The sequence below is a fragment of the Cupressus sempervirens genome, chromosome 8, assembly GCF_028749045.1.
Source record: "Cupressus sempervirens isolate cs-2001-9-10 chromosome 8, ASM2874904v1, whole genome shotgun sequence".
NCBI lineage: Eukaryota > Viridiplantae > Streptophyta > Pinopsida > Cupressales > Cupressaceae > Cupressus > Cupressus sempervirens.
This window is the reverse complement of record NC_143125.1, coordinates 588481965-588554053: the sequence shown is the minus strand read 5'-3', so window position 1 is coordinate 588554053 and position 72089 is coordinate 588481965. Positions and strand designations below refer to the sequence as shown.

At 33.5% G+C, this 72089-nt stretch overlaps 1 protein-coding gene across 1 annotated transcript; it reads right to left on the bottom strand.

Annotated features, from left to right (window-relative positions):
• Positions 1–20531: 20531 nt before the first annotated feature.
• Positions 20532–38637, bottom strand: LOC149543806 (threonine--tRNA ligase, chloroplastic/mitochondrial 2-like). Its single transcript, XM_089795842.1, has 4 exons — positions 38425–38637; positions 21083–21391; positions 20779–20979; positions 20532–20696 (listed from the first exon to the last, which is right to left on the bottom strand). Exons 1-4 carry the CDS (start codon positions 38635–38637, stop codon positions 20532–20534), a joined length of 888 nt encoding a protein of 295 aa, XP_089651968.1.
• Between the last annotated feature and the right edge of the window lie 33452 nt (positions 38638–72089).

Genomic DNA, 72089 nt, shown 5'->3' with positions numbered 1-72089 from the left:
GAGTTGTTTGAGGATGACATCATCTTAGATAGATACATATTCTGGTATTAACTGATAGAGTGGTATGAAGATTGCCACCTAGTAATTGGTCAGTGTAATGAATCTGTAACTAAGAATTAGACATCCTCCTTATAATGACTTTGTATTTCAATAGTGTCAAATATCATAGTAGAATAACATACTGAGCTCATTAAGTTATCAATTAGGGATGAAAACTTGAAATGATGCCACAAAGTATATGCTCTAACCTATATTAAATGTCATTACAACTATGCAAAAAAAATTCTAAAGGAAATACTAAGCTAAGGAATGAAATAGCAATCTAACCTATCACTCAGAAATAATGCCACAAACATGAAATAAAACTATTTTCTTATGCTACATGAAACAATGAACCATTCTATTACCATATAGTTGCAGGGGTAATAGAGTTCTAAAATACTTCTATTCTATTGAAACTAAAGACTAAATCCTCCCTAGCTATAAACTAAGTTCACCTTCTACATGGGCCCCCATGAAAGAAAGAATGAATATCAATTCAAAGATTAAGAACTATAAATATCATTTCATTCATGAGTAAAAAAAAAGTGCATATTGTTGCAACAAGATTTTATTTATCACTACTAATGGGTTATAAAATAAGTCCACACAAAACTAACTAACTAAGGAATCTAAGCTCTAGCTTATTTATAACATCAATAGAAAATAGTACTCCCTAAATCTAGGATCCTCCAACATTAAGGATATGACAATATTGAAGATTCAAAACAAAATCATTTAATATAAGAGTAGGTTGCATTTAGTTACACATGAATTTAGGAGTTCACAGCTTCTAGATATCTCTATTCCATAATGATTGATAACCGCTTTGACTTAGCCTGCAATAGTAACTGTTGATAACTGAAAAGTCATGGGATCATTATGAACTCAAAGTAGTCAACCAAATTCTTATCAAAACTTTGTCTTCTAATGCTAATTTATTCTTCCCTTGCTGACTCACCATTTCTCTAAAAAAGATTAGCATGCAGATGCAAAAATTGCAACACATATGCAATATAAAATCCATAATAAGTTTCTCTTATATTATATCTTCTCTTATCACATGGCTATATGAAGAACTACCCAATCAATGTAGGATCAAAAGATACAACATTTCATCCCATGTAACTATATAACATATATGTACAACATGTTCATTCAATCTTAGAAATGACAAAGTGCAGACACATACAGTAGTATAATTATAGGTAGTTTGAATAAGTCCATCAAAAACTCATAAAATTTCTAAGTCTTAGCCATAAAAACATTATAAAAGCATGAAAAAAATAGGCCTTATCATCTCCCCCCAACTTTTTCCTTTGCTGCACTTCTAGCAAACATGAAATTCTTGACCTTGGCTATCATTCTATATTTTGTAGTAGTTTTCTCTCTTGCACCTCCTTTTGCAAAGCTCTAGTAAAAAATTTTTTTTTACCTTTATTTTTCCCATCTTCTCACCTCTCCTGCCATATTGTAATCATCCATTTTTTTTGCATTTTACGGCAAGGGAGAAATAAGCATGGGAGGTTGGAAGGTGAGAGAAATCTAGGAACTTTGTCAAACTCACCTAATTTAATATACCAAGGAGTTCTTATATTTTCCATGATAAAATTAAGGGGTGAGCGTGGCTCTTTGTTTCTTAAATCCTCAGACATGCTAGCCCATCATCACTATATTTCTTTCATAGCCTCAAGTAGATCAGTCTCATCCATTTCAACATAACCATCACATGCGATATCATAGAGAGGATAAATTGGATGAGTTCATGTATTTGATGGAGCAATATTCAACCAGTCATAATAATAAGTCTTGGGGCCCCTAGCTTCAGGCCTTAGGTACATGTAAATTTCTTCCTTTAATTACCTAAAGGATTTAGCTTGTGTTTCTCTACTTAATTCATTTTGTATCCATGATATCAACACTCTTAAATGAATATCCCCAACATACAACAAAGGATTCCATTCTCTATTGTTGGGCATTGCAAAGTTATGAAGAAAAATCTCACACAACAAATTTAGTATGGTTGTAGGAGAACTATAGAAAACTTTGGAAAAATTAAGAGGTTCAACTAATGATGGAGACTTATCCCTCATTACACAAGTCATTTGATAATTTAGGAACTATTCTTTAAGAAAAAGTGCATAAACAAGAATGAAGAATGACAACTCATTAGTTTAGGTATCATTGAAGTTACCTTAGTAAGCTTTGTGCGTAGGTGCTCCACTTCCTCCTTTTCCAAAATATCTTGATAATGAATTTCAATGGAATGATTCAAACTTTTCTTTTTCTACCTCCACTACTCTCTTTCAAAAGTTAATTTATTGGACAAATAAGAAATAAAAGAGAGTAATGATATAGAATGAGAGATACTTGACATGGTATTCTCATTAGGGTTTTCTTCTATTGCATTTGGAACAATAGTTTCATCATTAACTGGAATTTTAACCTCTAGAGGGTGTGTCTCTACTACTTTAGACCTCTCAAGTTTTTCAAACTATTGAGAAACTAAAGCTAGTACATCTAAACCTTTTTAAAGTATTTTCTTTGCCACTTCATTCACAAAGATCATATCAACTCCAAAATCCTCTTCAAAACACTTTCTTCTCAATGCTTTAGGAGGTGATTCTAGTATGTCTTCTTCCTGAGGGATGTTACCTTCTAACACATTGTCATTCTCTAAGTAGATAGGGTCATTAAATAACTAGGCTCCTTGTGAGGATGAACCCTTCCTAGAAAAACCCACAGTCATGTTTATCAGAACTAGAATCATCTTCAATCACTATCTGCTCATCACCCTTTACATCTATAGAGGGTTTCTCTATTTCAATCTCAAGTGGTGAATCAGACATATCTTCTCTATTATCACTAGGTTTATTCATTCCCCACTCAATTAATGGATGAAAAACATCAATATTAATTGTTGTCCTAGTTTGTGGTTCATTTGTAGACAAAATTTGTTTCTCCCTATGACTTCTCCTTACTAAGGCTTCTTTTTCTTTTACAAGATTTTTCTTTCTTTTTGGAAGTGGTTGTGGTTACATGAAATTTTTCCTTTGTTTGTTGATAAGAAATGGAGGGCATTTTTCTTTCTTCTTGTTCTATTCTCACAGAAGCTCTGGTTTTCACAAACAAGGGTGTGGTCTTTTCTTTGGAAAATTTAACTTTCTTCTTGCCTTTAGCTTGGTTTGACCCAAATGTAGAGGATCCTAGAGGATTTTCATGGTTTTTATGCCTAGAACTTCTAGAATCCCTAGAGGAAGATGTTGATTCCATTTTTTTAATTACTTTTCTAATCCCATGTTCAATGCAAATCCACTTTCGTATTCTTTGCCCTCTAGGACTTAGGGTTTGGTTTTCAAATTATCCTAAAAGAAAAAATTCCCATGACATATTTTTTTGTTCTCTTAATGTTATTTCCACTATTATCTTAATCAAACAATAGTGAGAAATAATGTTAAGGTTACCTCCCTACATGAGTGAAGCCCTCTTCTTCATAATATGTAATAGAAAATTGGGAACATTCATCGATCGATTGTCATGGCATAATCAAATTAATAACTTGAAATGAATAGAATGAAGAAATGGTTGCTGATTTTCATATGTAAAGTATTTTATGATATATACTGCATAATCCTTGTAAGGGTCTAACAATGAAAATCTATTCATACCTTATTTCTTGTTAACTTCCAATGGTGGGTCTGTATGCAATGCAGACTGAGGTCTAGCAGTTGTGGGATCAATTTTTTTTGAAAATTCTTCCCCTTTTTGCAACAACCCCATGAAATCTACCATAATTTCTTGGGTGAATGACACCCTCAACCCCTTGACCATAGGTACACCATCACTTAATGTGGCACTCAAAAACTAAGAAGCCACTTCATCATCCGAGTTGCTAAGCTTCTAAATGTAGTCAAGCTAGCCCTTGACGTGAAAATATAATCTACATGACATTATGGTAGGTTCATACCAAACCAAACCTCTACCCATCTTCACAGAGTACCAAGACACATGAAAAACAAAGAAATTCATAGTAGAAGACAAAATTTAAGGTCACAACAAGAAATTGTAGTAGAGAAATTCAAAGTGTGGAGTCGATAAAGGAAATAGTCATAGAAATAAAAAGGTTCTTGGAGTTAAGCTCTTATGGAACATAATTGTAAATCTTCAACATGTCACAAGTTAATTTCTCATAATTATCTCTTTATACTTCTTGTACTAGCCATCTTAGCAAATAATGTGCAAAATAAAAAATTCCTTTAAAGCTGTCACATCATATGTAAAAGTGGAAATGTGGCAAGATTCTGTGAAGATTCGAGAAAAGTTTGTGAAAGTGAAAATTTGGATATGAAAGAATAGCATATACAAAAATTATAACTATATGAACAAAAAAGAATAATATCTCTTCCCCCAAATTAATTAAGCAATTGGTCCCACAATTGCACATGTGACAAGAGTGCAGCCAAATTAAAGAAATTAAAATAATAAAATATATAATGTGGATAGTATGTATAAACCTAGAAAAGTGCCAACCTCAACAAAAAGTTGTCATCCGTTAGTGGAGAGTGATGAGGTGGAAAGGTGGAAAGAGAAGGAATGATGAGGTGGAAATATGAAATTTATTATGGAGAAGATACTTTCATAAAGAAAGTATTTATTATGAAATGATTTGAATGCTAAAGAGAAGAACTACCATGAGTAGAAGGCTCAAGTCTAGATGCTATAGGAGACCCTTCTTCAGCTTTAGATTGAAACTATTGTAGGAACTCCTCTTTGCTTTGAGGCTTATTATACAACTTAAGCCTTTATCCATTTACTAGCAATTTGAAATGCACAGGATCAATAGTTGACAATTGAATGACATGATTGGGAAAAATAACAACAATCTCATAGGGTCCCAACCACCTAGTTTAAAATTTCCCAAGGGTATGTTGATATCTTGAATTTTAAAGAAGGGCCTTGTCACCAATTGCAAACTATTTATCCTTTATAAATTTATCATGCCACTATTTCCTTTATTATTGCACCATCTCTGTATTATGCAAGGAAGATTGTCTCCATTCATCTAGTCCATTTAGAGTTAAAATTTGTTCCCTTTAGGGAGTATTAAGATCCAAATCTAATTCTAATACTATCCCTAAAGTCTTGTGCTCAAATTCCATAGCCATTGCTGACTTACCATAAACAAGCTAAAAAGGTGTGAAGCGGGTGGTGGTTTTCCATGTAGTCCTATATGACCATAATGCTTCAAGAAGTTTTGTTGCCTAATCCTTTTTATGAACTAGCACTATTTTGGTAAAGATTTCTTCAAGATCTCAGTTACTTATCTCTACTTGGCCATTGGCTTGTGGATGGTATGGAGAAGATTTGCCATGCCTAATTTGGTATTCCTCTATCAAGGTAGTTAGAATATTTGAAGTGAATTGAGCACCTTGGATAGATAATAATTCTCTAGGCACACTAAATCTTGTGAAGATGGATTGATATAAAAATTTAGCAACATTGTTATCCCTAGAGTGTTTCATAGGCATAGCTTTTGCCAATTTGGTGACATAATTAGTACAAACCAGAATATAAGATTTACCTTGTGAATTAGGTTCAATACGACAAACAAAGTCAATTCCCTATTTATCAAAGGGTGTTATGACAACCTATGGCTATAGGGGCATCTCATCTGATTTAGTAGTTCTTCCCATTCTTTGGCATCTATCACATTTCTTGGTGTACTTAGCTGCATCCTTGTGGAGAGTTGGATAATAGCATCCTATGGTCAATATTTTGAATGCTATTCTTTTGGTGGGAAAATGACCTCCACATGATTCATCATGACATGCCCGAAGGACATCATAATTTTCATCTTCTCATACACATATATGCATCACTTGATTAGGGCTAATATAAAACATAAATCCAACAATCCAAGAAAAGTTCAAACTTTTCTCTGCTTACAATTTTCTTTGCTTGGGAGAAAAGTGAGTTGTTGTACTACCTATGGTGAGGCAATTTTCAATGTCACAATAACATGGATTTTGTGTTAATAATAGAAAAATATGCTCATATGAAAAACTTTCATCAATGACTACAGGATCATCTAGAACATGTAAATGAGATAGAAAGTTAGCTACTACATTAGATTTTCTAGGTTTGTCTACAATGGTGATATCAAATTATTGAATAAGAAGCAACCGTTTGGCCATTCTTCCTGATATGCTATGTTTATTCATCAAGTATTTACTAGTTGAATGGTCAATATGGACAAATATCTCATAACCAATAATATAATTGTTGGAATTCTTTAGAATAAATGAGAGTGGAGGAGGGGGTGAATTAGTTATCCAAGGTCTAGATGTACAAATAATTTTTTTCACATCTTAGTGAACCCATATCCATAATTTTTTTTTATCATGCATGTATCCATTAGATTATGCAATTACTCAAACTTGTAGTTTACTGTCAAAACAATTTGCAAAAATGTAAATGAAACATAATAGATTCAATAACACATTTGACACAATGATTTAATGTGGAAACCAAATTGGGAAAAAACTACTAGTAACATGCTACTTATTCTCAATCTTCTAAAGTGATACCCTATGAAAGGCCAACCTTGTTAAAGGTTACAATGCACACCATTAAATGTGACCTAGTTAAAGGATTTTGAAATCACCCTATTAGGAGCAAGCCTTGTTAGAGGACTTAATTAGATCATTCAGTTGGAATGTCACCCAGTTAAAGGATTTGCAAATGATTATTAGGTCATCCTTAATCTAAAGGATTTACCCTAGACTGATACAATGATTAGAAGGTGATAGTAAGGCTTGATTTGGTAAAAGCTTACAACTCCATTTGTAGATTATAGATCTCTATTTTGGTCCTCCATTCTACTTGGGTTTCACACTCTTCAACTTTGATAGCTTATTATCTTAAGCCTTCTTTCTCTGCTTGCCAATGTAGTTACTTCGCTTAGGTCACTGAATGAAGCAATACCCTAGAATTATTGTCTTCTTTTGGTTCTCCCACATGACAACCCTTGCTTCTAACCAACCATCTCTATAAATAGAGAATTAAGATATTTTTTTAATCGTCTTCCATCATCCAATTTAGGGTTAGGATAGATTAGGTTGGATTCAATGAATCTACCCCTCATTTCATTTCATTCCCTTCTAGAAACTTCTCCTTTAATCTTTTTTGAATTCACCTCAAAATGGTTCATCTTGAATTTTGTGCCACCATCTCATCAATCTTATCTTCCAATCCAAGAAATCAAAGTTGTCCTCTTAGATTCATCAAATTATTGATCCATCTCATAATGTTGACACTTGACATTAACTAGCTTCTGATGCTTGACATATACTATGTTGCTCAACATCCACTGTCAAAACACTTAGCATGAACTAAGGTTTATTGGTGCTCAACATCAACTAAACTTTACTTGGCTTACATTGTTTCACTTAGCTTACAATGAAATTAACTTTTCTTGGCTCCAACTAATTTTCTACTTGGCTTGTAGTAACCTTTCTCAACACCTATTGTCCACTTGGTCAAGCTTGGTAGACAAACTTCATTTAACTTGTTCTTCTAAACTTAATTAGTGTAACCAACCTTTGCAACCTTAAGTAGATTATCAATGCACTATAACATCATTGTCTTTACTTATTCTTGTACTCCTTTATATTGTAACTCAACCTTTCCTCTATGTGCTATTGTTACCTCATTTGATCAAATCCTCTTCACCAATCAAATAAATGATAGTACTTAACTCATATAAGCAATTTTCTTACCAGCAAGTAGAAGGTTTGATATCAGTGACAAAAAAATGGTTGAAACACGTCTATCATACTTGTATTAATCTATTTTCAACAATAATGCCCAAACTTATTCAACAATGTATAAATAACTGCAAGAAATTCCTTTTCTGTCACAATATAATTAAATTCTACTCCTTAGGAATTTTTACTAATGAAATAAATGACATGCCCTACAACTCCTTTTTTTTGGCCTAACACTTCTCCTATGGCATAGTCAGGAGCATCTTTATGAATATGAAATGACAATCCCTAATTGGGACCTCTCAATATTGGTGCTTTTGTTAGAACCTCCTTAAGTTGCAAGAAAGAGTTATCACAATTAGAGTCCCAAGAGAAGTAATAATCCTTTTTCAATAAGTTGTAGAGAGGTATTACAATTTGACTAAAATCCTTGATTAATTATCTCTAATAACCAACATGTACAAGAAAGCTTCTCACATCCTTTTTCTTTTAAGGAGTAGGCAAAGTGCTGATTACCTCAATTCTCACTAGATCTACCTAAATGCCTTGTGATGAGATTAAATGACCCAATACAACACCTTCCTCCATCATCATGAAACATTTCTCACCCTTTAGAGAAAGCCTATAGTCTTGGAATCTTTTGAGAACCTTCTCAAAATTGAGTTTAACTTCTTCAAAAGTGGTCCCATGGGAAGTGAAATTATCCATATATATTTCCATATATTCAATAGATATGTCAAAAAAAATATTGATAATAACTCTTTGGAATGTAGCTGGTGCACTACACAAGCCAAAAGGTAAGACTAAGTATGTAAAGGTTTTCCATGGACATGTAAATGTGGTTTTATCTTGGTCCTTTAGAGCTATTTGGATATGATTATAGCCAATAAAACCATCTATGAAAGAGAAATACTTTTTGCTAGCTAAATTATCAAGAACTTGTTCTATAAATTACAATGGAAAATGGTCTTTCTAGTGGCGAAATTCAATTCTTTATAATCTAAAAAAACTCTCCATTTCTCTCCTTCCATTGGAACTATGAATAAAGGTGAAACCCATTGACTATTAGAGATTGGGTAGATAAAACAAGCATTTAATAATTTTTGCACTTCAGTCTTAACTATGTCTCTCAAGATAGGATTAACTCTTCTTTGAGGTTGTCTCACAAGCTTATATTCTGGACTAATGCAAATCCTATGAGTAGAAAGCTTACGATCCAATCCCTTCATATATGTATAATCCTAGTCAAATGATTTTTGATTCTCTTGCAATAGCTTTAGTATACTTTTCTTATGTGAAGGGGACAAAACACTACTAACATTTAGTTCTTCCCTAGACTAACCTCAATCCTTATTACTGTCTCCATCATGGATATTTGAACAATTGGAGGAGAATGCATCTCATGGGGTAGCAATAAATGAAGGAGTTGAGAGGATGCTAAGTATTGAGGTGCATTAGGAGGTGGAAAATTAGTTTCCAAGGTACAGTCCTGTTGCGAACACAATTGAGAATCTACTCCATATTCATTTTTGATAATGGATGAGATAGCATCATCATCTTCTTGAGGGAATAAAAATGAATCTCTAGTTATCATCATAACGTGATAGAGTGAATGGAGCTCTAGTTCATCATCTCCTAAGTTAGGCCAAACTACTTGGTCATCCTATAATAGAGGCTAAGTGAAAGAGTATAGGGTCAAGTTCTTAGTATGCATCTTATTAGATATTGTCATCTTTCCAAACCTACAAGTGATGTAAGCATCTATAGTAGCTAACCATGGTCTCCCTAAGATGTGGGTATACCCACCCATATCGGATTTTGTGGAAAGGACAATAAAGTCTATAGGGTATTCCCAAGAGTTTATTGTGACAATAACATCCTCTATCATCCCATCTAGTTTAATAGTAGAACTATTAGCAAGTTGTATAATGTTTGGTGTTTCTCCAAGGCCAATAATATATAATTGAGACAAGATTTCCTTTATCATTATATTGATAGGTTCTCCTAAATCAACCAAGGCATTTTGTACTTGAATTCCATGAATAGTGATAGTAACTACAAGATTTTCTCGGTTAGAATATATAGGTATTGTCAACTTTTCTAACATAAGGTCAGAAAATTATCCTAAGACATGAATAATTTTAGGATCTTTCCTCTTTCTTGCTAGTTTTTTTATGTAAGCTTATTTAATGGCCTTAATGTTAAAAATAAATTCTTTAATATAATCTAGTAATGGTATTTTCAAAGTCATATTGTTTAGCTAGTTGAGAAAATCTATTATAGCTTAGTTTTCTATAGGAACAGTTGGGTCTACTAGCCTTTGAGGAAATGAGGGATCTTTTTTTGTAGGAGAAAGTAGAGTTCACATCTAAATTTTTAGCAGAAGGATATTCAATGTCTTTGATTACATGACCTTGAGGTGAAGCACGAGTGGTTCTTGACCTTAAATGGATATCATTTAGAGAGATAACATATCTTTGTTGTTGAGATGATGGCTTGATGTTATTAGGATTAGGATTAGGTTGAGCTAGCAACTAGGTTTTCTTAGGTGGATTGTTATTGGATGTAGGAGGAGGCATTATAGCTGGTTGTTGAGGTGGTGGGATTAAGACTTTCTAATTAGGTTGGTTGGACCACTATTGAGGTTACTGCTAACCTTGCTAAGGTTGCTACCAATGTTGTCGAGGTTATTTCCAACCTTTCTAAGGTTGTTTCAAATTGTTACTCCCATTAAAACCTTGAGAACCTATATTTTGATAATTTTTCCATTGATTATTGTTACCATAATTTTAAAGAGGGTCTTGTGGCATACCTAGTATTTGGGCCCATAGTCTACATTGAGAAACATAGAGAACCTCTCCATTTTCATCAATAGCTTTAAATTCAGTAGGCATTGGCTACAGTTCCAAACTTACAAAAATCTTGCATTTGTAGTTCCTCTTCCTTTCTCTGTAATGTGGACAATATTCAGCTAACATAGTTTCAGTTTCTTCCTTCTTTCTTCTTGCTTGCATATTTTCCAATTGAGTGTTAACATCATTAATGATGTCCTGCTTGAAATTAGAATAAATATTGGAGAACTCCACCTTAGGTACTCCTGAACCATCAATCTTACTAGGCAAGGCCCTAAGTCCTCTACCTTTCTTCATAGTAGCTCTTGAGTAATTCAAGCATATACTCTATATATAAGTCTAGTTCTTTTGAGTAATGTCTCCTCCCACCATAAGGTATAAAGCCTTTGTACTTGCATCATTTACACCTTTTAGAAAAAGATGTTTATGTGATTCTTCATTCAATTGATGTTGGGTATTGCATTGCATGTTAACATAAACCTTGAGACATAGTACTCTAAAGTCTTCTCCTCTTTCTGTGACATTTTGAAGATACCATCTCCCTTCATATCAAAAACCCTACAATACTCCTAAGACTTAGCAAAAACTATATTCTTCATTGCATCCAAATACCTCATAACATTGAAACCTAATCCCATGAACCATCTTAGAGCAGCCTCTTTAAGAGTAGATGGAAACAATTTTATCTTGTGGGAATCTATCATATAATCATAGCTCCTATAAAGGATATCAAATTCAAAAAGGAAGGTTTAAGGGTCTTTAGTGATCAGGACATAAAACTTGGGAAATGTAGATGTAGGTATGTTCTTTAGATTATTGTTATCATGCAAATTAGGTATAAGGAAAGGAAAGGTTGGTTGAGCCATCCTTGGTGGTCAGACTAGTTGTTGTTGTGGTTGATACATGACAAGAGCTAATGGTATTGATATTTAGGTTCAACAAAATGATCATTCAAATGTAAGGATTCTTCAGAAGATGATGGTGAGGGTGTTTTTTAATTGTGCATTAGAAAATGGGTTGTCAAATAGTTCTTCTTCTTCTTCATTCTCAACTTGGGGTTCCTTAGGTTTAGGATTAAAGATATCTTTTGGTTCAATTTAGATATTCTAAGGAAGGAATCTCCCAAGATGATCTCTTCTTCTAGGAATAAAAATGGAAAAACTAAACTAAGGCAATGACTCCAAGAGTGGATTAGATTGACACCATCCCCGATAATGGTGCCAAAAATTATTGGTCAGTATAATGACTCTATAACTAAGGACTGGATGTCCTTCTTATAACAACTCTATATTTCAATAGCGCTAAATATCATACTAGAACAACATACTTAGCTCATTAAATTATCAACTAGGGATGTAAACTTGAAATGATTTCCACAAAGTATATGTTCTAACCCATCTTAAATGTCATTACAACTATGCAACAAAAATTATGAAGGAAATACTAAGCTAAGGAATGAAATAACAGTCTAACTCATTGCTTAGAAACAATGTTACAAACAAGAAACTAAACTATTTTCTTATGCTATAGGAAAAAACAAACAATTCTATTACCATATGTTTGCAAAAGCAACAAAGTTATAAAATACTTCTATTCTATTGAAACCAAAGATTGATTCCTAGCTAGCTATGTACTAAGTTCACCTCTTGTGTGGGACCCTATGGAAGAATGAATGAATATCAACTTAGAGATTAAGAAATATAAATATCATTTCATTCATGAGTAAAACACAAGTACATATTGTAGCAACAAGATTATATTTATCACTACTATTGGGTTACAAGATAATTCCACACAAAACTAACTGAGGAATCTAAACTCCAACTTATTTATAACATCAACATAAAACAAAACTCCCTAAATCTAGGATCCTCCAATGTCACATATATGACAATATTGAAGACTCAAAACAAAAATGTCTAGTTAGTATAATGACTCTATAACTAAGGATTGAACATCCTTATTATAATGACTCTATATTTCAACATTGCCAAATATCATACTAGAATAACATATTGAGCTCATTAAATTATTGACCAGGGACATATACTTGAAATGATGCCCGCAAAGTATATTCTCTAACCCATTTTAAATGTAATTACAACTATGCAACATAATTGCTTAAGGAAATAATAATCTATGAAATGAAATAATAGTCTAACCTATCACTAAGAAATAATGCTACAAAGATGAAACTAAACTATTTTATTATGTTGTAGGAAACATCCAACAATTATTTTACCATATGGCTATAGGAGGAGCAACAAAGTTCTAAAATAATTCTATTCCATTGAAATTTAAGATTGATTCCTACCTAGGTATGAACTAAGTTCAGCTCTTGTGTCGGCCCCATAGAAGAATGAATGCATATCAACTCAGAGATTAAGAACTATTAATATCATTTCATTCATGAGTAAAACACAAGTACATATCATAACAACATGATTGTACTTGTCACTGTTGGGTTACAATAGAATTCCATACAAAACTAACTAACTCAGGAATATAAACTCTAGCTTATTTATAACATCAACATAAAATAGAACTCCCTAAACCTAGGATCATCCAATGCTAGGGTTATGAAAATATTGAAGATTCAAAACAACATCATTTAATATAGGAGAAGGTTGTATTTAGTTGTGCATGAATTCAAGAGTTCATGGCTTCTAGATCTACTCCATAATGATTGATAACCTCCTTGACTTAGCCCACAATAGTAACTATTGATAACTAAAAAGTCATGGAATCATTATAAACTCAAAGAAGTCAACCAACTTCTTATCAACACTTTGTCTTTTGATGCTGATTTCTTCTTCCCTTTCTAAATTTTCATTTCCCTACAAAGGATTAGAGTGCGCATGCAATAATCACAATACATATCCATGATAAAATTCATAACAAGTTTTTATTATATTAGCTTTGCTCTTATCATATGGCTAGAGGAAGAACTACCCAATCAATGCAAGATAGAAATATCCAATATTTCATTCCATATAACTATATAACATATATGTACAACATATTGATTCAATCTTAGAAATGTCAAAGTGCAGACACACATATAGGTCTATAAATATAGGTAGCCTAAATAAGTCCATCAAAAAATTGCAAAGTTTCCAAGTCCTAGCCATAAAAAAATGAACCAAATAGGATTTTAATTGGCCTCATTAGCCAGTTGCATGTATAGTTTTCTCCTTGATCGGGTAGGCCTTTATCACATATAGAAGCTAGAAGAGCTTCCCATGTGACTGGGGAAAATTGGTGATGGATCTAGTAGGGAGATCATAACACATGGCTTGGGGTCCTACTATCCTAGTAAACATGTATCATGAGCTTCATGATATTGTCTTTAGGAGGAAAAGAGTTGGGTGTGCAAGGCCATCCTAACATAGATATGGTCTTGGGACCATATTGCTATGTTGCATCCTAGAGTATAAAAATGAGAGAGGGGATGAGCCTATATCTATAGATAACCTTATATCTATAGATATTATGACTTCATAACTTAGCCACATAGTGGAGACACTGCATATTACTGATAGATATTGGATGACTTGACCTCATTTGAGTGGAGGCCATACATCAGGTGTGAGGAATGGGTTGAGGCATGAGAGGAGGTGGACTACATATTCTATAATAGGCCATTCTTGGGTAAACACTCTAGGATCATGGAGTAGTTTTCCATCAACCAAGTATGGGCATAATTTGGGTGGAGGCAAAGAGTGGGTGGCTATCAATGCTCAGTTATTTTGTATTTTTACAAGAGATACATGAGTTATAGTGGGTGACATGTGATATCCTCCTAATAATGATGTATATAGGAGATTCTCCTAATTATATGAGGGTGATGAAAAGATGACCATTCTCGATATTCATAGTCCCTAATGTAGTACATGTTGATAGTGTAGACACCTAAATTTGATTACACTGCTTTGGTAATCTAATTTAGCCATCTCTAAAGGCATCATTAATTAAATTCTTATTTAATTAATCCTTTGCCATCCCTAGTTGATTAATTTAATTAATCATCTATAGTCCTAATTGATAAATCAAATAATCTATTATTTATCAATTAAATCCTATTCTTCTATCTAATTCCAAAAATCCCCATTTATTAAATAAATCTATTTGATAAATGAAATCCTCAAATTCAAAAACCCCTAACCTATCTCTAATCCTCCATTTAGCCTAATCCACCCGATCCACCCATACTAACCAAGCTTAGCCACTAACTCACCCAACCTCATTAATGCCATCCACTTGCACATCTCTAACATCCCTAATCTAATCCTAAACACAAGCCTAATCCACCCCCTAATGTTGTCACATTCCTTAAACAAGTTTAAGACTTTCCTAATCCAAACCAAAGTCTCCCCTCAAAAAACCCAACCACTAAGTCATGAGTGCTCTTACAAAACATAAAGACTCTTATAAGCCCACTCATGACTCTTACACCCATCTTCCACACTCTTCCCTCTTCCACACTCATTCCTCTTACATCCCTCTTACATACTCAACCCCACTCATCATGCCTTTAACCAACCCTTTACCCTACCCTCTCACACTCATCCTCCTTGTGACAAGTGTCACCTTCCCATTAGTGCTAAACAAGCACAATCCATGTGCTCTCCTTTGAGTGCATCCTAGCCCTCCTTAAGCCTTCATCCATCCTTGCATCTAAGCCCTCCATCCCTCTACCCCTTAGCCTATAAATTGAATCCCATCCCAAGCCATTTCATCAACAATCTTTGAGCTAAAGTTACCATGCTATTTTGAGAACCAAAGCCAGCAATCTTACCCTTATAATGCCAAATTGAGAGCTCACAAAGCTACCAATTTGCCATTACCCATCCCCATTGAAGCAGCTTTTGAGCATCTTGAGCATACATCCACAGCAAAAGGACACATCTACAGAATCCAGAAAGCATGGAGTGTTTTTTTCTTGTGAGGTTTGCACTTCTTGTTTGCTTTCTTTGTCTAAGCATATATGTGAATTTAGTTTTTGGTTTATGAATGTTTACTTTATTGGTTAATGTTCTTTGCATACAAAATCTTGTTCTATAGATAGTGGAAGAGAGGGGGATGAAAAAGATGATAAAGGAGATGGAGGGAGAGGAGGGAGAGGGAGGAACAAGCCCAACAAGTCAAGAGGTACATTGAGTAGCTGTGTGAGCATTAGATCCTAGAGGAGGACAAGAGTGGAGGAGTGAGAGGAGGAGGAGAGTCTTTTTAGATATCCTAGAGTGGATAGAGAGTGGGACAAAGGTCTAAGATAGGAGTATCCTACATCAGTTGGTGAAGAGGATGAATGGGATTAATTGATTATTGAGGTAGAGATCCAGCAAGCCTATATTACTATTACTGTAAGAGATCAATAGTTGGTAGATGATACATATAAGGTTTAGGAGAGAGAGAGAGGGTACTATGGGAAGATCTAGCTAGAGCACAACATGGTGTAGAGAGGCAGAGGTCTAGAAAAATGTATTACTTTGGTGTATACATAGTAGTAATTCCCTTTAAGTGACATGTGCCACACTACTCAAAGAGGGTAGGTAGGTTAGACAAATCAACACAACCACTAGATAGGACCTAGCCACCTCCTCCTCAACAACATCCAAACCAAGAGAGAGGGAGCTAGATATAGATCTATTCATAGGGCTCCATGCCATTGTGAAATTTTGATGTATCACTTTGAGACATTGAACCATATTTTACACCCATGTTGGATGTATACTTGATATTTTATGGCATATGCAACACACACACACACGAGATTTTGGATTTTGAGTTTAGCATTTGGTATTTGTCTCATTTCATGCTTATGTGATGGATGTATCTCTATGTTTTAGAACTTGTGTTTAAGTTTCCAGGTGCTGTTGATATGTATGCTCATCTTATGCTTATAGATGTGGTGATATATCTATCATATGATCAGCTCTATGTTATGATATGGATTCATGATTAAAAAATTTAGCACTTGGATAAATTAGATATGATGAAAAAATTAACCTTGTGTGATGAAAGGAAAAGAAGACAAGTGGTGAGATAGAAAGATCAAAAGGAGTTAAAGACATGGTTGAGAAGAACCAAGGATATGGATGTAATTTATTAATACATCCATAAAATATTAAGAAGACTCTTTCAACACACCAAAAACTAAGCTAAAATGAAACTCTAAAATGTAAGCTAGTATGCAAAGGTGTAATTTCAAGGGTTATATATTTTTTTTATCATCAAGCCTTACTAGGGACATTGGAAGATCATATAATCATCACTAGTATAACTATGAGGATATGAATATGAGCTATATAGGATACATTTGTAGGAACCCAACCTATGCATCAAAGAAATAAAGGTCAAGATGATGATACATTTATATTCCCTTGGTTTAGTGTAGAAGGGTTATGCTCACATCAAGACACAAAATGTCAAGATGGCCATAAGCATGCATTTGCAAACAATAGACAAGGACATAACTTTGAATATCCTTAGTGTCAAGTGGGCCAAGAAAATTTCTCAAGATACCTAACATTTAACAAAGTACACCTACAGATAGAAATGAAAGAAAACCATGCCCCATGTCTTGAGTCCTTTAACTCATGACATCCTTGAGAGAATATTAGAAAGGGAATATTCAACAAAATCATAAACAACACACAAAGAAAGATATGTCAACCAATTTATAATTTAAGTGTGTGTGTAAAAGTCACCTAAACTTCTTTCTTAAGACTTAAAGTCTTCCAATGAGAAATATCACAACATCCTAGTTTGGAAAAAGTATTTGAAAAAGTATTTGATAAGTATTTGATAAGTCTTCCAAAGAAACCTTAATGCAACTAAGAGACCCTGATAAGCTTAAATAGTTTGGGCCCCCTAGATATAGATAAGAGTAAGTTCTAAGCTAGGAAAGGTAAAGTGATGTAAGATGAACATCTCAGAGTGCAAAGAGAGATGCTAATAGACATAAGTGAAAGGGTCTCACATAACACCTATTTATAGGTTTTCACCACCTGGTAGGATTTTGTTTCTAGGACTTGTTGTGGTGTCCACAACACATGTTCCATTCCTCACTAGGAATGGGGACCCCCTACTTTTTTTTGACTCCTAAACTCACATTTCGAGAGTTAGGAGAAGAAATTTTATTTAGAGTTAGAATTTTAGAGTAAAAAAAAAAAAAAAATCATCATCAAACGCGCATGCCACAAAGGGCCGTGCCCGCCACCGAGGGCAGCGCATGCACTCGAGTACTGCAAGGGCCTTGTGCATGCCACCCTTAGGCAGTGCATGTGCCTGACCACCACCAAAGGTTGGGTGTCGCTCGAGCGCTACGTGCACCAAAGGCCACACGCGTGCCACCAAGGTTAGTGCATGCGCTCGAGTGCCAAAGGCTGCGCGTGTGCTCCAAAGGGCCATGCGTGTCAAAAGGCCCCACGTGCATTGGAAAGGGCCATGCATGCCATAACACATTGTATGCTCAGCTACACACACCACATGTGTGAAAAGGCACTGCGTGCATTTCAAACATGTGCGTGCCAAACTGTACCACGCGCACACTTCATACGCTCTCCATGTCGTGCATGCCACAATGCATCACATAACTAGTTTTTAGTGTTTTTTTTATTCTAATGTCATTAGGGTGTGTCTTAATTAAGCATTTTAATTTCTCTAGACTAATATTTGCTTCTTTTTGTAGGTAAAAAAGGTATTCTCAACTTGTTAGGGTCATAACTTTTGACTCGAACCTCGAAATTTAGAACCATTTACACCATTAGAAAGAAGAACCGAAAATCTAATTTCAGTCCCTAAAATAATGAGCCTTTGATTTCCCAATTTAAGGGATTGATGAAAGTTTCAACTTGAAATTTTGAGCAGAAGACCTCCAAAAAAGCCTAGAAAAAATTTGCAAAAAAAAAAAAAAAAAAAAAAAATGAAAAAGTTTCAAACATTTGATCATCTGGATCACTTGGTTCCTTGCCAGGAAGGATAGGGCAATTGGAGAGAAGAAAAAGCTTGAAGATACAGAGGTTGGACACATGAAGTGGAATAGGTTCCTCATCTTATGCAGCTATTAATTGCAAGATTCAACATAGGTGCCTTAGGATTTTAAATGCGCGTGCGTACGTCGCAATTGCGACATCTGTGGTTAGCAATATGGCGGGGCCACTGTGGTGGTGACGCCAACTGCCATCGCCGCCACAAGCTCCCTGATTCCAATTGTATGGTGATTGGATGCTGTGAAATAAATTTAGATGGGGCATGAATAGGGAGGGTAGATACCAACACTCCACTAGGTAGGCCGCCTCTTGCTTGATGTCCTATGTGCTTGCTAGTTGGGGCCAAGAGGGCGAGGGTCCGTGCTTGGTCTTAGTGCGAGGATTGTTTCAGGCCAATCTATCATGCTCCCTTCTTTAAATGCGAACTCTAATAAAAAGATGGGTTTAATGAACTATACTTCAAATATTTTTCTAGAAGGGTTGCGCGGGATCTCAACCAGATTTATCTTGATAAAGTCTTTTTATGTAACCTGCAATAGTTATATATTCTACAAGAAAAGTGTGCAAGATATAGTGCAATAATTATATGTTTACTACATTGAAATGTTTGTAAATAATGGGAAAAAAATTGTCATGTGTGAAAGTTATGATGGTGTTACGATGATATTTTTTTTGGAGGATGGGTGTGTTTTCATAAAAAAATATCAAACATGTATTTATGATATGCAGTATTTCAAAATTATGCATAAGGGCAAAGAAATACATTGCATTAGCTCAGAACTAGAATGTATTTAACTTCTAAGTCAAACCCTCAAAATCAATCAAAAACTACAAAAGGTAAATGCCAAGCAACAAAGAAACACTTGTTCGATGAGCCAGTAAGGCTGACTGCTATGATGTATGATCCATGAGGGGGTTGTAGTTCTTAATGAAAAAGTCTAGCTTTGTTTTAACTCCTAATTTGGTTCAGTTGTTCCACATCAAATACATCAACCATTACAAAGACTCTCAATTAATTATTTTAGCATTAATTGGTGCCATAGAATTATGAGACTGCTAATGTCCCAAAAAATTTCAACCAATTTGTTTTTAGTACAATTTGCCCTATAAAAGCCATGGGACCAGCTGATTTATGAGTCTCCTAAAATTCTTAGGAGTTTAAGTGGCTCCCCTCTCTTCATGGGACTATACCCTAAGTAGTTGCGATTTCTGCATAGGGTATAAAAACTTGTTTTTGTTTGTTTTTTACAGTATTCACTAAGATGATTTGCCTACAAATGACACAGGAAGCTACAAAAATGATGTTACTTCTATTTTTGAAATGAAAATTGTGTGAAAGATCTGCATAGCTTTTTGACAGTTTGTGGTAATTTTGCTCATATATTTGAGTACCTCAAGGAGGCACAAAATGCTCATTAGGATTTACAAGTTTTGTTTACCATCTTTTATGATTCAGAAGAACCAGTGTTGTGCAATTTGAAAGCTAAATTCATAATAAAGTTCTCTCAGTTGATCCATTTCTACTTAGCTTATATAGGCAATGGTGATGTAATAGCAATCACAAACAGTGACATGGAAAGGAGAAATGTTGTGCTTATTGTGACGGGCCAAACAAAATGAATTTCTAGTGATGTATTTGCATTTGAAAAGAATCATTGTGTTTTTAGATGAAGAGCTTGTGGAGTTCTTGTCAGATTTGGAGGCAAGAAGTCAACAAGTTTGATTTTCCTCCTTACTAGCTAATGCTAAGGGGAAAAAAATTATTGACAAAATGTGAGCCAAAATTCTGGAAAAAATTGGGAAAATCCTGATCAACCTTTTTTTCGAAAAATATCTTGATCAAGACAGCAAATCAGAGACAATAAATCAGAGATCTAGTATCACAACAGATCATTTCCCAGGAATAATAGAATCACATGCCTGAAATAATGATGGAGAACTTCTAAACCACTGGAATAACTATATCTCTGACGCTCACCATGTGATATTTTTGCTCTAATATTTTTTTTCCTCATCATTTCCAGCACTTTCTGACAGTACGGTACCTGTTGAATTCCTATATTAATCAGTCAACCTGAAACCCTTTGTAGGAAAAACAAAATATGAACATGCAATCAATCTACAGACCTGGGTGTCTGTTACAGGTAAAAGACAGGCTTGTACTGGAGACAACCACAAGAGAAAATCACCAGTGTAATTCTCTATTAATATGCCAAAGAAGCGTTCAAGAGATCCTAGGATAGCTCTGTGAATCATTATTGGCCTATGTTTCTCTGAGTTCGAATCAACATAGAATAAATCAAACCGCTCAGGAAAATTAAAATCCACCTGCATACAGATGTCCACAATATTATTTCAATTAGAAAAATCAAAGTCAACTCCCCAAGATTATACTAATTAAAATTCATGAGTATAGGCCAAATATGTTTACCTGAATTGTTGAGCATTGCCACTTTCTTCCAAGGGCATCTTCAATCTTAAGATCAATCTTTGGACCATAAAATGCACCTCCTCCTTCATCAATAGAATAATCCCAACCCTTGTCTTGAAGAGCGTCTTTCAAAGCAGAAGTCGCTTTCTCCCAAATATCATCACTACCCACTGCTTTCTCAGGCTTTGTTGATAAGTTGACTTCATAGCTCTTAAAATCAAATTGAGACAATATTACTTCTTTAAGATCTAGAACAAATCTTATTTCTTCCTTGATCTGACTAGGCAAACAGAAGATATGTGCATAATCCTGTGAAAAACAATGAAACTCTTAAGCAATATAAAAGAGATAGATTGACTTGTAAATTTCAAACAAATCTTGAAACTGCAGCCCCTAACACCTACTAGATTGAAGATAGATTCATTTTATTGGTTTTAAATTGGTATTCACATAGATGTATAACAGAACAAGCCTTGTCTCCTTGTAGAAATGATTAAAATTGATACTAAAAGAGAAAATGAAGAAAGGCCAAAATAAAGTGGGGTCAAATTCAAAATAATGATTTAGTGTCTAATATTCTCTATTCTCGCCTGTGAAAAATGCTCCGAATGCCTCTTAAGATATTTCTAAATGATTAGCTTAAAATCTATAGTAAACATGGTTTCTCTTGCTTGTTAAAGATTAATTTAGGGAGTAGTATCAACTCTTTTTCAACATCTTTGAATGTTAAATACTTCATGCCTTGAAAATGGGGCAGAATAAGTTATCAAGCATGTGTTCCTCAATATAGTATTATAGACAATTATTTTTAAAACGGTCATAAAAACTATAGATTTCTGCATATAAAGTATAACTCCCATGAAAGATCTATGTGACATAGAATTTTTTATTCTATTACCAATACTGTTCTTTGGCTCTTTATTAAATATGGGTTATTTGATTAAAATTAAATCTATTCCATGAAAAACGAATTCATATACGAAGCTTTGTAGAAGAGACAATTCATCATGCCCATCAAACATAATAATTGTCGAACGAGTTGCCAGACATCACAAAAGCATTCAATTTACTGACAGTGAAATATTTGTTATTTTCTAAAACATGTGATTTGAATCTCAAACTCAATAGGAGATTCTTTATCAATTCTGTATAATCAGTGACAATGATATGTTGTTTATGAAATAGTCAATTCTTCAAGAGCTTTACTTAATATCCATTTGCCAATTTAAGTATTATATACTTCATGTAACCATGATACCTTTGCCCCATATTGATACATTATTTGAAACAGATTAATCATGGGGTGGGTATGACATGAAATCCTTACATACAATCTTGTATTGATTTCTCATCTATCATGAAGTTTTTTGTAAGTCAATTCCTTTTTACATATTTATGAATCTCTGGAAGTGCATCAAGAACAACAAAATTTTACCAATGGAACAATCTTCCCAACATATAACCATGACATCAAGTACCCCACAGAAGAAAGAGTTGTCATCCAAAAGACAACCTTAATGCAGTGTTCTATGGGAATGCATATTGCATTACCTAGGGAGTGGAAGATGTTCCTGATGTTCCAGACATCCTCAAGACTCAGAGACTCGGAAAGGATGCCATCTTTCTCAGAACTAGACAGCCTACATCATTTTCTGCATAATGTTCTAAAAATAGCTAATTTGTTAAAGAAAAACTTTTAAAAGTTAAAGCCTCTAGAAGGTAGAGGTGGGAAGATGGTCATTGCAAATTCAGTACATTGTATTTACTTTTCAAAATTTCAGCATCTCCTAGTTTCTTGAAGTTACTTTAGTAGCCATAACCTTTTGGAAAAAATTTTTCATCCTCAAAAATATTTCCTTGCATCCCTCAGTCCCAGAAGCTTAGAGAAACACTGCCTAAGAGTTAAAAGAAGACATCAGGGAAACTGAAACTATCACCTACCATATTTGCTAAATCACATTGTTAAAAGAACAATTATGAGCATCATAAGCCTTTCACTAAGATGCATCTCCAAGGTTGGAAACATTAAAATTTGTATTAGTCCTTAGCTGTAAGATTTACTAATGGCTCCACCCTATGTGATTACCCCTCAACTTCCTATGAATGTAATGGAAGTTTGAACCTCTTTTGTAAGAATATGCTGGTTCAGCATTGTGATAAGATTCTTTGAAGGACAAGGATAGTTTTTCATGAGTATCTTGGGGATGTTTCTCTTATCTAGCAATTTAGTACAATTTATCAGATCCTCAAACAAATGAGTAATGGAAATACATGCACTTCCATTTGTATTCTTTCAATCATATTCTAATCAAATCTTTCAAAACCACTCTTGAAAAATAACATCCTCTTTGTTTGATTCACCATAATAACATTAAATTCCCTATAATAGATTTTGTCATCTCAAAATTGACAATTGCAGAAGCTTCAACTTAAAATTTGGTTGTCTCCCCTCTTAAGCTACAACAAATTTTGTAACATAAAATTCAGTCCACTGCATCATCATGCACCAATGTTCCTAGCATAATACTAGGCGTATGCTATGAAACACCATACTTATCAAACATAGATCCCTTATGAAGCATTGGATCACATAAGTAAATTGAGCTATCTCAACCAAGTATTGGCTTATGGCTTTGGAAAATCAATGTAGGTTCTTTGGCCTACATATTGAAGGCTTGGATGAAGATTGAATGGACAATTTTATTTGGCTTTTTTAAGGAAATTGTATTTGAACTCATAAGAAATTAGAGTGGTGATCTCTTATGAAGCATTTGAGTTTATGAGTGTATCACAACCTATATGGAGAATTAACACCAATTCGTGTGTTTTGGGGTAGGGTGGTTATTTGAGTATATATCTTATGTTTCTTTTCTCGTCTTGTTTTCTCTTATGTCAACACTCTTCTTAATTTTTATAGATTTGGTTTTGTTGCATTATTATCTTCAACGGTCTAAGGAGGAGTTCATTATATTTTCTTCTAGTATCAATAAAGTAAATATCAAATGTCTTACATGAGGAAGTACAAACAACTTTGATAAGTATTACTTTCAACTAGCCAAAAACTATTGTTATTGACACAAAATTTTCTTGTGCATTAACAAGTTATAAGTTTTTTTAATGTTGTGATGTTGCTATCAGGATTCAATTGTGTAGTTTTTGGTCAAACTCATTGGTCTATGTTTATGAGTAGTGTTTCACAATAACTTCTTTCTCATTAGAATGAATAGAACACTAAATACTCATTGCATCTAGGTTTGCTCACGGAGGTGAAGCGTTGGGCTTTCTCGAGATGTTACCCACCCAAGCACCACTCCAACCCAAATGTTCTTAACCATGGAGTTTTTTAAAGGTTAATGTCATGCTCAAAAATGAAGGCTAAAGCACACAATTTTTTTAAAAAAAGGTAATAACATGTATCTTATTGAGCTTCACTTTGTTTCGAGAATAGTTTAATATAATCTACTAAATAGGGCTAACCACATGAAGGTGGAAGCTCATTTGGCCCCACCCCCCTCCCCCTAACATCACTCTACATTCCCTGTTAACATCTAACATTCATTCATTCTTTCAACCATTAATAAAATGTAACATTCAATCAATATCACATGATAACATTCAATCAATATCACATGATAACATTCATTAACACATTAGATTCGTTAACATGCAACATTCATCAATATTCTGCATTAACACATAATTCATGAACATTCTTTAGCACATAATTAAATTCATTGAGACATAAAATACAGTCATTATCAATTAAGGTATGTACTGACAATCATTTCATTTTTTTTCTTTCTATTTCTTTTTTTTATGTAAGCTCTAAGAGGAGCATCAGTGTCATCATCAATTCCCCCCTCATCAGTTGTTCTGTTCTCTGTTCTTGATGATCTCAAATTCCTATGCTGTTGCAAAGGGGGGTCCTCTGCAATAACAAACAAAAGAGTTAAATTAAAAATAATTTATTATAATTGTTACAAGTATTTAATTATTTTAAATAACATAACTGTGTCTCTTTACCTGATCTAACCACATCATTTTGCCTGGACTCAACGTCAACACGGTCATGAACATCGACCCCTCAATCCTCTACAAAATGTTATGTTAATCCAAACACCAATTGCAATTACATATAAAAAATTTAATAGAAAATGTATACGTCCACCACTGGGATGCACATCATGCGAACCTTCGACATCCACAGATTGTGTAGAAGGATTGTCAGGCTGTATTCCAACATCCTACGCATTGTTATCATTACTTGCTTAAAACAGATATACTCACTTTATATTGGAACTTAACATCAAATAGACTAATTGGTAAAGTATTCAATTTGAAATAAATTTCATTTAGCTTATTTACTTGTGGCTGAGATGCATCAGTATTAGAACCTTCCACACTAATTTTAGCTCGTAGCCGTTCAACCACAGCTCTATAGCCTTGTTGGAAGCCAATTCTCTTATCGTCTTCTGTGAGGCATCTCTTGAACTCTAAGCCCTGCATTTTTGCGTGGTATGGTGAATTTTACTTGCATTGTTTCATCAACGCCAATGGAGGGTAGTTAAAATATCAATAGCAAATCATCTATATCCATCACAATATAATAGGAGAAAAATTGAGTAGTTTTGATGGAGCAATCTACTATATAAATGTTACGTGTTTGTATGCTTTGCTTGTACCAACATATTTTCTCCAAATTCTTAAGTTGGGTAAGAGTTAGTTCAGCTCTTTGGAAATAAAAATGGCTGCAAGTGCTGCTGCATTCCCTCATTCTTTCAATCACTGCCTTTATTCTCAACTATTGGAGGAAAATTCAGTCAAGGGTGAGATTTTAAATAATGTCATATTAGTGAATCACAAGTTTTCTTCACTAATCTAGATTGCAGAGTCTTGACTTCAATTGTTGAATTTTTTATATTGAATATGAAAATCCACTACTGTTATTATATTCTATTGACCTATTTATAATTGATGAGCTAAATAAGGGAGTCTTAGCATTTCCCTTCACATTATATAAAAAATTTGATACAATTTTTCATTTACTAATACTTACAACTCTTGCTTGAAGTTTCAAAAAACCACTAGAGCTGAGCTTGTGTGTCCCGTGCTTTTCTAGTCTTGCCTTTGTTGCCTTTGATGTGTCAGGCAATCTATGAAAAGTTTGAAATATGTTAGATAGTATAAATATGGAGGTTAATTAGTACATAATTAGATTCTCAACAGTATCACATACCTTGCTATACTCTCCACTAGTGTAATATTATTTTTCTTGTCAGCTTTATACTTTCCATCCAAAATCAGAGCCTACCACTCAGTCTCAGGAACATAGGGCGAACGCTCTTACCTGGGGTTATGCCATAAATTTTTTCTATACTGGTCCCTAATATAATTCAAACATAAACCAGCTTTTTCAAGGAGCTTGTTTCTCTCGAATGCACGAGGTCCAAAGAGTTGGGTCATGCTCTCTATAAGATCATCCTTCAATGGTTTGCGTTGGTGATTCCACCTTTTAAGTAAAAAAAAAACATGTTAGACTCATAAATGAAGTGAAGCTACCTTTAATATAGTTCAAGAAATGGACGAAAAGGAAAACTATTATAGCAATGATATGAAACCAAAATAGTGGTTTGGGGTTTTAGTTAGGATATGATGTTCCACCAGGTATGCATGGTGGGCCCAAATATTCGCAAACACTCATCACCAAGTCTTCTCCAAAAAAGATCATTCCCTACAAAACAATCATGGGATCATTAGTCGATGAAGAGTGATCAAAAACTAAATTACTATTATATCACTATAGAATAATAATAACTTTAAAGTACCTGGAACTTTGGCTACTTTTAATGGAATGCCTTCATCGTCGCTGACGATCAATGTGTCATCCTTCACCGTTCCCGTACTAGGAACATAGGAACATCCAGGAAATGATGTTGCAGGTCCTATTGCAAAAAGTTTCATAAGTTTCATAAGTCTTTGTCACGATCGAAGTATAAAAGAACAAATGATAATTGATGTTATAAAGTTGTAAAAAAGAAACTGTTTGTTGCTGTCATAAGAGAGAAAAAGAGCGATTTGTGTACTAGGAGATGGTGCAACAATCCATGCATGTAAGCTGCGTGTTGCTAACTCAGCAGTCGAAAAGAGATTTGTGGTTGTCCTGGATGGAGGCGACGTCATCGTAGGATTCAATTGATGTGAAGCTGAAGAATAAAATTGTTAGAGCATGCATAAATATAGAACGCGTGGACTAGCATGGACAAGATTGTTAGAGCATTAAAAAAAAGGATTGTTCGAGCATGTATTGTCAATGATTATGATCATTCCTATATATATTCAGTGGAAAACAGAAGTGGGGAATGGAACATGCGATCTACCTGGACCACCTGCAGCACCCTCATCATGGGAACGAGGCTCGAAATCAAGCAAAAAACTCTGTAAAGACAACGCATCCATATTTTAATTAATTCCATAAAAGAGCATAACATAAAAACCATTATTGAACTCTTGTTATAATTAAAAATTTCATTAATACTTACTTTTAAGGACTCAGAGGTGTGCAACAATTCAGATGCCCTATCTTTTATTTGTTGAGTCATAGGCTTTATGGTTGCCAAACGTAGAATTTCTTTGCTAATTTTCTTTAAATTAATTTTAATCGAACCGATTGGGTCATCGGTCTCTGCTAAATCGATATAGAAAGGGTCCTCCTCAGGGGGGGCCTGTTGAGGGATTGTAGGTTCCTTTCCCTCCCTCCGACCACTAGCCCTCTGTGACAACAATAGTATTAGTATTATCAAAATTACTCCAAAACAATAAAGAAAACGACATTAAAAAAAAACATTTTGCTTCTATCTAGTTTGCACAATTACAAATGAGTTTTACCTGCTCATGTGTAGATGAGCCGGGAGCATCGTCAGCATCCCCTCTGGGTGGTTGCTCCATATTGTGCCCCTGTGTCAAAGATGAAGTATAAAAATGTTAGCCAAAAATTTATTGACTAAATGGTATGTTGGAGTCATTGATTAGAAGTTGGTTTAATAGTATGTACCACCCCCATGATAGTAGCCTAGTTTGTATCTATGCGGCTCAAATTGTAATCAATAAGAAGCTCTTCCCCTACACGTATTAATTTTATCGCACAGATGAATACATGATTTCCCTCATGCACCTCAAATATGCAATTGGGTTTCTTTATAGTTGACCCAGGTCGTGTACTATTTATAAAACTCGCAATATTCTCTATTGCTTTTGGCCTTCCATCAATGTATATAGCCACACTTTTACTTTGATTATTGTCTTGCTGTTGTATATAATTTGTGGAGAGGGCATACCTACGCATACTTTTTTTATATTTAACAATATGCATCCAACTTTTGTAATCGTAACATGGTCCAACATACTCCATCAATTCAGAAACTTTGTTGTAAGACACCTTTATGCTGTCCATAGAAAATAGGCCCAAACCATGTAGTGATGATGGTGCTATGCAATATATCCTCTTGTTAAGACAGAAATCAATGTTTATTGGAGGAAGTTCCTTGGGTACCCAATGTTTCTGTAGATGTTGGTACCTCAAGGGCACCTCGATGTCGCCTTTCGTCTCATCATCATAAGAACATGACCCCCCTTGAGCAAGGGAAAATTTCATGCATTTATTGAATTTCCTTCTAGTCCTTTGACATCTAGCTAATCTTCTTGTTCTAGATAAACTGCATGTCTCACTTTCCTCTTCTATTCTTATATTTCCCTCACTCGAGGAAGACACTTCTGACAAATACCTATTCGCCAGTACCTGCAAATGGGAGAGATCTTAGAAGAAATCAATCTTACTATTGATAAGTGTATTATATAGACTATCTATAAGGAGTATTGACTTATACCTGTCGATCCATGAGACTGTGCGGGATGCTCTTGAAAGGGGTTCAATTTCCTGCAAATGTAATTCAATTATCGTGAGCATAATCACATCATAATCATAATCAAATCCATCATTAGCATCACATAAAAATTAAAAACATTAAAAGGTACATAATAAAACACTTAAATCAGGCTCACATTATAAGTCTACTAGGGAAGTAGGCCTAGTGAAGGGCTAAAACTAGGTTTTTGTATCAGCTGATGAGTTGAGGGCTTAGTCACCTTGGGGACATGCTATTTGAAGTTGTTTGATGTGTGTGGAGGTGGAGGAAACACCTAGACTAAAGTCACTTGCATAACATTTTGAAATTCAGTTAGATATTTTATATTAATTAAGATAACTGTAATTTCTTCCAAAACCCATTATAATAATTTTAAAATGGATTACTAGTTTCTTTTTACTTACCGTGTAAATCCCATAGATCCAGATACATGTACTGAAATAAGTTTTCTAGTTTTAGTCTGTAAATCAACATACTGATACAATGTTATTCCTATTCTAAAATGAAATGTTAGAGATACTTGAATTATTAACCAACAAATTGGGTAAGCACTTATATTATGTTTTCCCTATGAATTTTATTCTAGGTACAACTCCCTTTTATAGATATTTAATGAATTCCCTTTTCTAAACTAAACACTTACAAATGCTTTTGACTTGAAAGAAAATAAGGCTCAATACATTCACACATAAATATGTGTTTTAAATAGTTTTATTTAATTAATTTAGATTAATAGTTAATTTATATTAGCAGTATTCTATTTGTAGTTGAAACTTGTAGCTTTTAAATAGATAATGAATAAACTATGTAACCATATATATAAGACAAATATATTTCTATCAAGAAATGAATATTAAATAGATTAAGGATTGATGGCATACCTCTAAATTCCATCATCATCATCCTCATCGTCGTCATCATCATCATCATCATCATCATCGTCCTTGTCATCATCATCATCGTCGTCATTATCATCCTCCTCACCATCATCGTCGTCGTCATCATCATCAACATCATCATCAACATCAACATCATCATCAACATCAACATCATCTTCATCATCATCATCAGTAACAGCATCATCGTCATCATCTTCTTCTTCTTCTTCATGAAAATTTGTGTCAGGAACATCATCCAATAACTGTCGATCGTGATCACCATCTACATCATCTTCTACTTGTTTGGTATCTTCTTCTTCCATCACATTATACTTTATTGGCCTTCCTCTCGGTTCATGTCTAACAACAAATGACCAACCCGATTTATGTGGAACCTCTGAGTAAAATACCTGCTCACATTGGCTTGGAAGAACACAAGGCTCATCCCCAACTGGCTCAAACAACCTTGTATTAACCATTGTAAATCCATTATCATGTTCAATAATAGTTCTATTAGGATCATTTGGATTAAGTCATAGCCTGTACCATTTGACAAAAAAGAGTACTAATTTGAAGGAACTAAAGTCACACTCAATTATCTCATCCAAAATGCCATAGTACCTATTTTAAAAATCTTGAGGATGTAAGTCATTTCTAGATGAAATATTAGTCACTTGAAAGACTGCAGTTATTCCTGAATCACAAGTTTTCTTCGTGTCATCCAACACTTTGACGCAAAATTTTTGACCATTATAGAACATAGCCTTGTGGTGTTTAACTTGCAATAATATGTGAAACATATCAAAATTATTGTATCGTGAGTTGATAAACATACGGGTGATTAATAAATTTGTACGTACCTAGAAATCTCTTGAACCACGTGCTGAATCTATTTCCCTTTGCGTAACATTGGAATCTCCATTACGATGAGCTTCTTTAACCAATGAAGATACACCTTCCCATGTCAATGTGCAACCAAAATGTTGACATCGTTCAATCCATACCGTCATCCAATCAAGATTGTTTGCAATATACAAATGTAGTGCATCCCACTCTTGAGCACCTGTACAAAAAAAAAATAGACAACTTACAACCGATTTATTTTGAAGATTAAGAGATAATTTATTACAATAACATCTTATAATTTATTACCTCTCACTTTCCTCAATGTACCTTTCCCCATCAAGTACTCCCCTTCTAATTTTTTAAAAGGCTCGAGATCACAAATGCGATCCACATGGATATTTGATGCAAACTTAGGAAGATATTCAGTAATGTACACCATAGTCTGGTATACCATATATCCCTCTACCATAGAACCCTTAGGATGTGCTCTTTGTCAAAACAAAGCCTTAAAAGATTTTAAATGCCTCTCAACCATCCACATTGACCTAGTGTGTACAGGTCCACACAATTCAATCTCCTCAACTATGTGTATAAGGTAGTGTTCCTGTGCATTGAAAAAAGTTGGAGGTAGACACTTTTGCATTTCACACAGTAAATGAGGAATTCTTCTCTTCTAATAGTTTATATATTCTTTATGGATTTCTTTAGATGACAACCACCTACATTAAGAGATTCAAGTCATAAAAAATATATAGATATGAGACTTTACAAAATAATATACAATAGATTACATAGCAAGAAAAAAAAATCACGAATATAATAAATATATACAACAAATTGAACAGATATTACTGCTTACCTCATATATTTTCCAAGATCATATATCACTTGTTTGATGTTATTGTAGAAGTGCTCTAGGAGAGATAGAGGAAGCATGTACTGCAGTAATTATAAACCAATCATTTCATTGTTTTCTAACATAACATAACGAACAATTCACGTAGTTTATGAATATATTGTAAATAAAGAAGAACATAACTTACCTTGATGAAAGTATGCCAATCATGCGTTTTGAGCCCTGGCCCAAATTCACTTTTTTTTGATATGAGATTGTTTATGTTCGCAGAAAATCCTGTGGGAAATCAAATTTTTCGTATGACTTCTTTTATGGCATCACTTTGCTGCTCCGTTAATAAACATGGAAGGGCACTTATATTAATCTGATCTCTGTTGCTATTTGAGTGAATGAAATTTTTCAATGCATGATTGGATTCATGTATGTCATTACAAATTTTGACAATTTTTTCCTTGTCACACCTTCCATCCAATATTTTCCACATTGTCTGTGTTATGTTCTTTCCAATATGCATAGTATCAAACAAATGCACAATTTGTAAGTGCTCGTAGTAGGGCAACCTACTAAATTGTCTAGAATAGCTTTTTAGTCCCTTTGGAAGGTTGTCAGTATTGCCTTGACGACCTTCACGATCATCAATTACACAATTAGTCAACAAAAATCACAATATAAATATATAAATTACAAACATAAACCATTAGGTGGAATGACATTACCTCGACGATTAATTCTATTATATTCCAACTTCCATAGGTGAGGTGTCATTCTTCGTGGCTTTGATGTAGTCTCTTCTTTCCTATTGAAAAGATGTTTTTCCATACTTTGATACTTATGATTCCTATGGAGGAAGTGTCTACACTCATCAAACACCTGCTTTCCTAAACTTTTTGAATGATGAGATTTCATCTTTGGACCACAAACTGGACATGCAAATTTTCCCTTTGTTTGAATACCTACAGGATAATGATGTAATTGGATTATTAAATATGTTGATTTTTATAATTAGAATTATTGTGCGCAACTTAAATTCACTATAACATACCACAAAAATGTGTTAGCCCTGGGGCATCATGTATTGTCCATGCAAGTATTGCATGGAATTGAAATTGTCTTTGTCGTATTAGTCTAGACACGTCATACATAGTGACATCGTTCCATAACTCCACCAACTTGTTGATAAGAGGCTCAATATATACATTCATATATTTTACTTGATATTTACCTACTTGAATGAACAGTAACATTACATAGTTATTGTGACCGTTTTACTGCAAGATTTGTAAGTACGTGTAAATTAATAACTATCAAATGATAAGATACCTGGAACAATCATTGCCAACATAATGTGCTCCCTCTTTATTGACATCCATGGAGGAATGTTATTGTTGATAACAAAAATAGGCCACACTGAGTAAACAAATCTCATCTCTCCAAATGGATTGACACCGTCCGCTGCCAACGAAAGCCTGAGATTACGAGGTTCTTCTTTGAAGTGTTGCCACTTTTCCTCTATGTGCATAAATGCCAAACCATCCGTAGGGATTCGAATAATGTCATCTCGACTTCTATTGCATGCATGATAATCCATAAATTGAGCCAAGCTACTACACCTGAATAATTGTCGCATCCGTGGAATAATGGGGATGTAACGAAGAACCTTTTGAGGCACCTTTTTTGTTAGTCGATCTGTTCGATATCTACTCGTATGACATATAGGGCATTGTGTTGCAAATTCATGTTCTTTATAATATATAATATGATCATTGGGACAAGCATGTATTGCTTCATACTCCATTCCAATATCTTTCATAATAGCAGTTAAGTCTCGATACGAGCGAGGTAGAATATTTGATGATGGTAACAGAAACTCGCCTATCAATCTACAACAAAAAATATAAGTTGTTAATATAAACCATATTAGTGGTACATTATTCACCCTTTGTTAACTATAAAGACATATATGACATACCTTAACATACGTGACATTGTTACGTTGGATAAACCATTCATAACCTTCAAGTTCAACAACAACAATACAACAGAGAGAAGAGTTGTTTGGGAGTCTTTGTATAGGGGCTCGTATGCCTTCTGAAGTAGAGGTACATCGAGGCTATCATCATCATCATGATCAGATACACTTGGACTAGATGTGTCATGGATCAATGTATTTATACCATCCTCTTCAATTGTGTTTTCTGGTGCATGATCGTCATCTTCCATGGGATCATTATCTTCACCTTAGATATTTGCACCTCCATGTTCCTCCACTTCGAAAACCATATTCTTCAGATTGTTTTGGTTCATATCATGTACTTCCTTGGGAAGATCAACCTATATAAAATTGATTAACATAAATAAACCATGATCATCAACTCATCATCAAGTGATTTCATATGTATATAAATTGTTAAAATGATATAATGAATGACTTACCAGTAGATGATAGTCATGCCCCCCTTCAATGTGACCATTCTCCCTACAATGTCTCTTAACTGTTTTGATTAGCAGTCTTCTACGGTTTAAGCCCTTACAAATATTGCAAGGACAATAACATTTTCCATCACCTTTTCTTTTCAAGTTAGACCACAATCTAGCGATTGTCTCCCTATTTTGTTCTTCACTTATATTATTTGACATGATCGTTCTTTGCAGGAAGCAAAAATTGGGCTATGAAAACCTCAGTCTACAACTTTCACAAACTAAGAAAAACTATCGAAAGTACACAAATCTTCTTAGACCTAGCTAAATACTTTAATATTTTAAAAATACTTTCTTTGACATTATTCCTAAGATTATTTGTAAAAATTTGACCAACCTCCTGAAGGTCTTATTTCAAGAGACCTTACAACATTAAGCCATTAAAAGCAATTTCAAAACATATAACCTAAAAGTCTAGTTAAAATATACATTAGAATAAAAAAAAACAATTTTCATACCCGAGCGCGTGGCTATAACTCGTGCAACAGCCTTCTTGCTTAGCTGTAGAAGCTCTCCAGCAATCAAATTATACAAACTACAAGGCCTAATAAAAATTTGAAAACATATAAGTTACAAGTCTAGTTAAAATATACATTAGATTAGATTCAACAATAGCAAGAAATGTTATTCAGAATTAGATTCAACAAACCTTAGCAGTGTAAATAGCCATCTCCTCTAAACTGGACTCCAGACACAAGGGTGCATTCACATACTCTTCCCCTAAAGGTATCCTGAAGAACAAAAGCCACTATTCTTGAGTTTGTGAATTGCACCTCGAGATGAATGAAGCTTAAAGGGAATGAAAATTGTTTTCATACATTTAAATCAGGATGTAATATTTATTCATAAGTATATACCTTGCAAGCACTTAAAATTGTTGTTATATGTGTTGCAGGAAAAGAAGAAGTTTATACTTATGTGTATAGATGCACTTCCTGTATGCGATCCAAAGCTTGAATGTTATCAAGTGTGTCCAATGATGGGGAGAGACCTCTATGCAAGTAGAAGATCTACAATGAAACAAAAGAAAAGAAAATTTTCTTATAGTAAGAACAAGTTTGTTGTGCTGCACAGGGTACCAACAAAATAGTGTATAATATCTTTTTCTTTACCTGGCTTTCAATTCAGCATGAGAGCCTTTAATAGAAAAGTCAAGTTGATAACATATTTAACAAGAGCTGCAGGGCAACATAGTTCTTGCATAAGTCTAAGAAAATGTGTGAGGATTCACATAGATTTGCGTAAGTCCAAGAAGATGTGTGAGCATTGACAAAAATTTTGTGAACATTTTCTATGTAATGAAGATTTTACTGCAAATGGAATGAACCTAGGGGTCGATTGGTAAACTGATTATTTGTATCAAATGGTGTAAAATTGAAACTAAAACCATTTCAACTGGCCACACCACTCATGGACTGTTCCTCCATATGTTATAATACTTTCATCATATATCACAAATATGAAATCGAATATGTAGCACACTAAAATAAAGCATTAAAAGATAGTGTCTAAATGTAATTAAATATATGGAACTGGTTATAAGAATTTGTACAAATCAATCAAAATGGGTTGAAATCAGTGCATCTTACTTCAACATTTCATGTAACACAGCCAAATCCAAAAGAAATCTCGTAGACAAACTACCTGAGATTTATAACCTTTATCTTCCAATATCCAATGGCTCCTTATAGGCATTAATACAAAGAATCCAACTATCAAAAACTGTGGCAGTGATAAACATTTTGAAAAATAAAATTGTATTAGGTATAAATAAAAAACAGTGAAGAATGGTGTAGACTTGTAGCTAGAAGATAACACAGTGAAAATTGATGAGCTCTTTGTTATCACCCACCTCAAAGAAACATGCATATCAACTCCAAGTGTCAAATGTCAGCTGTAAGTGCAACAATGCAAGTTTTTATCTATGTAACTTGTTTTTCTGCTACAGTCAATGCTGATACATCCTGCTTTAACATAAATAGATTAGTCACCAAACAAATTATCAAGAGACCCTATGGTCATCGTCATGATTATTTGCTAAGCCAATTTCAACATCAAAGCCTCTAATATGAATATAGAGGATCATAACTAGATCCCATATGATTGTCATAGAGTGAGATCTGAAACATTGTGATTCAAAAAACATATACAATCTCTTCTAGAAACAACATCAAGTAAAATCTTGGATAGCAAAAAAATTGTTATGTATAACAGAAAGTTGTTTTTAATTCACCAAATAGAAGGATGTTTACCAACAAATAGTTAATATATTTTGTTGCACTGACAAGTGTGGGCGGGAAATTCTTGGGCTGCTACTCCTAAATTCGAATATGATGATGTTGAATGCCCTGCCTCATGGAAAGTAAAATCCTATTGTGCATTTCTCCAAAGGCACCATTGGAATACATCTAATGATGTTATGAGATCTTATCTCTTTGTATTGGGTACCATCTTTGAAATACTTGATCTCTTCTCATTCCTCAGCTGATCGAGATTGTAGCCACAGTACAAATAAGTAACTAACTATTTATGAGTTTGATTCTGCTCTAAAGGAAAATGTCAGAACCACTTCTTTTTCTATTACTGAGTTTTTCTGCATGTAATCACTAGTTTTCCAAGTTGTTTGAAGTTTGAACCATGCTCCATATATGCCAAAGTAAAATAATCAAGTAGGATGCATGTGAACGAGAGATAATTATGTAGAACCTAGATGTAGAATATAATTATGTGCATTCTCTTGCATTGATGTTTTCCTGTATCGTACATATTATTATTTTGAATTGTAATACTGATAGCATGTTCACCGTGTCTTTTCTCTGAATTTGAATATTTCTTTTCATGTTTCATTTGCCACTTCTTTTCATAGTACCTCTGAGTTGTACTTGTTTACTTAACAGGTTTTTAGGGTACTTGCTATTTTTAAAGTGATAAAACGTTAAGAGAGATTATGTTTAAGTTTTAGTTTGTTGGATAGCCATTACCATCTTAATTACCCTTTCTCACTACTCTTATTAATTGTTCTCTTCTTAGAGTGATAGAGCATGAATAATCATTTTGCAAGTGTCATACCCTCAACTATGGGACAACTTTCTACAAAATTTCCTTGTACCACTACCACTTTCAAGTTATCCTATTTTTAGAAATTGTTTGCTAGAAAAAGTTGTTTAGTATACTTGAATTTAGACATACCTAGTAATGGAGACCAATGAATGACTGGAGACATACCTTAGCTTGCACACTATCTTCTTCCAATGGAGTGCCTAGTGCTTTCTTTGAAATCAACTCACTGCATTACAAATTGGAAGAGCCAGACAAGTTTGAGATTCTTCATGCAGGCTGCACAAATTCATATTCTTACTACTAAATGGGAGATCTTAGGTTCAATTCCTAACTAGTCCATAAAAATATAACATAATGAATTTTGTCATGCCACACTTCTAGGTATATAAACAACTCAATGGTCCTTCTATTGCACAATTTGAATGTTACTTGATGTTAATATAAGAACAGATTAGAGCACTATATGGTTTTCATAAATGCAACTTTTGGTATTAATTTTTTAGCTAAGCTATCTATTGTAAAATAAAAAATTTAAGAGGAAGCTATATCCACATCAAGAGAAAGCTATTAAAAAACTATACTAAATAGTAGAAGCATATCTTTATACAATAATTACACTAAATTTGAATAGGTTAATAGTTGTTTAGTACATATAAGAAATATAAAATGCTTAATACATGTGGCAAAAGAAAAAATGTAGTTAATGCCGCTTAGCCATTTAGAATTGTGAAGTTTACAATTATTGAAAGGCATGTATTGAAGGAGGAATGCCAATTTTCTTACATAGAATAAATAATAGTAAGGTTCCAAAATGGAGAGGAAACTGAGGTTTGTGCTTCAACTCAAAGGAAGGGGGCCTAGATGATTAAGGTATAAGTCCATCATGAGTTAAATCTAGCTTTTATGGACAATATCATACCTGACCTAGAATATAAAAATCATACTAAAATCCATACAAAAATCTAAAAAATGGTTCTTTGTGATATATAAGATCTTGAAATATTCTGCTTCAATATCACCAGTCTAATGGAGTTGTACCACTACTGATCTCCTTGTTACAATACCTACATTCTATAAAATAAATCTGTATGGAAGAGTATGCTATTACGATGCTGTCTTTTCACTTGATTTACATTCAATTTGATGCCTATTGAAAGGATTTTCTGTGTATAATAAATATCTCTTTCTATGAATGTGAATCAGTTTTCTGTCACTTTCTTTAGTTTTTGCCGAGAATGAGTCGTTCTCTTACTCTTTGCTTGGTCTATTCGTTGTGTTAAATTCTATTTTTGTGGGAAATACAGTGAAAGATCCCATTCCTAGAAGGGCTTCTCTTCCTATTCCAACAACCCCACTATCACCTTGCCGATCCAATTTTGGTCCCAGGTACATATTTTGATGCAGATCTCGGGATCGAGTAGATTCAGATGCAGTAGATCTAGTTGCAAATCCAAATACAGAGTCAAAGGAAGTGTTGGTGGAGGGAGCAGGTCCAGTCGTATAGCCAACATCCATGGAGGGCTCTTGTCCCAACCCCCACCCGTGAACCAATCCCCACCCCACCCCTTCTTAGAAGAGTAGGGCAACCCAGGAACTACCTTGAGAAATGGAGGTGAAGGTAAAGGCCCTCTGCAGCAACAAGATTCTCCTTCTCAACAAGATATCAATAAACATTTAGAAATATTTAAGCATATATGTAGGAGATGGTTATAGTTAGTAGTAATATTAAGGATTTCAGGAGAACTGAATAAGCCCTGATTCGAAGATAACTTGATAGAATGTCCATAGTTGTGTCGTTGAACCAGACAAAATCTTGTTATTAGTGATTCCTGTAAGGTGTTAGCTAATATAAATATCTATTTCAAATACAAAAATCTTGTTATTAGTGTACCTTCGACACTTCCAATGTTATGCAAAAGGCTATCCTGCAATGTGCGTGCCTTTCCTTTTAGAAGAACCTTGTGTCGCGTGATTTCATTCAAATGAGGGTTTTGGCTTTTTTTTTTTCTCTTATATCTCACTGGCATCACAATTGCGATGCCTAACATCGCAATTGCAGTGACATCGAGCTAAAATTGAAAAAAAAAAGCCAAAAAAACATTACCTTTTCTTGCAGTCGCAAATTAACATCGCAAATTGACCCCTAATGTATTAGTGTGAGGTGCGCAACTCCATAGCTATGCAGTTCCACATTTTTGAGCTTTGTAGCTACACAGGTCTGCAGCTCTGCATTTTTGAGCTCTGCAGCTCTGCAATTTAGAGGTACACTGACAGTTGACTGCCAGTTCCAAAATAAACACTTTCCATGTATCGAGAGCGCATTCTGATGGCAAGTTAACTCTGACACATGCCTAGTAAATGGCCAGTTTCCATTTTTGATGCCTCCATGCACTTCCACTTCGACTGATGGCCTCCTCCTACTTTCTCTCTCACTTCTTCTTTGTTTTTGACATGTAGAGGGCTCATGCATCCAATAAATGAATAAAATATGGATAGAGTCCCTCTAAGCACTAGTTAGATTGTCAGTTTGTATATATTTAGTTTGTTTAAATGTTTTAAAAGCATTTTATTGCATCAAGATATCTCTCACTCTCAACACAAATTGAGGAGACAATTTCTTATAAATACCCCATTGTAAAATGTAAGAAGGGCCGTTGTTATTATGCAATAAAATTATGCTTTTGGTGCGAGCATTCAAAGTGTAGTTATTCTTGCCTGAATGTGTCATTGTTTTGTGGATTTTATTCATGAGATTGTGATTCAGACAAAGGTTTATTGTGTTGTTTTTGAATGTGCAATCTTTTAGTTATGGTGTTTTCTACAGATATATGAATTTTGTTGACGTAATGAGCTTGAGAAGAGATCACCCGATTGTGTCTACATAACTTTTTGTCTCGCATGAGTGCACTTTCTGTGGCCTTGTGATTTGATGAAGAGTGAAACATCATTTGATTTGTTAAATATTCTCATCGACGAATGCATTAGTGGATTCTAGGAAGCACTGCTCTTATTTTCATTGGTTTCCTACCAATTTCTTCAAAGGTTTAACTCGTAGTGTGTTGTGATTTGTAGCTTATGTCCATTTAGGAATTTCAATTTCAAGTCATTTGATTTCACATTGTTTTTCTTTCAGTTTAGTTATTTTCTTTGCTAACCCCTTGTTAGAATAGGACCCCATAGTAGTTGCATTATTAGAGTTGCATTCATTGAAAAATAGAAAATACAAAAATATTGTTCTTTTGGTGTGATATTTTGAGACAACAGACAGATTCGCTTCGATTTTGAGATAAAAAGGTTTTAGAACTAGCAAAGGCCTCCTTGTGAACACTCACATTTATCTTCTACTGAACAAATTTTGGTATGTCAATAGACAAATATTGAACCTTGGAGTGGATCCTTAAAAAGATTTGCTTTTCAAGAGAGGAATTACACAATGGATTCCTGCCATTGACCTCGTGCAAAACAAATGCCCAATAGGACTTTTTATGATTTTTGTGTATTTTTGATATATATATATATATATATATATTGTGATACATTAACATGCCTATTGCTAGATTTTTACTAAGATGATCATTTTTAGGACTTTTTTGGTTTAAGGTTTTTTTCAGTATTATATATGATTTTTTTAATATTTGTTCAGGATCATAAATTATGTACAAGTGCTAAGCAACGAGAACACTAAACATAGAACTTTAGATGCATTATGTTGATAGGATTTGGAGTTATTCTCCCTTATGTGTAGAGAGATGATAAGTGCTAAAGCAAAATGAAGTAGTGCAAATATACGAACTCAACTAGTTAGGTTCAAACTTGCCCTTCTATTGTCTATTTTTTTGATTTTTTGAGTTCTCTTTAAGGATAGTGCCACCGACTTGAAACTCCTAGGATGAACCTTTTTATTGTAGCTAGTAGACATTCAATTTTGATATGATCTCATGTGGTCAAAAGAATCCTTGTGACATATATCTAGAGTTCAACCTCATATATTCTCAGGGCTATATAATTCTCATCAGTAATCAACCTTTCAAGGAGACTAATAAGGAATGAATCTCAACCTCTAATGGTAGAATATCCTCAAAACCATAGCATTGGAAATATAAGAGGAGTTAATGAGAGGGGAGGGGTGAATTAATAACAACTAAAATAAATCCCAAATCCCTTAGATGTCAATACAAATCAAAACTTTGAATAATTTTTTTATTGTAGTAACTCGACAAACACACATCCACTCGACATACACTAGCATTTATACTATAACTCAGTAAATACTAAAATAAATTGGAAATTTATTAACATGAAAATCTTTAAGATATTATCTATGATTAGTTTTATTTAACTTATTTTCATATATAAAAGAAATAGCATGAACACAATTGACACCAAGATTTAACATGGAAACCCAATTTGGGAAAGACCACTAATTGCAACTAGTTACTGATTTTCACTCTTTTAAAGTGAGCCATGTTAGGAGTTGACCCTATTAAAGGTTACAAAACACATTGCTAGGTATGACCCTATTAGAGGATTTAATCACCCTATTAGGAGTGGCCATGTTAGAGGTCCTGAGACACTTCAAATAGAAATGCCACCTTGTTAGAGGATTCACAAATAGCTTTTAAGCCAACTTAGTTAAGAGATTTAGATCACTACTACACTGGTTAGAAAGTAACAATGAGATGACTTGATTTCTAATGCAATTGAATTTCTGATTATAGATCTCAGTTCTAGCTTGTATACTTGATCCTTCATGATTATGTATCTTTGTAGCTGAACAAGGATCTTCTTCTTATCCTTCTAATTCGCTTTCTCTAAGCTTCATTAAATCTTCTATTATGCTCCACACATTCAATCCCCAACTTGAACTTATATTTATATCTTGAAAATTGCCATGTCAACTTGAATACAACTTGGAATAATTAATATTCATCTCCTTAGTCAGCTAGAACCAACAAACAAAACTACTAAACCCAATATGCCAAAACAAGAAAATCTGTCATTAACTAACCTTGCTCGGTAGACACTAATTCAGAAACAATTTTTCTATGTTAACCAAGTGAATTTAGTTAACACTACATATTCAAAAAGTTTCTTTGGTAACAAAGTGAGCTTGGTTCACACTAGTTCCATCCAATATTCCTGTCATTAACCAAGTGAGCTCGGTTAATACTCAACTTCCACAAATCTCCTTTGTCATTTGAGTCAACTCAGTTGACACTGTCTTTTGAACTTGGAAAACTCTAGAATGATTGATGGACACAAAAAACTTTATTCATCACCCAAGTGAGCTCAACATAAACTGATTGGTAATGATATGACATTTTTTGTAACATCGAAGAAAATACACAATTAATTATTTGTTTTCAACAATCTCCCTCTTTGGCATTGATGAAAACATGACATGACATAATACAATGAAATTTTAGAGAAAGAATAAAGGAACATATCCTTAGTTTCATTCTAATTCTTATTTTTGAGAACTCCCTCTATTAGTGTGAAATCCCTTTGCCTTTAGTTTCTCCCTCTGTCAACAAAATTCTCTCTTCAATATCTTCTTTTGATAGCAAACTTTCCTTCTTTGATATTAGACCAAGTTCTACTTCTTTGACATCTCCCTCTTTGTCATCTCTTGAAGTGATAAATTTTTTGTGAGATATGACAAAAAAATTCTCACTCTTTGACATCTCATGCCAAAGACAATGTTCAGTGAATATTAGTGTACCTCATATAATGATTCATTTCCAATGTACCTTTGTGAATACTACATCAATCGACTAATCTTCAACATGCTTTGGTTGATGCATCACTAAACATCTTTAAGTGAGCTTCAGATAGGGGAATGATGCCTAAGCTACCTCCTAGATACAAAAATGCATCCTTAGGTAATGACTTAGTGAATATATTTCTAATTTTCTCTTTAGTATTCACATATTCCAATCTTACCTCTTTTTCTTGTACCAATTCTCTCAAAAATGATATTTTATAGCAATGTGCTTGGTTTTGGTAAGCATCATAGGATTCTTTGATATAATAATTGCACTAGTGTTATCACAGAATATAACCATTGGATCCTTGATCTCTATCATCATACCTGCAAATAGTTTCTTGAATGAAATACTATTTGAACAATTAACTACTGCTGCCACATAGTTTGCTTCTACTATAGACTAAGAAATACAATTATGCTTCCTTCTTGTCCAAGGCACTAGTGTTTCACCAAGAAAGAATGCTCCACCACTTGTGCTCTTTCTATCATCAACACTTCTAGCCCAATCAACATCTATGAATGCTATCAAATCCAAATTACCTCCTTTTTTGTATAATAAATCATATTATTCATTATGTTTCAGTTACCTCATGATTCTCTTGATTGCAATCATATGATTTTCTTTGAGATTTGTAGATAATCTTGTCACCATACCAACTATTAATGCAATATCAGTCCTTGCATGCAGTGCATACTACAATTTTCCAATCATTGATCTATATATAGTTTGATCTACCTCTTTAGAATCATCATTTTTGTAAAGCTTATGTCCATTAGACATAAGTGTTCCAACATGTTTTGAATCTTCCATTCCAAACTTCTTTAGTATCTCCTTGATATATTTTGATTGAGTAATGTAGATACCATCTTTCTTCTATAGTACTTTGTTCAAGGTATGCACTATAGTAATGATTACTTCCTTCTAGTATTTGATTGCAACACTATTTTCTATCGTTAAGGTTCTTGCACAATCCATGATGGATTTGTTCCTTCTTTTAGCTATACTATTCTGTTAAGGTGTACCAAGGGATGATACTTGTCTCTTAATTCCTTTAATGCAAAATTCATTGAATTTATTGGAGATGAATTCACCACCTTTGTTTGCTCTCAAAAATTTTAGTTTCTTTCCATTTTCTTTCTCTACTCTTGCCCAATACCACTTAAACTTTTGAAAAGCTTTAGATTTTTCTTTTAGATACATTACAGTCATTATTCTATAATATTCATCAAGAAAAAGAATAATACTTATCTCCATTTTAACTCTCTATTCCAATAGGTCCACATAGGTTTGTATGAACCAACTCCAATGCTTCTTCAGATTTATAGTTCTTGCTTTTGAAACTAGTCTTTCCCATCTTTCCAATTTGATAATTTTTGCATAGATCCATATCAAGTTCCCTTAGACTAGGAATAACTCTTACTCTTCTATTTTTTCTTATCTTCACTAGATTATCAAAGTTCACATGAAACAACCTTTTGTGCTATAACCAAATTTATTCTATTTAAGCAATAAAACATGAACTTTCACTAAGATCTTGGTAGGATAGATTACCTTTTGTTTGTTTGCTATATCCAACTAGATTTCCTTTTCCATTTAGTAGTTTGGCCTTCCCATTCTAAAGTCTACCTTGAATCTAATGTTATTCAACTATGCCACACTTAGTAGATTATTCTTTAGTCCTTCAAACTAGTAAGCATTGTCACGCCTAAGTTCATTAGTTAGTGAGCTACAACATTTTCCCTTTATACAACTAGATTTCCTTTTCCTTTTAGTAATTTGGCCTTCCCATTCTAAATTCCACCTTGAATCCAATGTTATTGAACTATGCCACACTTAGTAGATTATTCTGGAGTCCTTCAAACAAATAAGCATTGTCACATCTAAGTTCATTGGTTAGTGAGAACAACCTTTTCCCTTTATGCAACAAGGTTCATTGTTTCCAAATCTCACACTACCACCATCATAATGTTCCATGTGTTCAAATTTTTTTTTATCACCAATCATATGATTTGAGAAGCCACTATTAATAATCCATGTATCCTTTTTTCTAACATGAGAGATAAGTGCCATTTTATCTCCTTTATAATTTGATTCATCTTTAACAACAATATATACCATTTCATCATCTTCACTACTATCTAAATCTTTAGCTATGAAACAATATTTTTTACCTTTGCCCTTGTAATCTTTATAATTTTTGAAATCCTTCTTGCCTTTGAATTTTCTTTGCTTCTTTTCATCTTTGTCTTGTTTATTTGGACACCTAGCAGCAATGTGCCCAACTTCTTCACAAGAGAAACAAATTAAAGGAATTTACCTTTATACTTTCTTTTTCCTTTAGGATACCTCCTTGTAGGTAATGCTTCAATGGCTTCAAGATCACTATCAGAATTGTCTTCCTCTTCACTTTCATATTGTTTTCTATTTTACTTTTTTCTTTCTTCTTGATTGATACCTTGGCTTCAAATGAAGACTCAATATTGCTAGAACTAGGAATATACTTATCATAGTTATCTAGTTCAAATGCTATCAAACTTCCAACTAGTGCATCCAAAGTTATCTTGTTATTTGGATCACATCTCATTTCTTGAATAGTACACTCTGATTTCATAAATAGGAAGAAGGGTTCTGAGTACCTTTCTTACCATTGTTACATAATCAAGTGTTCCTCCAAAGGCTTTTATGGCATTGACACTAGCTTTGACTCTATCAACTTATTTTGCAATGTTTTCATCTTCTCTCATTTTCATCTGATCAAAATGACCTCTTAAGCTTTTTGGCTTGGCTCTTTTTACATCATCATCACCTCCATAGATATCCTTTAGTTTGGTTCACATTTCATTTGTAGTAGCAAATGCTTTGACTTCATCAAATTTGACATAGTTAAGAGTTGATGCTATGTCAATTATCATTATATTATGATTTTTCTTTTCAATAGTTTCTTTTACAGACATTATATTAGTGGGACCTTTATAAGAAGTGATTAAGTATTTTAAATATGAAACATTGATGGTTTCTAGATGCAACTTCATAAGTTCCTACCATGCTGCAAAATTGCCTCTGTTCAACTTGGGAATCTCTCTTTTGTAAGACATCATGATCTTTAGCTTAGGTCCTTGAAACCTTATCTACAAGAACCATCAAGCTCTGATACTAATTTTTATAAATATAAGAGGAGTTATTAAGAGGGGAGGGTGAATTAGTAACCACTAAAATAAATCTTAGATCTCTAAGATGTCAATACAAATCAAAACTCTAAATAAACTATTTATTGCTGTAACTTGGCAGACACACATTCACCATACACTAGCAAATGCTATAACTTGGTAAATACTAAAATAAATTCGCAACTAATTAACATAAAAATATTTAAGATATTATCTATGATTAATCTTACTTAACTTAGTTTCATACATAAAAGAAATAGCATGAACACAATTGACACCAAGATTTAATGTGGAAATCCAATTTGGGAAAAATCACCAATTGCAACTAGTTACTAATTTTCACTCTTCTGAAGTGAGCCCTATTAGGAACCAACCCTATTAAAGGTTACAAAACAAACTTTTTGGTGTGACCCTATTAGAGGATTTAATCGCCTTGTTAGGAGTGGCCTTGTTAGAAATCTTCAGACACTTCAAATAGAAATGTCACCTTGTTAGAGGATTTACAAATAGTTGTTAAGATAACTTGGTTAAGAGATTTAGATCACTGCTACAATGGTTAGAAAGTAACAATGAGATGACTGATTTATGATGTTATTGAATTGCTGATTATAGATCTCAATTCTGGCTTGTATACTTGATTCTTCCTAATCAAATGTATCTTTGAAACTCAACAAGGGTATTTTTCTTATCCTTCCAATTAGCTTCCTCTAAACTTCATTAAATCTTCTATTATATTCCACACATTCAATCCTCAACTTGAACTTATATTTATATCTTATACATTGTCAAGTCATCTTCAATACAATTTAGAATAATTAATATTCATCTCCTCAATCAACTAGAACCAACAAACAAGATTACTAAATTCAATATGCCAAAACAAGAAAATCCTTCATTAGCGGACTTTTCTTGGTAGACACTAACTTAGAAATGATTTTCCTATGTTAAGCAAGTGAACTTGGTTAACACTACATATTCAAAAATTTCCTTTCGTAACCAAGTGAGCTTGGTTAACGCTAGTTCCATCCAATATTTCCTTCCTTAACCAAGTGAGCTTGGTTAACACTCAACTTTTGCAAATTTTCCTTTGTCACTTGAATGAACTTGGTTGACACTTTCTTTTGAACTTGGAAAACTCTAGAATGCTCGATAGACACAAAAAACTATCTTCATTTCTTGAGTGAGCTTGACATACACTGACTAGTAATGATATGACATTTTGTGTAACATTAAAGAAAATATATAATAAATCAATTATTTTCAACACATGGACAAGAGAAAAATGTGTAGTCCTAGTAGGAATGTGTATGCTATTCCTATAACTCCATAGTGAAGGATTAATCTATAGATGCATATGTATCCTAGACTTATGTATGGTTCTATGCAAGATTTTGAGCAATGTCTTTTTTAAAGCTTCAACTTGACCATTCCCTTAGGGATAGTAACTAGAGGACCGATATTGTTTAATCCTTTTTTTTTTGCAAAGATGCCTAAGGTCCTTATTCTTATATTCTCCCCGATTATTAGTGACTATAAAGCACAAAATTCTATAATAAAAAATGATATGATTTAGGATGAAGAGAGAAACATGCTTCCTTGTAGCAGCACAAAGAGGGATGACTTCAACCCATTCAATGAATTGCTGAATAACTGTAATGATAGACTTGTGTCCACTGGAAGAACTAGGTTGTATCTTGCCAACCAAGTCAAAGGTCCACTGTTGAAAAAGGTGAATGAGTGATAGAGGGAATCATCTTGAGTCTAGGATCATGAATCAAATTACCATGGAGTTGACACTTCTTGTAGGAGTTAGCATACCACATGAAATCTTCTTGCATAGTAGGCCCATAGTAACCAACCCTAAGAAATTTTCAAGAAAGTGCAAGGCCCTTAGAGTGAGACCCATAAATGTCATTGTGGATTTCAAATAATGATTGTTAAGACTCATCCTTCTCTAAGAGCCTAAGTATTATTCCATCTAGACCCTTCCTATACAAGTCACCAAAGATGAGGGTATAGTGGGAGGCATTATTAATATGCTAGCATTTTTCTTTGTAGGTTAGATTGTTGGGTATTATTTGTTTATGCAAGTAAGAATAGATAGTGACAAAGAAAGAGGAATCATGAAAAATAATGGTACAAATGACTTAGTTATTATTGATCTCTAAGTCTAAGTTTCATATTAGTTTCTAACACTTAGTCATTTCCAAGGCAGCGTTATATGGTCATCACTACAACCAAACCATCCAAAGAAGGCTGACCTAAAAAGGACTTGTCTAAAATTCATCATAATTAAAGCAAGTCAGAGGTTTTGGAGCACACCTATAGAGATCAAGTCATCATTCAAGAAGAGTAACACATAAGAGGCTGAGCATTTCAGAAGTCAATTAATATTGAGTGAGTTAGTATATGCCAAGTGTATAGAAGCTGAGTGATAGTATGAATTTTAGTTATCCAATTTTGATAGAAGAGTTTGTAATTGCACAAACACTTATGCACATCATTTAAGCCAAATTAAACATGATATATAAAGATTGTAGGGATAATTAAGAAGAAGATTATGCATTTTTTTAGAAGGCATTAATCACTAGGAAAGGATATTAACTAATTAGAAAATCAGAAGGGTAAAACAAGGATGAAATAAGGATTGTCAATCCTAATTTAGAACTTTCTATAATTATCTATTTAAGAATGGTTCCTACCCTAGGATCAATGAATGAGTTTGAAAGAGAAGAAGAAAGCTAAGTATAGAGAAAAGAAACGCTAAGTCTAAAAGGAGTTTAGACATAGCAACAAGAGCAATAAAGGAGAGACCAAAGATATCAGATTGAAATTTTGAAGAGAGGAGATCCATACTATGATTTTAGAGCAAACTAAAGGGTTAGGTATTGAATTAGTTTCAATAGATTGAGTTAGGGAAAGTCTCTTAATAGAGTGGTTCTAATAGAACTTATTTAAATCTTCTAACATATTCCTTACTTTATTGTATGTGAAAAATCCTTTAATAGGATAAGACCTAATAGTCTTAAATGGTCTTAGCAGGGTAGATCATCTGATATAATCAAATTATATCCCTAATAGGAAAAATTTGTTGTTGTAGTAGTAAAAATTTGTGGATTTCATCCCCACCCTAATTTTACCTTCAACTTTAAGTGTTTTTGGATTGCCAAAACCATTGTGTTATGTGTTGATGTTTTACAGTGATGTTATGCTTAGATATATTTCATTTCAACATTATACATTTATGTTTATATGGTATAAGATCTAAGATATGAGATGGATTAGGTGTAAATTTAGTTAGATCCTAGTTCACCCCCCTCTTAGTATCTTTTTTCCCATTAAGATTTCCAACAATTGATATCAGAGCTTAGCTCTCTTGAATGAAGCCTAATAGCTTGATAGCACAAGATCTTGAAATGGAGGAATATGAAATGGGAAAAATCATTGAGAGCCAGATGATTTAAATCTAGATCATATTGTAATAACTTGAAGGAGCAAAAGGCAAGTTGAGGAAATCCTTAAAGAAAAGGAAAGATATGGCCATTTAGCAGAATGAAGAACTCTACAAGGAAGTTGATACACAAGGATTGCTTAATAACAAGAATATTGATGATAGTGATGCAACTATAGAAGATCTACTGGAGAAGAACAACATTCTAAACAAAGAAGTCAAATGATTCAAGAGAGAACAAGAAATTCAATTAGTAAGATTATGTGAAGTGACTAAACAAAAGAAGAAAGTTGAAGAAGACAAAATCATGACTTAAGAAGGCAAAATAAAAATTTCTACTAGACTTGCACAAAGAGAATTTCATGTGAAATTTTTTACAAAAAATCAAGTGGACATGATGAACCAATTGTTAATTGAAAATCATGACATGAACATAAAGGACATAGAGATTGCAAATATGAGATTACAAAGTGACTAACTAAGAAATGAGTTGAAATATGAGAAAGAACTTCTAGAAAGAATGACTAAACCAAGTAAACCTATTAGACACTTTAAAGAACTAATGAGATCACTAAGGCCATCTAGTGATACTTTTGGTCTAGGACATGTCAAGCACTCTTCATCTATTGAGGAGAATCATCAAAGAGTGGTGAGCAAAGAAATGCAAAACTTTCATTTTCCTATTTAGTAGTGTTAATTGATTCAGCTAGACCTACAAATAGAAGCTTGTTAGAAACATAATACTAATAATAATGCTATCATTCTATGCTTTAAGTTAACCCTAATCTTAAGGATGTCTCCAAGCCAGACTTCCTAGCTCATAGCTACCTCATCGTCTTCCTGGGAGCACATCCCTTAAGATTCTTCTTGGACATGCACCCTGTATCCAAGGCAACTCAAATATACATATGTTTATAACATCAAAATATTCTAGCACATTGATTATCAGCCATGACAGATAATGGAGATCTTAATATCTCCATGATCCATGCTTTGATATCGATTCTTGACCATGGAAAACAATGGAGATCTTAATATCTCACATGTTTCATGCTTCAAGCTTCAAGCTTCATTAATATTCATGGTGCTGACCCCATAGGTTAACACAATCATATAAGTAATGTATTAAAATTAAATTAATAAACCCTTTGTTGTATTCATATTTTCTATAATCGTAAGCTATAGCTTACATGTATACTCTCAATAATATTTGGACCTTAGCATAAAAGATAATTTACACATTAATTAATAATCTATATCTTAGCTAAAAATCATAATTTTATGACTTATAATTATATTGAAATTAATAATGAATCACCTCTTCTTGATGGTCTACCCTTCAACATAGATAAGATGTGGGTCGTAATACTTTTGCAACTTCCCTATTAATGCTTTTGCATGCGATCAATGACTATGATGTGATATGACCATAGTCCCATAGTGATGAAACTATCCTTAGTTTGGAGATGCATCCACATGGGGATATGGTCTAAGTGTCCTCTTCTCCTTCACTCTATTTGATGCCCCTTTGTCTTCATTGCATCCTTATTTTATATCAATATGAGGGGTCATGAACCACTTGGGTCTCTAATATTTGGTGGGTTTGCTTTTTAATATAAGGTTTTTATTTGATTTATTAGAACATGGTTTATTTTCTTTTTATTATTCATTATGATTAAATAACTAAACCATAATCTTAGTATTCATTGTTAAAAGTAATGAATAAATCACTAAATCACCAAAGAAAAACCTACTTGTCTTCATTGTGGTAAACTTGGGTGCACTGCTAACATATGCAAGAGCTAGAATGGTATGTAAAACCCTAAACCTAAGTTTAGTAGTCATATTTTAATTTCAAGAGACAAGGCCACCAAGAACATGGATGTAGGTCAAAGAAAAGTAACACACCTAGATTTGAAGGGCATTGTTATAATTGTCAAAAATATGGACATAGATATCATAAATACAAATCCAAGGCAAACACATGCACCTAAGCAAGGTAAATATTACAATTGAGATTATAACACATGGTATAATTATCATTATTGTGGAGAGTATGTGATCACTCTAAAGAATTGAATTAACATGTCTCAGAGGTAACTATAAGAAACTGTTGAATGGAAACCTAGTTTGTTTAAGTTGTCCCAAGGTTGGGCATATTAGTAAGAACTATAGGACTTGAGCACAATCCACAAATAGTGAAAGTAATAAAGGAAAAAGAAAATTTGAGATGATCAAAATATGGAAAGAGACAATAGAAGTTGGAAGTAGTGGAGAAAGAAAAGCTAAGATCACTTAGTCTAATGGATCAAGTGATCACACAACATCCAACTAAGAAAAAGAAGTGCGTAAGGGACTGTATACTAAAATTTAATATCATATACTAGTTCCTAATAAGAAAAATGGTTAAAATTCCATATCAACATGAATTAAGATGCATTCAGACAAATTTGAGAGAAGTATTGGGTTGTTGAATATGTTTTAATAAATATTGAGCATTAGTAATATAGTTTGTATTGATTGAGCATTGCAATATAGACCAAGAGCTTACATCCATCGAGTTGATGCATTGTCCAAGCAAATAAATCTTGATCAACCAAGGTGATAGTGATTGAGTATTTGATTGAAAAGAAGAAAGAAATGATGAAATAACTATTGTGCACCTACCTAGGTACAAACACATTTATTATAGACCTAATTGGATAAATTGGAGGTATATATCAAATTTTGTATTTCATTTTCATCTTACCAAGCAATTTTTTGAGCTCAAGTGCTTCGAAGATAATTTCAGCAATATAGCAAGCAAATCACAATGTGCCATTGGTAAAATTGAGAGATCACAGTAATATTAAGTTTTTAGTGCCAAGTAAGTTGTTTTTGAAGTTATTTAAGAAAATTTGTGTGAACTCTAGTACAAATATTACATCATCTATGTTTGTATCTATGAAATAAATGTTGAAGGAGATCAATGCATAGATTGTGAGGAATGACCAATGTCACCCACCAAATTTCAAAGAATATCAGAATATTGCATTGAATGGTGATGAATTTAGTGCCTTGTCATCAATTCCACCAAGGGTGCTAGTGGTTCATGATGTAAGATCATGTTATATGTGTAAAGTGGGAAAGATTGGAGACAATGAACTTTGTGCAGCATATGATAGATTGTGTGATAATGGAGTGTTGAAGGATGAATACAAGATAGTTGCTAAGAAAGGGATAACCTATGCCCTAGCCTTTCCAAAAAATTTCAAAGTTGCGTGGATAAATATTATGTTGAGCCATATGCATGATATGAAGATATGGTTAGAAGGTGGACCAATTAATATCAATAAGGCTATTATACACCGAGTCACTAGTTATCCTACTTTGGATAAACCTAAGTCAATAAGAAGTTCTATGAGGAACATTATTGAGTAGAAAATGAAGGTGAAGTGAAATAGTCATGGCATGTCAATTGATGGGATTGATGAAACTATCATTGAATTTGTAGTATTTGTGATTGCACACAAGTTATATTAGTCAAGCTGATTGAATAGTATGCCTTGCATTGAAATGGACCTTGGATACAAAATTGTAAAGAAAGATCATAGTTATGATCTAGCTAAGTTACAACTACAAAAATTATCAGAGAATATTGGAGTGATAAGGAAATCCAAGAACATGTCATGTAAGTTTGGTTCCCTACTCATATGTATATTTTTCTATGTATAGAATTCATTCCCTACAATAGGAACATTTTTATGCGGTAGAATTAGATTAAAAATAGAGTAGATAAGTGACTTGATAAGTTAGATAGGAGAAAATTTTGAGGCAATTATGAATAACTATTTTGGGGAATTCAAGAATGAAATGAAGAACTTAATGAGGATACCTAAGTTGGTTGTGGATAATTATTTTGATGATGTATGCTTCATGGTAGATACATATTTTATATATGCACAAGTAGTAATACTGAGGGTTGCATGGCTAAGGATAGTGTAATATGAAGTTAATGTTGAGGAAGTGACAATAGTAGTGGCTATACTGCTATCTAAAGAAATTTATGTAAATGTGGAGCCATTTAGTGCATATGACACTACCAAGGGAAGAATGACTTTAGAAAAGGAAGACAGATCTTGAGGATAAACTTAGCAAAGGTTAACTTTAGATTACTAAAGGAAAAGGTGAGGATAAAGAATCCAAAGAAGAAGTCCAAGCTGAGTCATCTAAGCAAAAAGAAATAGCTATTACTGAGAAAAAGGAAACAAAGTAGAAGAAAATAGTGATTATGGATCCAAAAGTCAAAGAGGATCTTAAGAAGGTTGTGAAGAAATTTTTCATAACACCTAAGCTAGAACCAAAAAGAATTACAAGGTCAAAGGAAGCTCAACCCCTAGCTATAAAAGAGAAAGGTAGTCCAAAAAAGAGGAACCCGACCAAAACACTAGAGAAAAATCTACCTAAGAGGCCAAGGAGAAAATTGGTTATGACACAAGAGGAGGAAAATGATGAAGAAATAGATTTTGATGATTTGAGAAAACTTCAGAGTGTACCTACATCACCTCCAATGACTGCGGATAAGGTATACCAAGAGATTAGTGAATTAGCAAGTTTGGTAGGATTCAAAGACATTAATTTGATTATTTAAGTAAAGAAGACCAAGAGAAACCTGAACAAGCTATGATTGACATGATGATACAATTCAAATATATGCCTATAGAGTTAGGTCAAGGAATTTTTGAAAATTTATATAATACAATAGATGCTAATTGGAAGTGGGCATTATCCACCAAAACATAGATTAGGGAGACCAAGTTAGCACAAACAATGCTAGACTTAGGGAAGACACGTATGTTTGTAGCCCTAAATTTTTTTGTGAAGAAATGTATGACTAAGGAGAGGGCTTATAAAATTCAAATGAATAAAGCTCATGAAGTTGAGCAAGAGAGCATAAGTATATGGAAGGAAGCATTTAAGTTGCTTATTTCATCAATTGATAAAGAAGATGAGGAAGAAGAAGAAAGAGGTGAAGAAGTCAAGGAAGATGAGGATGATGTAATAGAAGTTACAAAATTTGTTGAGGAAATTAGGAAATTGGTAGAAGGGTGTAAACAATAAGATGTTTTTAGAATTGTGGACATTCATAATTCATCCCCATAGAATTTGAATGTGTTAACTAAGGAATATATGAAAGATGCCAAATTAGATACATCTCTACCATGCAACAATCTAGTGTTACTAAAAGTACAAAATTCTCCAAGGATTTAGATTGAAAGTACTTAAGGTTTTAATGTTACATCATTTACAGTGATTTCTAACATTAGTGCCAAGAAATAGGGAAAGGCTATAATTGTGTTTCCACAATTCACCCATGTCACTAATGTTAAACTAGATGAGAACAAGGTAGACAAGGAGAAAGAGACATCAGAGAAAGATTAACTGAAAGAACAAGATACTATCCAAGCTCTTATTCAACTATTGAGTGGCATACTTACAAAGACCTTAAATGTTACACCTATATAATAGGCTAAATCTAATCAACATGAGAAGTCACCTAGATTGAGTACAAAGGGAAAATTATTGAAAATATCACTACCTAGTGATAGTACCCCTCAATCTCAAATAAAAGGCACATAAAAAGGATACAACAAAAGAGACAATGAGTTTAGATGAAGTCATCAAATTTCCCATGTATGAATTGAACAACATGACATTGGATAAGATGGAAGAATTATAAAACTTTCTACTTCACAAGACAAAGCAAGAACAACTAAGGAAAGAATACAAACAGAAATAGGTATTGTATAGTATCAAAGATATTTTTATTGATCTATTTGAGATTGTTGATGTTAATATGCAACATCCAATTTTGGATTAATTTTAAAATATAGTCAATAAAGTTCAAATTGAGGATATAGAGACCAATGATAAATCGATGAGATGGTCAGAGAAGAAGTTTGAGCAGAAAGTTTTGCAGAAAGTTTCAACTAAACTTGAAATTAGGAAGGTTGAACTTTCTAATTGTACCATTTAGTTGGAAGGAATTCTTAAAATAATTCATCCTTTGTACATGTAACTTTGTGATGTTGATTTCTTCAAATTGGATAATGAACAATCTATTGATATGATTTAAGCAAATATGAAGGAATGTGCACATTCACTGAGTAAGAACACAAGTTTAAGCTCACCTTTATATAATAAGTTGATATTTGATCAACATAGGTTAGCCGAGTTAATGGCTAGAGACAATGACATACATAACAAATTGATTTCAATTTAATTCATGTGACTAACACATTTGGATATAATTTAGATGGAATTATATATAGCTCATAATTTAACGAAGATAGATACACATCTTTCAATTGTAGAAAGCTTAATTGATCTAGCTCCTCATGTAGAGATACATTTTCAAGTTATGGAATCTGCAAGAGATAGATGGAATAAAAGACTTGAAGAAATTTGGGCAAGTCATTACTTCTTTTTAAGATAAATACAAGTTAACCCCAAGCCATAAGTAACAAAAATAAGGTGGAAATATCTACAAGGAAAAAAGGGGAAACATCCATCATGACATAAGTGAAAGAGGAAAATGAGAAAATGACTCAAAGGGAGAACAAAAAAATTAGATGAATCAACACTAGAGGTTATAAACATGTATATATTGTATAATAGAGATAAAATTTTGAAGACTTAGTTATATTCTCCAGGGGAGTATTGTTTTTGCATGGAATACTAAGTCATGACAAAGTGTTTTTGCCACTAATGTCAAAGGTAGAGATTGTTGATCTCTAAGCCTAATTTTTCTATTAGTGTCTAACACTTATTCATTTCCAAGGTAGCGTTGGATGGTCATCACTATAGTTGAACCATCCAACAAAGTTTGAGCTATAAGGACTTGTCTATATTTCATCATATTCTGAGCAAGTCAGAGGTTTTCAAGCACCCTAGTAGAGACCGAGTCAACATACAAGATGAGTAATGTAGAAGAGAGCAAGCATATGGAAAGTAAGTGAATGCTAAGTGACTCACTATATGTTAAGTGTATAGAAGCTGAGTGATAACACAAATGTTAGTTGTGACTGAGCATCAGGACACTCAACTACCAAGTAAACTAGAATTGACATATGAGTTTGTAATTGCACAAACACTTATGTACATCATTTTAGCCAACTTCTACATGATATTTAAATATTGTAGAGAAAATTAAGGAGAAGATTACACATTTTTTTAGAAGGCATTAATCCCTAGGAAAGAAGATTAACCAATCTAAAAATTAGAAGGGTAAAATGGAAAAAATAATGAAATATGGATTGTTTATGATTAATTATTTAAGAAGGGTTCCTACCTGTTGAGCTATCATTTTGCACACTACTTAATGACAACAATCCTTTCTAATTGCTCTCTCGAAAAGCTAATCTAGGATCAAATCCAAGGTTTTGAGTGATCTTACAACCTACTAGAATTCAATTAGTTGAAGATAAATGTATTTGTTCACAGGGAGGGCTTTTCTGGTTCAAACCAATTCAGATGAGATGTTTGATCTGTTGTAATGAAAAGTAACCACCAAAGAGATATATTTTTGGTATTTTATGTTTTATGATGAAATGCAATTTAACAATGCAACTATATAGATTACCAATTTAACCAACCATTAGCAAAGAAAATAATAGAGATAAGATTAACGAGAGATAGACACAAATAACTTGAAAGGGAAATTCCTAACAAACATAAACCATGATAACAACAGATCTACAAGTTAAATCACCAAAAAGGCCAGGTAGGAAACCAATGAAAATAGGAATAACACTTCCTCAAATCCACTAATGCAATCATCAATAGGAACTTAGTAAGAAAAAAAAAGATGTTTCATTCTCATCAAATCACAAGGTCACAAAAATTGTGCTCATGCAAGACAAGAAGCTATGTAGGAACAATAGGGTGATCTCCTCTCCAACTTGGTATGTTAGTGAAATTCAACACACGATAGACACTAGAACTAAAATATCCCATAATCAAATCAACACAACAAAACTATTGGCTCCATTATTATTCATGAACAAAAATTCACAAAAATAACACACTTTGGCAAGAATAACTACACTCAGAATGAGAGAAACAATAACATATATTATTACATAAAAATAATGGCCTAGATTACATGTTACATCCATGTAATTATAAGAAATAATCTCCTCAATTTGTGCTGAGAATGAGAGTACTCTTAATGCAAACATATGCTTAAACTTAATAAAACAAAGCTAATTATATACAATTTGACTCTCTAAATGGTGCTTAGTAGGACTCCACCCTTGTTTATATCAATTAATGGGTGCATGAGCCTTTACACATCTTAAATTAAAGAAAGAAGAAGTAGATAATAGGAAGGAACTTGTAAGAAGATTTGAGTGTCGCTGGAGGCTCTAAAATGGAAGCTTGACCTTCTCTAAGCATTTATGGGAGTTGAACTTCCATCAAAATGTGTTTCTAGTGCATGGAAAGCTCTAAATTAGCAACTAGAAGTTAACTATTAGTGCACTGTTACTTCTTCAATATTATTGGTGCACCTCTATGAATAGCACACCTGCACACCTTGATGATAGGTTCCAAAAATCCAAAATTTTCCCAAGTGTCAAAACTAAATTTCTATCTTTTGGGTTTTGTACCCCTTTATAGTTGAGTGATGTTTGGATGTTTTCTCTTGAATTTCTTTATAATCTATGCTACTTGTAAAGATTTTGAAAATTCCAATGCTTTATACTTATCTTTAGCTATTTGCTGATAGTTATTAACCTCCATATGGGTCTTTAGAAAATCCTCTAGTTTAGTGTCCAATTCTAAGAATACCTCTTCAATCCTAAATCCTTACCTAATATCTTCATAAGATGAAGCATCCTCAAAATTTCTTCAAAATCATTCAACAACTGATTGCATTGACTTGAGTTTTATTTTCAACACATCTTCAAAAATCTCAAGGGCAACAACATTGTAGTACTTCTCTACTTCCAAAATCTATGATGGAGTCTGGTCCTTCAACTTTTGGATTTCTTCATGAAGTCCTTCCATGACCTTATTTTCGATGGCTATCTTCTTAATATAATCTTTGAGGTTATCAAGCTCCTCCATTGTATACACTTCCATGAGTATACAATACCTTTTACCCTTTATTGCTATCAAAATTTATAGATCTTTAGCCTAGGTATGTACCTAATCCATTAACCCAAAATTTTGGTTTACTATAGATACCATTTTATCCTTGCTTGACTAAACATAATGAAACAAGCTCAAGTTACCCTATATTATTTGTACACCCTTCTATTCAAAATTGTCACGCTATTGCTGACATGCTCCCAAAAATAGATCCATTTGTGTTGTCCCCTTTTTTTTCCTCTCTAATGTCACAACAAGACTAATCTCTAGATGATCCAAGTCTACCAAGCCCACTATTTCATGCATATAACACCTCATAATCTCATTTTATCTCTTAAGCATCACCAATTCTAACTCGTTCTTGTCCAAATGCTTAAAAACCTCTTTCATGCCCATTGTGATCAAAACTTTAGTAGTATCTACTATGAGCTTCGCTAACAAGACCTCCTCAATTTGGTAGTCATTAAGAGTTAGATCTTTGATGTCAGCATGTAGTGGAGGGATGGAAATATGGGCAAGCAAGTCCTGGTCTTGGTTCTTCAGTATGAAATCTAATGGTTACACATCACCTCTAGGTGGCTTAGACTTCTTGACATCTTTGACTAATTCTTCCATTCCCTCATCTATACTTACATTTAGCTTTCTCTTTTGTTGAACCATAACCTCCCTCTTCAACCAAGTTGGTGTAGTACCCATTGGAGACATGTATTTGGCTAAAGAGGAGGTTTGTACTATAGGACACTTCCCTTATCACTCCTTTCTGGTATCTTCTCCTTTTGAGAAAGATCTATGCTTGGAGTCTTTATGTTTTTTGTAGCTAGGATCCTATCCTCTGTATCATGAGGAGTTTGTTGAGGTTATTTTGGTATTTGACCCTCCTCTAATACTTTATTGACTGGCATTTATTTAGACTCTTTCTCCTCATCTAGTGCTTGTTTTTCTACTTCAATGGTTAGAGGGAATGGGGTGACTAAACCTTTATCCAAAAATAAAAAAAACTTAAGATGGTAGTGAGGGTAGGCCAAAAAATCCTTGAGGTAGAGATGGTATTTGGTTCCAGTCCTCACCTAGGGGTTAAATCCATGGAGTATCCCTTATTTTCTCTCCCACCATTTTAGTGCCAACAAGCATGAAATCAAAATTGTATAGGGTAAAAATATCAATCCCTTGGTCTTCCATATTTGTGATCCACTATTGCTGCTCATCCTTAGAAGTTGTAATCTAATTAAGTTCTATTGGACTAGATGGTGGCATTAGAGTAGAACTCCTTCTCCTTTCCTCTTCTAAGGCCCTAGCTAATCAAGTCCTTTGACTCAAGGGAACATTAACAAGTTATTCCTCCCTTCAGCCTTAGGAATGGTTCTAAGTACCTATGGTGGAGGAGTTCTCTTTTTCTTCAATTTTCTTCTTCTCCATGGCTCCCTCATAGTGAACTAAACCCTAACATTCTTAGGAGTTGAGTGGGATGCTTCTTCCTCTTCTTTCCCTTTTGATGGCACCCTCTATTCTTCTTCTAGCTCTTGTTCCTCTCCTAAAGGAGGCACTTGCTTATTCTCCTGGACTTGGGCTACCTATTCAACTTGAGACTTTTCTTTTTTAGGACCTTATTGTGGTTGTTGAGATGGCTGGGCTTGATCTAATTGTTCACTATCCTTTGACACTATTTTCCTCTTATTCTTCTCTTTATCTACCCTAAAGTACTCAACCTCCCTCTCATGTTGATACACAATTTCCAATCTCACTAGAAATTGAGTAGGGAAGGTTGGTATTGTGACTTTTGCACCTTTACCCTTAGTTGGGTGTGTGCTAGCTAGTAGAGGAATAGCCTATGGAACTAGATAAGGTTTGAATGGTTTCTTGATCCATCCCCTTGTTGATTGGATAATATTTTAGGCTTTTTTGTTGATATCTACATTCTCGTCTCTGTCAACTTCTGCATTCATTATAGGTCTATCATATATCTTGTCCTTGCTATATAGTGAATCTAAAACATCCTTTTTAATCCTTTTCAATAGTTTTAAGGGGAATCTTCATCTTCAATTCTTTTTCTACTAAATATAGAGTCATCCTACAATAGTCTCTAAATTAGACATCATAGTCATCTATGGAATTCATCAAGTGATCCTCTAGTGAATCCTCATGTACAAACTACTTTCTTGCTAGATATTACACCCTTCTAATATTATCAAAGTATGGGTGAGGGGAGTTATACTCTTCTAAGGGATATTGATCCCATTCTAATTCAAATTTCATTATATCCTACTTTTTTTTGACCTTGAAGGCACCTATGGTGATCGACCACACCCATGTCTTCTTGTGTTGTTTCCTCACTCTATCATATGTAGATGTGACGAGCCTAGCAATCTCCAACAAAATGAGTCTATCTGATAGATATCTTGGGAGCTTCTTTAGGTTTACCTATGTGCTAGCTACCCTTAGGTACATAAATGTTTTGAATTGAATGTAGTAGGAAAAAAATTATATAATCCTTACTGCTGCCTTTACTGACATTATTTTAGCATAATCACCCTCTATAAATCAGATGATTGTAAATATAAAACCTGTTAGAAACAATAGTCCACCAATATAAATGAGAGGGGAGGGGTGAATCAGTTATCCAAAAATTAAAACATGTATCTTCTTTAAACAAACTTAACCATTTAACCAAAGTAAACAACAACCATAATAAGATGCACATAGACAATTAACCTTGATATGTTAACTATGAAGACCATTGATCAAAGGGAAAACCTTGATGAGAATGATTCCCACAAGATGATGCACTAATATAAATATTCTTTGTTAGAGGATGGACCCTGTTAGGAGTCTATTATAGCATTTAGTACATATGAGTCCCTATTAGGAGACTTTAAATCCCTATTAGGATATTCCAACCCTATTAGGAGTTGTGCTAACCCTGTTAGGAGTTGTAGTACAATGTATGCAAGATGAGCCCACTACCCTAACATGCAATTTCAACTACAAGAAGAGCTCACTGCTCAAACATGAAATTTATTGTTATGTTCTTCTTTCCTTCATTGTGTCGACTGAACCAATCACTATCATACCTTGTAGACCATGTTATGAAACTCAGATATAAATATCAAACCTTGGATCACTCAACAAAACCTTAGAAATGAAGTTTCCTTCACTTTCAATCTTTTATTACTTACAAAATTACTCTCTCATGTCATGCTTGATAAAGGAAATGTCCTTCCTCAATAAAGAGTCCATAAAAAAATTCCTTGAGTTGGTTTTTAGACCTTCTTAATTAATCATTATAGGACCACATTAAGAACACATTGCACTTAACAATAACATTAATCTTCCATCTTGGAACTTGAATATATTTCCATACACATGATATAATGATGAGAAAACTTATCCATGTCATTAGAAACATGTCTTCTTCACATCCTCAACCTTGATTCTCAACATAACAATTCTGCTAGGAGATATAACAAGTTTACTAGAACATGCCTATGTGAACTCTATCTGAGAATAAACATCACCAAAACTTACATAACTTCTTCTAGACTTATAATTTATTCTTTTGGCATTAATTTCATATATGAGATACTCAAAATATCTCCTATAACCTCAGATAGTTAGAATACTCAACTAGTGATTTGTACCAACTTGATCTTTTTGTTGTTGTTTTGTTAGATATAATAGAAAATACTATGTTGAATTAAATGAAAAACTCAATCATGAATGTAACATATCATTATAGTAATTTATCTACAATACTCCCCCATAGTAATATCATCAGCATTCATACTTCCAACAATCTCTCAAAAATCTCTCCTTTTGGCATTGATGTCAACATAGATGAAAAACATCTAGTTCCAAGAATACCAATAAAAGACCATTCATCTTACTTTTCAAATCATCTTCATCAATCATTGTCTCCCATTGATATACCTCATTGTTCTTTCTATCAAATTTTCATTCCATGTTGAACTTCTTTTGAACATACTGTACTCATGCTAAACTTCTCCAATTGCCATGTTGTACATCTTTTAAACATGCTATCTTTCATGCCACACTTCTCCCCCATTGACATCGATGTCAAAGTTTTCAACAACCAAATTTATTGCATCAACATATGCAACAACTGATTCTTACTTAGCTCAAGTGTCCAATGACACTATTCAAAACAACATCCAAAAAGAATCCTAGATGACTCTATCCATCACAGATACTCCCCCATACAAGAAGCATTAGCATTCAATATAGACAACAATGGTGCTCTGTTATGCTAGACTGATGAGCTCTTGCATATTTTACTTTGATGTAGTAAGAGTCATAACCCCAAGGATACCTCACAAACACTCAAAAGTCTTTTTGCGAAGAGGCTTAGTGAGTATATCTGCAATCTTCTCTTTAGTGCTCACATTATCCAATCTAATTTCTTGTTCTACAACTTTCTTTCTCAACATATGATACTTAATAGAAATGTGCGTAGTCCTTGAATGCAATACTAGATTCCTAGACATATTTATCGTGCTTGTGTTATCACAATGCATGACAACAAGTTCATTGATTTCTATCCTTATATCCTTCAACATCTACTTCATGCAAAAAAATTGATTATAATTTTTTTCTACTACAACATATTGTACTTACACCATACTTTGTGATGTACAATCATGCTTCTTGCTTAGTCAAGAAACCAATCTTCCTCCAAGAATGAAGGCTCCACCACTGGTGCTCTTTCTATCATCCATAATACCTACCCAATCTACATCATTATAAGCACTTAGAGTAAAATCATTAGATCTATCATACCATAATATGAACTTAGATGTTCCTTTTAGATATCTAAATATCCTTTTGATTGCTACATAATGTGCTTCTTTGGGATCAACTTAGAATCTTGCAACAATTCCAACTACATTTTCTATATCCAGGCTTGTGTGATTTAGATATTGAAATCCTCCAATCATAGATCTCTACTTTTTCTACTCAATAGTAGGTGTCTCATCCTTTGTAGATAACTTGTGTCCAGTTACCATATGTGTTCCAATGGGTTTGCATGTTTCCAAACCAAACCTTTTCAGTAAATCCTCCAAGTACTTAGTCTAAGAAGTAAATATTTCTTCTTTATTATGTACAATATGTAATCCTAAAAAATATTTCATCTCTCCTATCATACTCATCTCAAATTCTATCATACTCATCTCAAATTCTTTCTTCATCTCATTAGAAAATTTGTCACTTTCATCATCATTTCCTCTAAATATGATATCATCAAAAAATATTACCAAAATCATCAAACCATCATCAATTTATTTCCAATATAGATTACTATTTTCCATACTTTTTCTATATCCAAGCTTTGTCAAATGCTTGTCAAACCTTGCATACCAGGTTCTAGGTGCTTGCTTCAAGCCACATAATGCATTCCTTAATCTGCATACTATGTCCTTGTCATCTGTCAAAGGACAACCTTTAGGCTACTCATTGTACACTTCTTCTTCAAGTTCTCCATTTAGAAATGTTGACTTTACATCCATTTGATATAGTTTGAATTTATTCTATGCTCCATAGGCTAAGAATAATCTTAATGCTTCTATTCTAGCCACTGGATCATAGGTGTCCTCATTATCTATTCCTTCTTGCTTTGAGTAACCTTTACATACCAATTTTGCTTTGTTCATTACAAATTCACCTTGTTCATTCATCTTGTTCCTGAATACCCATTTAGTTCCTATCACATTCTTTTCTATTGGTCTGGGGACCAATTCCAATGTCTCATTCTTTACTATCTAATCCAATTCCTCTTTCATAGCTTGTTTCCAATAATCATCTTTACATGCTCCATTTGCAGTCTTAGGTTCAATTTGAGATATCAAACATAGTTCTTCATTAACTCTACTTATTTTCATTATACCTTTATCTTTTCTTCTGATGATCTACTTGGATGAGTGATTCTTTATCATATTCTTTCTCAAAGTAGGAGTTGCTATCTCAACTCTTGGCTCTACTAAAGGTTCTAAGCTTTTTTCCTACCTCGGCTCTCCTTTATTATGTAGATCATTGTTAGTCTCAAGAAATACCTCATCATTCCTTGGCTTAGTAACAACATCATCATCTAAACTATAATCAACTATTCTTTCTTATACCCTAAATTTCTCATTAATTCTCACATTTTCACTTTCCATAATAGTCTTAGTTCTCTAATTATAACATCTATAAGCCGTTCTTTTCAATGAATAACCAAGAAACATACCTTCATCACTTCTAGCATCAAAGTTACCAATATCATCATCTCTTTTGATATAACACTTGTTGGCATTTTTTTTGAAATACTTAACTATAGGTGAGTGACCAAATGATAGTATGTAAGGGGTCTTTTTTGTGTCTTTCTTGACTTGCACTCTATTCATAGTGTAGATTATTGTATTCACAACTTCTCTCCAAAAAATCTTGGATACCTCATTTTAGCTAACATAGGTCTTGTTGCTTCTGTTATTGACATATTCCTTCTCTTTGCAATGCCATTCTGTTTAGGGTTCTCAAAGCTAATAACTATCTTTTGATTCCATTTTCTTCACAAAACATGTTAGACTCATTTGAAGTAAATTCTCCCCCTATATCTGATCTTAATCATTTAATCTTCATACTAGATTCATTCTCAACTCTATTCTTGAATATCTTAAACTTATCAAATACCTCATATTTCTCTTTAAGAAATGCAACCCACATCACTATAGAAAGGTAATCAACTAGAATCATAAAATACCTTTCACCATAGAATCCTTTATTCATTGTAGGACTATTGAGATTTGTGTGTATAATATCTAATTTTTTTGTAGTAGTAAACTTCTTGCAGGGAAAAGAAGTTATGTTATGCTTTGCCAACACACATTCCTTACAAATTGTGTTAGTAGGATTTACAGTCTTAGGCAAATATCTAACTGCAAACATACTACTAGTCTTCAAAATACTGTCAAAGTTTATTTGAAAAAATCTCTTGTCCCATAACAAACTATCATCTACCTTTGCAACAAAACATATGATTTTAGAAGGAGTCAACTGAAATACATTAACTCTAGATCTAGTTCCTATTCCAATTACCTTTCCATCTTTATCCCCAATCATGCATGTCTAGTCTATGAACTACAATTGATAACCTTTGTCCACTAGTTGTCCAACACTCAAAAGATTGTGCTTTAAACCATCAACAAAATATACATCCTTAGTGTTAGTTTTACCATCACAAGTTATAGATCCAATACCTTTAACTTGGCATGTTGTATTGTTTCCAACTCTGACAATGCTTCCGTCCTAACTTTTGAAGTTAAAAAAATTGCTCAAATCACTAGTCATATGATGTGAACAACCACTATCAATTATCCAATTAGATTTTTTTTCAACTTGTGAGAACAAAGCTAATTTCTCTAGGCTTTCTTCTTTAATTGAAACAAATCCAATTTCATTGGCACTAGCACTTAATGCTTGTTCATCAATCATTATCTTAATTTTCATACAAACACTCTCTATCTCTTCTAGGTTTTTAATTTACTTTACACTTTTTCTCTCTTTTAGGACACTTAGATAGATAATGACCATATTCATCACAAGTCCAAAATTTAAAGATTTTCTTACCTTCTTTTTCTCTTCCTTCCAAAAGGGCTACTCCTTCTTCAATCTTTCTATCTTCCTCAGATTTGATGCTACTATCAAAATCTCCTCTAGCACTTATGCTCCTTAATAAATTAGGTGAAATATTTAAGGCACTAAAATTTGTCTCTATTTTTGTCAATTTTCCATATTATCTAAGCTCATTCTTAGATGCTTCAAGTATTCCAAGAAATGACTCCTTTGTGAAATATTTGGTACAAGATATCAACAACTGTATCATCTGAACTTCTGACTTAAATGGTGGTATTAGACTCTTCAATATCTTCCATATAACCTCATCATCTTCTTTAAATCCTCTTTGAGATTTAATACCTACATTAATTTCTAATATCCTATCTACATATGTGTTAGAAATACTTTAGAATAACTGAGAGGGAGGGTGGTGAATTAGTTATTCAAGGTCCATATGTCCAATTCAAACCTTTTACTAACTGTAGTGAGCCCATTTGACCATTCATTCATCCAAGCTTTAACTTTCCTAACCAGCAAGTTATTGTAAATCAACATGCAAGAATAATACATAAAGAATCAACACATAAGACAGTGATTTATGTGGGAACCCAATTTGGGAAAAACCACTAGTAACATGCTACTCAATTCTCACTCTTCTAAAGTGATGCACTATGAAAGGGTTGCCCTGTTAAAGGCTTACAACACACTATTAAATGTGACTTGGTTAAATGATTTAACCACCCTATTAGAAGTGGGCCTAGTTAGAGGACTTTAGAACATTCACTTGGAATGCCACCCTATTAAAGGATTTACAAATGGCTTTTAAACCAACCTAAGTCCATAGGATTTTCATATCTAATACAATTGCTAGAGAGTATTAGAAAGTTTTTGACCTGATTACAACATACAACTTAACTTGTAGATTTTAGATCACTTTTTTAGCTCATAACATTGCCTGGCTTTTAGTCTTTGCAGCTCTGATAGGTTACCCTTCTTTGAAGCTTTGTCTCCTTGAGTCTCCATGCTTAGTGTACCACTGCAATCATCTCTTTTTGACCACTTATCAAAGCAAAGCCTCCGTGCTCTGTTCTTCCTTCTCCTTGACAACCTTCTAACCACTTCATAATTTGGCACACCAACAACTCTTATTTCTTGGTCTATGACTCCTTAAATAGAAGTCTTGGAGTTTCTTTTCCCACTCAATTATTCCTTTCTTTAATTTCAATTCATATAGATTAGGTAGGATTCATTAAATCTAACCCACATTTTGTTCCTTCAAAAAACTTCTTGAATAATCCTTTTGAATTTTCCCAAAAATGGTTTACATAAAATTTTGTGCCACTAGCTCATCATCCTTATCCTCCAACTAGTTCACAAAAATTCAAGCTAACAACTTTATCAGCTTAGATTTGGTGAATCTTTGACATTTCCAATAATGCAGTTGCTCGACACTATTAAAATTTTGATGCTGAACACATACTATGTTACTCAACATCAACTACATTTTACTAATGTTTGACACCTAAAGTTTACTTGACACACACTAGATTTTCCTGTTGCTTAACTCCAATTGAGAATTTTCTTGGCTTCAACTAGCTTGCTCGGCACCCACTAATGAACTTAGTTTAAGCTTTGCAGTCAACTATATTACAACTTATTCCTCTAATGTTTCTAAGTGTGGCCAACCTCTATGTCTTCAAGTATGTTATCAATACATCATTTAATTATTGTCTTAACTAATCCTTGTACTTCATTACAATATCATAACTCAACCTTTTCCTTAGGTGCTTTTGTTACATTTTATTGATCAAATCCTCTTCATCAATCAACTAATTGATAGTACTTGGATCTTATAAGAAAATGCCATTCCTACAAATAGCAAGTTTGACATCAATGAAAAAATAATGGTTGAAAATATTCTTTTAATAACAATCTCCCTCTTTGATCTTCAACAATGACCTTTTCAATCAGATTTCCAACAATCTCCCTCTTTGAAATTGATGGAAAACCAAACTGATCAACCATCAGACTAAACTATTTAACCAAGTTAACTAGGTTAGAATAGTAAGTCAAATGCCAAAAAGTAATTGTGTTACCATAATTTTTGCACATCTCCCTCTTTATACTAATTTCTCCCTCTTAGCTACTATATTCTTTTTCTTTCCTTTCTTCCTTCTTACAATTTCTCCCTTTGTATGCATTGATCATCTTTTGCTATTCTTTATTCTAATTAGATTTTTCATCTCCTCTTTTTATTCTTCTAGATTTGACAAGTTTATGCACTTTCTCCCTCATACTATTGATCATTTTATTTTGATTAGTTTCTACTTTACTTCTCCCTCTTTGACAACAATGCCAAAGACATACTATTTCAACATCTTCATATGCAAGTGTAGCTTTTGCAAGTTTCTTTCACTTTCTCCCTCTATCATCTTGCTTGTGAATAATTTGGAACTTCAACATTTTAATTGCTTCAGGAATAATCCTAAAGTAGATATCCTTTGCATCAATGTGAAAATATTTCAACAATCAACTCATTTGATGCAGGGTAGTCTTGCTTTTACTTCAAGTAGCCTTGGCTAAGGGTATCACCCCTAACTTACCTCTAAGATACTCAAAAGAATCTTTAGGTAGTGATTTTGTGAAGACGTCAGCAATCTATTCTTTTGAGCTAATATATTCCATCTTCACTTTCTTGTCTTCCACCAATTCCCTTACATAGTGATACTTAATTGCAATATGCTTGGCTTTAGCATGCATTACAGGGTTATTTGATATGTTGATAGAACTTGTATTAGCACAATAGATTATCACAAGATCATTTACCTTTTCCTTCATACCTTGCAATAGATGTTTGATCCATACAATTTTGGTGCAATTGATAGTAGCTACAACATATTCAGCTTTTGCTATGGACTGTGAGGTACAACTTTGCTTTTTGCTAGTCCATGTAATCAATCTTTTTCCCAAGAAAAGTGCTTCTCCACTAGTTCTTTTTCTATCATCAATGTTACCTCCTCAATCTGCATCAGTGTAGGCTCTTAACTCAAAAATTTCACTCCTCTTATAATACAAACCAAAGTCATCAATTCATTTTAAGTATCTAAGTATTCTCTTTACTACCATCAGATGATTTTCTCTTGGATTTGCAAAAAATCTTGTCACTATTCCAACGACTAATGCAATGTCTGGTCTACTATGTACAACATATTGCAACTTTCCAATCATTGATCTATATAGTCTAATTCACTTCAACAGATTCATCATCCTTGGATAGCTTATGTCTTGTTACCATTGGTGTGCTAATTGGTTTTGAGTCTTTTAATCCAAATGTCTTGAGTATTTCCTTGGTGTATTTTGATTGGGTCACAAATATGCCATGCTTCAATTGATGTACTTGCAATCCAACAAAGAATTTGATTTCTCCAAACATTGACATCTCAAACTCATGTTTCATTTGATTAGCAACATCTTTGCATAGAATATCTTTTCCTCCAAATATTATATCATTAACAAAGATTTCAGATATCAAAATGTCTTTACCTTTTTAAGCCTTGATATACAAGTTGTTGTTGTCACCTGTTCTCTCAAATCCTATCTTCACAAGATATTTATGTGGTCTCTCATACCATGCTCTAGGTCCTTGCTTCAAACCATATAGTGCCTTATGTAGTTTGTAGACCATATCTTTGTTGTTGTCATCAACAAATCCCTCTGGTTGTTCTATATAAACTTCCTCTTCTAGCATACTTTTCAAAAAGGTAGACTTGACATCCATTTGGTAGACTTTGAAACCTTTGTAAATAGCATATGCAAGTAGTGTTCTTACTCCTTCCATTCTTGCAATAGGGGAAAATGTTTCCCCATAATCTAGTCCTTCTTCATGTGCATATCCTTTGCAAACTAATCTCGCTTTGTTTCTTGTTATCTCACCATTTTCAAAAAGTTTGTTCCTAAACACCCATTTGGTACCAATTACATTCTTGTCAGCTGGTCTAGGAACTAAGGTCCAGGTTTTGTTCTTCTCAATTTGACCTATCTCCTCTTCCATAGCTTTATACCAGTCATCATCTTGTAGTGCATCTTTCACTAATTTGGGCTCGACCTTTCTTAACAGACATGATTCATTCCTTAGTTTATTCCTTGTCATTGGTTTGGCATCCTTGTCACCAATAATTTTATCTACAGGGTGATGTCTTCTCACATATTTGGCTAATCTTGGTTTTTTTCCTTCTTTCCATGTTTGATCCTTCAGCTTCATAGTCATTTGTTCTTCTTCATTTTGTATTTCATTGTTTCTTTCATGTAAACTATTTTCAGAGTTAGAATGTGCATTTCCTTCATTTTGCAACTTGACTTCTAAATGCATCTCGACATTCACTCGCTATGACTCGGCTAATACTGGGATTTGTTGCTAATTCCCAACTTGATTGGTAGCATTGTCTTCAATAGTCATTTCTTCATAGTAGTATACAAAATATCTATAATCTTCTAGTTGCTTGGACTCATCAACTTGGACTTCTACATGCTCATCAAAATTTACATTTGCACACGCCACAATCTTGTTAGTGTTAGTATTCAAACACTTATATGCTTTGCTTCTAGTAGAGTATCCAAAGAATATGCCTTCATCACTCTTTGCATCAAACTTACCATTTCTAGTATCTTTAAGAATATAGCATTTACAACCAAAGACTTTGAAATGTTTTACATTAGGTGAGTGACCATTCTATAATTCAAAAGGTGTTGCATTTGTACCTTTCTTGACTTGAACTCTATTTAGAGTGTAAACAATAGTACTTACAACTTCTCTTTAGTACTTTAGAGCAACATTTTTCTCCATCATCAAGGTTCTTGTACAGTCTATTACTGATCTATTCCTTCTTTTAGCAATAGCATTCTGAGGTGGAGTTCTTGGTTTTGATGTTTGCCTTTTGATAGCTTTGTCATTGCAGAATATTTCAAATTTTTTTGATGTAAACTCTCCTCCTTTGTCTGGCCTTAGGTACTTTAGACTCTTTCCTATTTCCTTCTCAGCTCTAGCCAAATACCACTTAAACATTTGAAATGCATCAAATTTTTTCTTAAGAACATAGCAGTCATCATCCTTGAATAGTCATCTACAAATAACATTATGTATTTGTCTCCTAGGTAGCTTTGCACTTCTCTTGGACCACATAAGTCTGTATGGATTAATTCTAGTACTGTCTTGGAAGTGTATATTTTTCTTTTGAAACTAGACTTGGTCATCTTCCCTAGTTGACATTGTTTGTACATTGTGTTTTCAGGCTTCTTTAGTATGGAAACTTTCTTCTTTTTTCTAATGCTATTTAGATTGTCAAAGTTAACATGACACTATCTTTTATGCCATAACCACACATCATCAAGTCTAACAAAAAGACAGGTTGCATCTATCATATCTAGGTAAAACAAGTTGCTCCTAGTTTGTTGACCTTTTCCTATCAGATTTCCATCAGTGTCATAGATCTTGGCAGATTTGTTTCCAAATTCTACTTTACAACCTACATTGCCTAACCGTGATACACTCAACAAGTTGTAGTTCAATCCTTCAACATAGTATGTATTATCACATGAAATTTTCTCTATAAGTTTAATGGAACCTTTTCCTTTGATTTGACATGGAGTATCATTTCCAAATCTAACACTATTTTCATCATACTAAGTAAAGGTAATGAACTTACTTTTGTCTCCTGTCATATGATGTGAGCATCCACTATCTATGATCCACTTGTCATTCTTGTTCACATAGGTTACCAATGCTGTTGCTTCATCTTCATCTTTATCTGATTCATCCTTCATGGCCACATAGACTACTTCATCATTATT

What these genes read in the sequence shown, in the direction of transcription:
- LOC149543806 (XM_089795842.1), bottom strand. Translation starts at nt 38,637, where the DNA reads ATGGATGTTGGCTATACGACTGGACCTGCTCCCTCCACCAACACTTCC. An exon ending in GGCAATGCTCAACAATTCAG is followed by an intron (nt 20,980 to 21,082) that starts GTAAACATATTT and finishes ATCTGTATGCAG; the next exon opens with GTGGATTTTAATTTTCCTGA. An exon ending in TACCTGTAACAGACACCCAG is followed by an intron (nt 20,697 to 20,778) that starts GTCTGTAGATTG and finishes GGAATTCAACAG; the next exon opens with GTACCGTACTGTCAGAAAGT.